The sequence below is a fragment of the Malaya genurostris genome, chromosome 1 (assembly GCF_030247185.1).
Source record: "Malaya genurostris strain Urasoe2022 chromosome 1, Malgen_1.1, whole genome shotgun sequence".
Lineage (NCBI taxonomy): Eukaryota > Metazoa > Arthropoda > Insecta > Diptera > Culicidae > Malaya > Malaya genurostris.
The window spans coordinates 116,560,417-116,621,275 of NC_080570.1; the positions used below are offsets into that span (position 1 = coordinate 116,560,417).

Sequence of the window (60,859 nt, forward strand, 5' to 3'; positions counted from 1 at the left end):
TTTACGAGCAACATACTGTTTGTGTGAATGAGCTATTTAAAACATTCGGTGGTCGCGACAGAGTAATTATTTTGCGAGAAAGTTCACACGGAACTTGTTCTGTACTTTCAAGTAGCCAAAAGTACAACGTACACTCTTAAACAGTAAGAAAGTTCACGCTAGCTCTACTTAATATACCTATGTCTTGCTCTCAAATAAAATCTATGAATATTGACAGGTGGTTTATTGGTAGTTACTCTTAAACATTACGACTATTTTCACTCTCATTCCCAGTCAAATCATCTGGAATTTGATTCCGATCGGTTCAGAATCGGTTGTGGCATCTGATTCGGAATTCATTTGAAAATCATAATGAATTCCGTATCAAATTCCAGACGAGTTTACTGGGAAGTTGTCAAGAGAACTTTGCTATCGTTCCGGAACGTAAAGGAGTCCCTCTCAGCAGGCGGTTCTATTTCGTTGGTCGTTGAGCGCTTGTTGAACAACAACTGCACTAAATATTCGTTCAGTTTGCTGAAACGGTTTGTTGATGTTTTTCCTCTTGCAAAAATAGTGTGAAAATTAGGTGTTACCTTCGTATAGAAAGAAGATTTGTTGTTATTCTACGTGAAGTAGAAGTATTGTACAGGTATGTAGTGTTAGCACAGACTAACAGACATGACAGTATAAGTAAATTCTTATAAAAATAATTTTTCGTGATGCACTAGTTCCACCTATATTGTACTGCGCGAACTATTTACTATCGGCACACCCCTTGTGTAACGTAAAAGTTTTTTTACTAGTTGGTTTCCCCTCGTTTGTCAACACCGATCAGCTGCTGGCAGGGATGCCTGATTTCATCATAATATTTGAAAATGAATCGTCACAATAAATTATTGGATTACGTTGATAATATATTTAACATTTTTAGCGATGTTGGAAGGTAACCCTTTATTTTTCTCAACGTTGTTCATCTAGACTATTTTTGATTGTGTTGGTAATTTTCACCCGAAATTAAGTGGTGGCAGACCAGAAGTAAGTAAATACTGTAACAAAACGGGTTCGATTTTGTATTGCGTTGAATGATGAGAAGTAGGCACAATTCTGTATATAGTTTTGGCAATATGTATTAAATCTGAATCCTGCATGAAATTCGCATGGACGTATACAAATCAATACACTACAGGTAATTCTGTATGAATGGCAACTCTGTTGGTAAATGAAAAAAATAAACACAGTCTAGATGACAGACAGGATGTTTTTGATAGGGTAACGTGGCGCCATCATGACACATGTGAGTACTGTCCCAAATAAAGGAATATTTGAAATGACCGTTAAAATGATTGAAGAATCTAATTTGAGTGTCCTGTCTGTTAGTCTGTGGTGTTAGTTTAAAAAAATAAGTGGAAAAAACTTCGGAAATTCGGAATTCGGGCGTTTGCGTACTAGAAATGTTCCTATGTGAGCTTAAAATTTGAAAGTATGACGAAAAAAACCAAACAAAACCCTACAGTAACAGCAAAATCATTAAATTTAACGATTGTTTATAAAAAACTTCGAAAATCAGCAAAAAAAGTCTACTTAATTGCAAAGTCTGCTAACAAACGAAATTGCAAATTTACATACCAATCTGAAAACCTGGCATCTGTGGTGCCGACGCTCATTATTTCGCTATTCTGCGACGATTCCGTCGCATTCTATGTCCAGCTGAAAACCACTATACTAAAGAAATTTTTGAAGGGCTTTTTTTACGTGATTACGTTTGCACTTTTTGCCAAATGGGCGGTCATAGAAATAGCAACATGCAGAATTTTGGTGTTGATGATTTCATTTCGGATTTACATATTTCAGTGAAACGAAAGTATCAAAATGCTGTACGTACAGTTCACTTCAGGCTTTCATAAGAGCCGAACTGTGAAATTTTTTCTTTAATACTGAACACAGTTCGGTGCGTTTTTCTCGAACGCGAAGCCGCCAAATGTTGGTTTTATTTGTACTCGTTTGGAGCGCAGTTCGCTCTGCGAAAAGTGTACAAAACTAATCCAATTGTTCTAGATGTGCACTGAACTGATGATATTTACCTCTGATTTGCAAAGAAGAAATGTTTGTAGTTTGTAGGGTTTATTTATGATGTTCACCATCGTTGTTCACTTTTCGTTATATTTTTCTTCAATACAAACGACCAGCAGCTGAATGACTGCACGCGCACGTGTGAGTATTTAGTGGCACAAAATGGTGTTTTACCCAAAATTGGGTAGAATCCAGGCCCGTATCCAGGATTTCGTTTCAGGAGGGGCAAAAGTTAAAAAAATAATGCTACTGAAGATTGCTTATGTACCTAATTCTCGGTGTGCCTTTAACGGGTGTTTTTAACAGACACTTTAAACTTTTCCACTGGAACTGTTATTGTATTACATTTCTTAACGTTTACTGTCTTGTTATTTCTGTAACACATGTCTGAGACCTACTAAATAATTATATATCTGTTTTTAATTTCGGGAGGGGCCAGGGCCCCTCGGGACCTTTCTCTGGGTACGTGACTGGTAGAATACTATCGAACTGATTGATATGATGTCTGTTGAATGTGTCACAGACTTTAAGTGACATCCATCGTACATCGGCCAACGTTTTCTTTCTACAACTATTCAATTTTTGGGTTGATATGTTTTTTTGTAAAATTGGTTACCAGTTGGGATTTTTAGCAAAAACCGATGTGCGAAGGAAGTCAAAGACACTTTCAACAGACATCGTATTAATCAATTTGATGAGGTTCTACACAATTTTGGCTAAAACACCATTTTGTGCCATTGAGTAGCCGCAAGTAAACGTGTATACAGCTGAATACTGCTGGGTGTGGTTCCACTGTCTTAACGTAGATGGCAGTCTACGCGCTCAATTAGATTGAAGCTGGCAAGTGTGCAACAGAATTTATTTATGGATTCGAATTATTTTATTTTGTAGTATGGTAAAACGAATGTAAATGCAATGTTGTATTGCATTCGATTATAGTGATATTTCAAATTAGAACTTTTGTTTACTGCTCGACGCTTGGACTGCTGATTTTATTTTTGATGATTTTCAGACCAGCAACGGTAAAAAAATACCTTTGATCAAGATCGAAGCTAGTGATCGAAACGTCTGACAAAAACATCTGTTCTCGGTTTCCCGGTCCTTTAACAGCTAGGTATCATGCCTTAGTTATATCCGAACGAACTTTAGGCAAGGTCGGGCAGTAAGCGAACAAAAACGATGAGGAAAAGCAAACACGATAATCCTCTTAGAAAAAAAAAACGTTCAACGGGGGTCCTTCGTTGGTCCAATACGTTGGATCGTTGGTCCAATGAACGTCCAATCAATCGTTCAACGGGAAGCCAACATGGGACCTTCGTTTGCAGATTTTGAAACAGACCGTTGAACCGAATGCTTTTTTTTCGTTCAACCAACCCAGCATCTGTCTCCATTCTTGAACCATTTTTAATATTAGGAGTTGGAGCCCCGTTGGACTAATTTTACTGGAGGATTTCCGAAATTTTTTCCGTCTATTTTTTTTAAACCAACACTACATACCTGTACAATACTTCTACTTCACGTAGAATAACAACACATTTTCTCGCTATATGCAGGCAACGCATAATTTTTACACTATTTTTGCAAGAGAACAAACAACAACAAACCGTTCCATTAAACTGAACGCTTATTTCGTGCAGTATGTCGTTCAACAAGCGCTTAACGACCAACAAAATATAACCGCCTGCTGAGAGGGTATAAAGACAATTGTACGATTGAGCGAAATGACCATTTCGGTGAAATGTCATTCGGCAAAATAATCTTTTCTCCGAAACAACTTTCAGAGAAACAGTCTGGGCGGAAGGACTTTCAGCAAAATGACCTTGACCTGGGTGGTGAGAATCGGAGCAGCTCGTAACGGGATGAAGAGGAGATTTTCTTTTAGGACAAGAAAGTCACAAAAAGGATCCTTCCGTTCAAAACATGACAAAACATTTGGGAACCATAGAGAACAAATAAATGGACAAGAAAAATGACTTCAAAAAAGCAGAAGACAATACGAATTTCATAAGGTGGTGTCTGGCCTGACTTTCGAAAACTAAGCTGTAGACAGAACTACAGGATTCTGTAATTTTGCTTTCCCGAGTGAAATGTTTAAATATTTTACACAAATTGGGTACAAATGGGATCGAATGAGTATTCAGGAACGATTGTGTTTTTTTGGCGCAATTCGATGACGCTTTATCCGGCCAAAACACGTATTGCCCATCAGCATGATGTTTTTGAAGAAACGAAATCAAAATTTTCTTCAAACATTCGTTCTGGTACACATCTTGATTGATTGCCAAACCAGAGGGCTTGAACCATGGCTTAGAAATACCTTTCTCGGAAATGGCAATGAACAGCATCACCTTCTGTTCAAACTTATGTTTAAACTTATATTTTATGTTCGGAGGTGCAATAGAACTATCCGTTGAATAGTATCGATCATTTCCGGGAATCTGCGTGTTCGAAAGAGGAAAATAACTTTCGTCGTCAAAAACAAAACTTTTTCCGGAATATTTTTTTGAAATCTGTGCATCAGTATATTCCGGGGCTCGTGTCTTCTTTCGGCACTTTATTCCGACTCTTTTCAACGTATTGCAGACGTACTGGTGAGAACAGTTGAATTTTTTTGCGGCATCCCGTTGGCTCAGTGAATCCTTGTTGTTGAAGGCACGAGAAAGAGAACGAAGCCCTTTTGCGTCCATAATTTTGGTTGGTTTTCCACTATCTTACTTGCGAGCAGTTGTTGGGGATTTTAGAATATGATAAAGAGTCGAAGCCGCAACATTTTCGCTTTTAAAACGTTGTACCGTATACTTCTTGCCGAGATTTCTGTGCAGTTTGTAGAACTGTACAACGCGCTCGCGAAATACTTCTTGTTTCGACGGCATTTTGAGCAAAACTGAGCAAGCATAAACAAAACAGAAAATACTAGCAGAAAGAGGAGAGAGAGAGAGAGAGCTAACACATAAACACTCTTATTTTTCTCTGAGCTCGTTTGTTGCTAAGCATACAGGCCTCGAAAAAAATTCCAAAATTTTAGTTGCCACCCGTTACTATCAGTCGTAATAACTGTCCTATGTTCTATGGGACTTATTTGCTCTATTTTATTTTAAATTTATGGAACAATTATACGAGTTGATGAATCAATAAAATTTTGTAGTACGACCACCATCGATGCGTACCAACGTCACCAGGTTAGCTCAGCATACAAGTTTCAATAGATCAGCCACGACTAGTTGGAGACTAGATCGAAATCGGGTAATAAAACTAATATCGAAGGGTGTGCAAATCGCTTGCCAAACAAAGACACATCAAAGTGAACCTAATGACGAAACATTTCAGTTGTCGATTTCAATCCAATAGCAGAATTGCGTACGGGGTCTCAACTTTAGGTAAAATAGTACTCAACAGTATCAGTGGTTGAGACATTTTCGTTCCGACACTACTTTGCGTACTCAACCACCCATCAAAATTCATTAGTACCTAAACTGAATTAAGTGAGGTGTAAATCAGAGAACCACGGATCACACCAGCTCTACGATGACCGATGCTAATGAACGAATCGTTGCATCCCAACAAACAATTACTGGGACTAAATGATATGTAGCCGCCCGGTCCACGGTTGAATGGCAGATTTAGCGAGACAGAGAAAATCTCTAATATCTTTTTGTTTTGCTTAAACAATTTGGTAGTCAGGCTATCGAATTAAAACTTTTGTCCGCGCGAATCCATCATGTTTCATCCGATCAACGATTAATTAATTGAGACATTCAATTAGAAAATTTCGACCGTTACAAAAAAAATTGTCTTCCAAGTCTGATTATAACAGTTATAAATTTGTTAAGTTAATAAAAAAATCAGAATCACTTCAACTTTCAATAATGTTAATTTTGTTAATTTCCCATAGGTATTTCGATTAAAATTGTTATATTATTGTGAAAATATGACCGGAACATTATCTTCTCTGCCAAGCGATAGTTGATAAGAAGTTCCACCGTTTGAGCACTATCTATTATTACCCGTATTACATGCTTAGCAGTGAATGTGAACGGATCTGTAACGTTGCATGTAGTTGTTGTCTAATCAAACTTAAGCTCAGCCAGTCGAGAGATGATTTTAGTCTTCTGGTGACCATTGGTGCGTTTGGACGGTTTGTAAAACTCTTTTTTTTTTCTCGCTTGTTTTCAGGATAGATTAGAGAGATAGATCTTCTTTCTTCGCGACCCACTTTTAGTTCATTGAATGAAGAACATTTTCTAGTTCCATTAACCATTATCTTGTAGCGCAAAAGGTGTGGTCATTGATTTTGTTTCAAAGTGTTTAGTCAGTGCTGGCATGAATTAGAAGTATAGATAGAGGATGCAGTTGCGACATGATTAGAGAAGAAGTTTACTAACAAATGCCTTCGTACAGACTCAATACATACGCACTACTTTAGATCAACATTGAAACTAGATTAAACATGTGGTCTCTCTTGTCGGTTAGTGCAATAAAAGTAGGTGGATGTGAGTTGATCAGCAGTTGAAATGCATGGCAGTTGCTAATGCTAATGGGGGGGCTTGTTATGATGGTTTAAACTGGAGGTGTGGTTACTAAGACAAGGTTATTCTCGTGACAAGGTTGCATGCTACTAGTCGCTGATAGCATTAAGTAATGAGTTATTGATAAAATAGAACCGGTCTTGTTGTTACCACTTGGGAGGAGATATTCCGCTTATCAGTAGAAATTGTTGCCACGCTGTGCGTAGTAAAAACTAAAAATAACTGATTTACTTTTTTCTTTCAGGTTGTCGAACAAATTATTGCGGATACACAGTTTCAGTTATAATCTACGTTGCAGTCATATGGAAGTATAGTACAAGTGTTCGAATTTAGTGAGATTTTTTGATCGCGAGAACATATCAGCATGAGTTGTGCTAGTGTTTTGACCAGTAAGGATCTACCGGATATTGAGGTATGCAAATAAAACTAACTCAATAAGTGAAAAACGTTTGAAAGCAGCAGCGTGGCGGAATTGATTTAATTATTCTATCAGTTTATACTTTCAAATAATATATGCACTATAATGAAAGGAAAGTTTGTTATAATATGAAAATGTGGCTAGATGCTTTCGATTAATAAACAATCTCTAGCTATGTTTTTGTCAAATCGAATCAATATTGTTACAGTCATAATAGCAAATAGCGCTCTAATAAACAAATTGCGTTGCAAGTCTACGTATTAAGACTGTGAGTAATCGACCTTCGTCGATAACGTTTATATAGAAACACGTCAGACGCTTAGACGGACAGGTTTTACGACATTATTATTATTATTATAGCAAAAAAAGCGTTTCCGACCGTCACTAATCATTAGATAGTCAAAAATCATACCTAATGTAGAGGCAATAATATAATGTTATTATTAGAATCATATTTTTACTGTGACTATAACCTTTTAATATTTAACAGAGTGTCGTCAAAAAGAATTGTTTCAGTTTTTCAAAGAAAAGTTAGTTCATGGAATATAATGATTATGGGCAACGTATCGCTGAGAACGTATTTTTTGTGCTCAAATAGCATGTATTTTATTTCCTAATTTAGTTAGGATTAACTAAAATGTAATTTATACCTATTTTCTGGAATAAAGATTCTGTATGTGATAGATAAAGCAACAAATGCAGTGAAATCACCTACAACGTGATTATCTTGAAACGAGATAAGCTAATCCGATAATATATAATTCCAGAGCACATAGTATTACGACTATTACGGCTTTCGGGGCTGCATTCAATAATCCCGCCACTTTAAGCTTATATCATCATGTTATCTTCAACTAACTTGTTGTTGAGAACCTACAATTTGCTTATTTGATATGCGATTATTTGAGAATTGTACCACTACTTTTGGGGGTATTTGGGTTTGGTATGCAGTTCACACTTTCGCGGAATTTGGTAACTTTTTACCAAATTTTATAATTGAATTGATTACTGATCGTTCGATAATAAAATTTTTGTTGAGCTATCAAACATTATCAATCATCAAACGAATAGTTCGTTAATTTTTGTATTCTTATTGTTTTTTGGTTCAAATTTTGAATTCAAATAAAATTTTCAACTTACGATTAGGTTTTTCGGATTTGGATATTTTTCACAAAAACGAGTGAAGAAAATTACTACCAGTCGTGGCAACGATTTTTTTTGTCTAATATATTTACGAAATGGAGAAACATTAAACAGTTGCAGCCGGTAAAAATTTAAATAAAGGTGCGACTTCATGTCCCGGTTGATCAGAATTATGAGTGCCTTCCATAGCTCTGCACAATCCGCTGAAAGAAACTGAACTAACATAACTTATTCATTTTGTAAGCAGTTATCTCAAGTTAATGAGAATTTTTCTTTGCGACGAACATTAAATGATTAAACACACTTTACTATATAGTTCTGGAACCGGAAGTCGGATCCGGATAAAATTAAATAGCAATATTTCATGAGACTATAGAAACTTTCATTTGAGCTTAAGTTTGTGGCAATCGATCAAATCATCTGTGAGAAAATTGATTGAGTCTCGTTTTAGAGTTTTTGACCACTCTTTCCGGTACTTCTGGACCGAGAACTGGGAACCGGTATAGCCGAAGTCGGTTCGTTTAGTAAGTAGCTAATATACCCTACAAATTGAATCAGTTTTGAGCCAAATCTAAAAAAAACTTTACCCTTTTTTGCATCGTCACTCTAAATGACAATTTCAAACCCCATGATGCATGATGAAATTCAATAGCAACCTATGGGACTATGATTTTTTTTATTCTATGAGTGACATTATTTGACACATACTCACACACATACATACACACACAGGCATTGCTCAGTTCGATGAACTGTGTCGTGCCAATTTTAACAAGTAATTGCATAAACTTTTCATATGAGATAGGCAATAAGTGTACTTTTATAGAAAAGCATCGTTATCATGATTTTATGATAATACTAACAAGTAGGTACAAATTGAATAAAAGTTTTACAAATTTACATATTTTTCACCTGAATAATATAGATTTCAATGTGGGCAAACCTGCACGCTATACGAAATTGAACAAAGCACGCTTCGAACGGATTAAAGTCGCACGTACCGACGCATACCAGTTTTGCATCGTCATTTAGAATGACGATTTAAATGTTTTGATACTCATCGTCCTATAATTTCGGAACCGGAAGTTGGATCTGAATGAAATTGCATAGTATATTTAATGACAATGAGAGCTTCAATTTGAATCATGATTCGTGAAAATCGGTTTAACCGTTGCGAAGTGAGCTCCGTTTTTGGAGTTTCGCTTCACTATTATCGGTGCTTTCGGAAACGGAAACCGAGGACTATTAGTCCTCGGTTGTAGTGTTATATGTTTACTAACTGACAAGATCTGCCAACTAGATGAATTTAGCACTAAGCTTTATAAAAATTTGCACCTCGTTTCGCCACCGCTTGTTAAAAATTTTTCACTAATCGCACTGTAATACCGGAACCGGAAGTCTGATCTGGATCAGCTTTTCGGGGACTTTTCAAAGATTTTCAAAACTCTTTATTTCCTACTTAGTTTGTAAAAACCTTGTAAGAAATTTCCGAGAAAATTGAGTGCGCATGATTTCATTAATATGCACACATTTCCTTGTAATTCCGGGACCGCAGTCGGGTCCAAATAAAATTCAAAAACATTATAGGAGGTTATAAGACCTTCCATTTTAATCTATGTTTGTAAAAAACGGTTAAGCCATCTCTGAGAAACGTGTGTGACTATTTTGCCTTTCTCTATAGAAAGGTATTAGAATTGCTGGAAAACCCAAAAAGTTTAAGCACCTCGAAAAAAGTTCTCATGCAAAATTTGAGCTAAATCGGATATGGGTCCCAGCGTTGCCCCAGTTTGAAAATTTTCGATCTTGAAAAAGCACCATATGGGGGGGATACATTAAATTTTCGAAATCGAAATATTGTTGGATGCCATAAATCTTAAAATTGCATAAAACGTCGAGATTTAGAGCTATCTCAAAAAATTTTTTTTTAAAAAATCGACTTTCTGGGACTTAGGCTCGTTTGAAAGCTTCTGTCGGGCCATTAATCAAGTCCGAAGATCAAATGGCTGTGACTTATGGTTCCGGAGATATAATGGTATAAGTGACGTAACCGACAAAATGTGTTGTTTTTTTTACCGCGCATGTTTCTCGGAAATGGCTTAACCGATTTTACCAAGTCTAGGCCCATTTGAAAGCTATTGTTAGGCCATTGATCAAGTTCGAAGATCAAATGGCTGTAACTCCTAGTTCCAGAGACATGATGGTACAAGTGACGTAACCGACAAAACACGTTGATTTTTACCACTCTTATATATATATATATATATATATATATATATATATATATATATATATATATATATATATATATATATATATATATATATATATATATATATATAAGCTAAATCGGACATGCGTAAGGGTGCTGCCCAGCGATCGTGAAAAAGCACCATAGGGGGGCGATGCCAAAAATCTTAAAATTGCATGAAACGTCTAAATTTAGTGTTATCTCAAACAATTTTTTTTTGAGAAAATCGACTTTCTAGGACTCGAGAAAGTCGATTTAAAAAAAAATGTTTTCGATATGACACTAAATCTCGACGTTTCATGCAATTCTAAGACTTCTGGTGTCCAAATTAAATGAGAAGGATTTTTTTCCTTGTTTTTTATCACCCTGTAATTTCGGAACCGGAAGTCGGGTCGGGATCAAATGTTTCATTTGAATCTGGATTTGTGAAAATCGGTTCAGCTATATCTGAGAAAATTGAGTTATTTTAAAGAATACCTCAGTATTATATATGATAGTATGATTTATATGTGAAAGTCATCATTACACTACTAGGTGGAATAAAATAGATTTGTTGTTTCACCTCTTTACGTGAAAGTATAAAATTTTTAACACAAATTATCCTATAATTCCGGAACCGGAAGTCAAATCTAGATGAAATTCAGAAGTTTTGTATAGGATCATAAAATCATTCATTTGAATCTAAGTTTGTAAAATACCGAATAAATAAATCAGTCATAAAAGTCATAAAATTCTAAGAAATTATATCATTGTATACATATTGGTTTCCTGATTGTAATAAAAAAAGCAAAAAAAAAAGCCTAATCCCTATATAATTATTAAACTCCATCTCTAATTTTTATATGATTAGAATTCGAAACAATGACGATATTTTTGTTACTATAATACGATTATCACTTTTTCAGAGCTTGCTGGCACTCAATCCTAGAGTTAAGTCTCATGGTTCCTTGGTCCCGACTACCGTAACCAAACAAACGAAGAAACACTGGAAACGCAACACCGATCGATCGTGTAGTAGTTGCACTCCGCTTACCAATGACTTCTCGGACATCAAACACACAACCCTCTCGGAACGGGCTGCTTTGCGTGAGGCTTCACGCTGTCTGAAGTGTGCCGATGCTCCCTGCCAAAAGTCATGTCCTACTCAGCTCGACATAAAGAGCTTTATTACCAGTATCGCCAACAAGAACTACTATGGTGCTGCCAAGGCAATTTTTTCGGATAATCCTTTGGGACTAACTTGTGGGATGGTTTGTCCGACTAGTGATCTTTGTGTTGGTGGCTGCAATCTTCAGGCGGCAGAAGAAGGCGCTATCAATATCGGAGGACTCCAGCAATTTGCAACCGATGTGTTTAAGCGTATGGGTCTACAACAGATTGTGCCCCCGAATGTTGCTCCATTGAAGAATCCACACAAAAAAGTCGCTCTTCTAGGAGGCGGTCCCGCATCGTTGTCCTGCGCAACTTTCCTCGGGCGTCTTGGTTACAAAGACATCACTATCTACGAAAAGCGCTCCTATCTGGGCGGTTTGAGCTCATCGGAGATTCCACAATACCGTCTACCGGTCGACGTAGTTAATTTCGAAATCCAACTAGTGAAAGACCTTGGCGTTAAGTTTGAAACCGGACGGGCCCTTTCAACCAAAGACCTAACAGTCCAGGGACTTTTAGACGCTGGAAATGATGCAGTCTTTCTTGGAATCGGATTACCCGAGCCTAAAATCGACAAAATATTCTCCGGACTGTCGAAAAAGCATGGCTTTTATTCTTCCAAGGACTTCTTACCATTGGTAGCTGATGGTAGTAAACCGGGTTTATGTCCATGCAAATCGGCCGCTGCCACATTACCTTCACTCAGCGGAAACGTCATTGTTTTGGGAGCTGGCGATACTGCATTCGATTGTGCCACTTCAGCTCTTCGTTGTGGTGCTAGGAAGGTGTTTGTAGTCTTTCGGAAGGGTAACAATAATATTCGCGCAGTTCCGGAAGAAGTTGAACTCGCTCGCGAGGAACGTTGTGAATTTATTCCGTTTATGTCACCAAAAGAGGTGATCATCAAAGACGGAAAGGTTAGTAAGTTTTGTTTGGTTAGCAGTAGTCAATCAGCTTACAAGCTTACCGATTTATTTCTATAGATTACAGCTATCGTATTTGTTCGGACTGAACAGGATGAAACTGGTAATTGGGTGGAGGATTCTGATCAAACAACCCGTTTGAAAGCAAACTACATAATTTCCGCTTTCGGGTCTGGTTTAAGTGACAAAGATGGTTTGTATTTTGAATTTTATGAAACAATTAAAGATAATTCTCACATTTTATTACTCTAGTAATCGACGCCTTAAGTCCAGTTCCACTCAATCGTTGGAACTTGCCGGAAGTGAATTCCACCACTCAACAGACTCAAATACCATCCGTATTCTGCGGTGGTGACTTGGCTGGAGCAGCAGAAACTACGGTTGAATCTGTAAATGATGGTAAAACGGCAGCCTGGTATATGCATTGCTATCTACAAGGATTATCCTTTGACATGCCTGCTCAATTACCGCTTTTCTATACCGAAATTGACAATGTAGACCTATCTGTCGAGGTATGTGGTGTTCGGTTTGAAAATCCCTTCGGGCTAGCATCGGCACCTCCAACAACTAGTACGGCAATGATTCGTCGAGCTTTTGAACAAGGCTGGGGATTTGCCGTTACCAAAACATTTGCTCTTGATAAAGACACAGTTACCAACGTAAGTCCTCGAATAGTTCGAGGAATAACCGCTGGGCACAATTTCGGTCCACAGCAAGGTGCCTTCCTGAACATCGAGCTAATATCAGAAAAATGTGCCGATTATTGGCTTACCGGTGTAACAGAATTGAAGCGGGATTTCCCTACGAAAGTCGTGATCGCCAGTATCATGTGCACTTACAACGAGGAAGATTGGACAAATCTGGCAAAACGAGCCGAGGCAGCTGGAGCTGACATGCTTGAATTAAATTTGTCGTGTCCTCACGGCATGGGAGAATCTGGAATGGGCCTAGCCTGCGGTCAAGATCCGAAATTGGTATACAACATTTCCCTTTGGGTGCGAGCCGCTGTCAGAATTCCATTTTTCGTGAAGCTAACTCCAAACATCACCGACATTGTATCGATCGCTCAGGCTGCTCAGCGAGGCAAGGCAGATGGGGTATCCGCAATTAATACCGTTCAAGGGTTGATGTCTATAAATGCCGATGCTTTGCCCTGGCCAGCGGTCGGTATTGACAAGCGTACAACCTACGGAGGGGTATCGGGAAATGCTACTCGACCGCAAGCATTACGAGCAGTTTCATTGATAGGGAATAAACTGCCTGGATTTCCAATTTGCGGTATCGGCGGAATTGATTCAGCGGACGTTGCATTGCAATTTATTCAGTGTGGAGCACCAATTCTTCAGATATGTTCCTCAGTTCAAAATCAGGATTTTACTGTTATAGAAGATTACATTACTGGTCTTAAGGCTCTCCTGTTCCTTAAGGCAAATTCGCCACCAGAGAGTCTTTCCTGGAATGGTCAGTCACCACCAACACAAAAACTGCAAAAGGGCAAACCAGTGGCACCACTACTTGATGATAATGGAAAGCCTTTGCTACATTTTGGAGAGTATCGGAAAAGAAGAGATGAAAATTTAGCGAAAATGCGTATCGAAAATGGGCCTTTATGGGACCCATATGTCACAGAACAGAATAAGGAACAAAATGGTACAAATAATAGTATAATAAATCCAGCTCCAAAAATCAAAGACGTTCTTGGAGTCGCATTAGACAAAATCGGGTCGTACAAAAGCCTAGATAATAAAAAGCAAGTAGTAGCCCTTATCGATGATGTACGAAAGACAATACTGCATTTATGTCCACTTTTACTATACATTCATATTTTTAGGATCTATGCATTAACTGCGGCAAATGCTACATGACTTGTGCAGACTCCGGATATCAGGCGATTCAATTTGATGCAGTGACGCACCTGCCACACGTTACGGATGATTGTACCGGTTGTAATCTGTGTCTATCAGTTTGTCCCATCATCGATTGTATTAGGTTTGTTTTGGCATTTTAACATCAATATTATTTTCTAACGATGAATTTTTTTTAACTTAATAGTATGGTACCGAAGACAATCCCACATGTAATTAAACGAGGCCATCTAAAACCGATCGTGCAAGTTCATGCGCTTTCTCCATCTCAATAAAAATCAATGCATGCTTGTGAAACGACTACAAAACATTTTCAAATTCTATATGTTTTACATTTTATTCCAGTGTATTGAATCTGTTTCACCGTGTAGAGTACTATTCTTTTCTTGCAGGTTTAATGTTAATTTTATTCCTTGTTGTAATTTTAAAAGTAACAACTTCAATTTAGACTTTCTAAACCGTGTTTGGAATTACCATGAGAAATTTCATATTTATATTGTATTGAACGTGATACGATCCGATCAGTGCATCCATGTAACGTAATACGATCCATACACGGATACAAATCCATTGCCGGTACCATAATTAAGAAATTATTAATCATGGTACCGGCAATAGATTTTTAGCCGTGTATAGTGAATCCGTGCATTGCGAGAAGAGCAAAATGCTACACACCAAATTTCTCGATGTTCTGTAATTATTTTTAAAATATTTTTCAATAGATGAACTGTAAAATCGATCCAATTTAGTCATCTGTCAATAAACTACCAGATTTCGATTATTCCTATAGAAATATTACGGAACATTCACTTTAATGTTCTGACATGATCTGTTAACTTAGAAATGTTGTAACCATTGGTTACAATTGGTTTATTTTGGGCTTTGCCACAAAACGTTATCAACGATGTTAGCTCAGATCCTATCTCTTCTCTTTTGCAATCCCTGACTCCAATTATGGTCATTACGTCTATCAGAGTAAGCGATAGCCTTCCAAGTCCATGACCCGCTCTGAGACGGATGGATCACTCACGATTAAGGACATTGTCTATGTACTTGCTAGGTGTCACGCTGCTACGATGTGAACATGTCGCGCAACATACCATCCATAGCTGTTGCAGGGGGGGCTACCAAACTTGATTAGTCAAACGTCAATTGGGTTGGTATCAATGAAGCTTCTGGGTTTTGTCGGTGTCAGCCTTGATAAACTTTGCTTGAGCTGGAAGAGTTCTTTCTATTTCCGACTACCAAATATATCAGAAGTGCGCGCGATTATACTGAGACGACAGTTCCGTTCGCCATTTTGAAGCACCTTAACCACCTTGGCAACCGAAATAGTTGCGGAGCATCTTCGCCATCCCGTATTCAACAGTGATCGATCGGTACAACAGAGCAGTATCAGAAAAGAGCTTGATACGAGCCCGTACAGAACATATTGCTCAGGAGTATCCAGAGACAGAAACCTCAATGAAAAGCGCAAGTAATAGACATAAGATATAATGACGTCACTTCACATAAGTTATGCTAGTTGATAGGCCTAGAATGAAAAGTAAATATTTGTTAAAATGAAATGTTGTAGAAGATAGACACTGTCAGCACATTTATCCTTTCTTTCGTTTATTGATACGGTTTACGGACTCGAAAGGAGTCGCCAGCCCTCGTCTTCGGTAGTAGATTTGGAAGGATTTTTCTATGTTTGTTTTTCAGAGTAGAAAAACTAAAATATGTTGACCTTTGGTATGTTCCACCTTGGTTTTCAGCAGGGGTGGATGGTTCGTTTCCAATAGTTCCCGAACACAGTGAGTTCCGTGGTGAGTATCGGCCAAGCTCTGGACGGGTGTCTATGAGAGCTTAAAATTGTCACGCATTCTCAAAGAAAGAAAACCTTTCCAGCAGTCTCATTTTCAATGTTTTACTGTCTCATTCGTAAATGACCGACACCAGAATAAACGAAGAAAGACGAATCATTTTCGTTACTCATCGAAAAAATGAGAGAGCATAATTGCCAACGTCACTCTTTCCTCTGTGACAAGACGAAACCAAACTAACGTCTTCAGGTAGCAACAGCAGAATTTCAATTCTCATTATGTCATCGATGTATTGAAAATCTGAGACGCTTGGCTATAAAAAGTGACTAAAATATGGCAAATCGAAGTAATTACATACCAGAACTTATTTGGAAACCAAAACTACTACAAATTCGAGCACCAACAGTTAAAACTTATTGTGAAACCTTTTTCTGTCGTTTTCAATTCTCACAGCTTTGGTTGAATATTGACACTGCATACTATGGGATTTTCACTGAAAACTGCAAATGACTGGAAGGGCAAATGAAAGAAAAACACAATTTTGAAACTACTGTCCCGCTTATGTCATTGACTGGACATGGATTTCGTTCTCATAGTTTGCAAGCGAGGCTGAGAGTGACAGTAATTTCTTGTTATTTTCGTCTATTTTCCAGTTAATGAAAATGACTTTTATTAGCTCTGATAGTAAGCCTACAACATACCATTCCACTCACTGAGTAAACGAGGGGGTAACAATGTCATTAGTGTTTCAGTAAAAGATTTGGTAATTTTCAGTGAATCTATTAATTATAATGAAGAACTCCTTCGGGGAGAATCATATCTATCAATTCGATTTATTTTCGGAAGTGAAAGAGTAAAAACTTAGGAAAAAGTCAGTAAAAATTTTACCGACATTCGAAAAATTTGACATAACATACAGCGAAAACCAATGCAAAAGTATTTAAAATTTAACCGCAAGAATTACAATTACAATTATCGCAATGGTTAGTTTTTTTGGCATTTTTCTGTTGAGAGGATGTAGAATCGCAGAAAAAACGGATCGCTTCCTCCGAGACTCCTAATGTTATTTACCATTAGACTCAGCTCGACGAGATAGCAGAGAGTCTGAGTGTGCACATTTTCTTCTCCGCTAGATTTTTAAGGAATTTTAATATACTTAGGCGTACTGAGAAGCTACTATGAGCTCAATGATCAAGTTTGGAAGGGTTAAGGAAAATAATTCCGGTTCGGAAGTGTAGAATCCGTGCAATTAGGCCTTTCGGAATTTCATACGACTCACTACACAAATTTATATATAACTCCAGGACCCTTTATTCGACCGCTCGGTAACACGTTTCACATTCAACTAACCCTATTCCCTACCGTACTCTTTTCACATTCCGCTCTCAGACTCTACAGGAAGATGTAATCTTATAGGTGATGCGTTGAATTTTTTCGCAGTTGCCTGAACCGGTGTTAAAAACGCGAGAACTACTTTTTGATTATTTGGTAAGTTAACAATTCTCATAGCGATTCTATTTAGTTCCGAAGATATAATCATATAAGAGCGTAGTTGAACAAGTCACAATTCCGCATTAATACGATCCATAAATGCGATCATTGAAACCGCATTCAATTTTACTATATGGGGTTCAATTCGTCGGTTAAATTATCAAGTTCAAATGTATTATTGATGATACTTTTGGTTGCATGAATGTTACCGTATAAGCGTTGAAATACGCTTTTTAGAATGACTCGAATCATACTAAATAAACCCGAATGAATTTACCAAAACTTGTATCGAATTCGATGAAAAAACTGTTTTAATTACACTATTTGAATGGCTAGAGAAGAACATTTTCAAACCACTAATTGGATAAGTATAAATTATTCTTTGTTTGTTCTCCCTCTACACTCCTCCCGCACACGCTTGCTCTTTTCAAATTTATAAAGATTGAAGGAATAGTCACATACTACAGTCCCTGGCCATATTGTTAGATCCATGCTGAAAACGTATTATTTCTTTGAAATGATGAAAAAATTACCCTTCTGGGCTGACCAGGTGATTCTCCGATCACGAATCATCTAGATAATGTTTGAAATTTTGTGAAATGCGAAGTTTTTGCATCGTTGGAAGGAACAACAATATTTCAAAGAAATATTAATGTTTTCGCTTGGATCTAATAAAATGACAAGGCATAGCCGGCAACATATATGCATGAGTGTGTTATCTACATATTCCAGAGTAGCATAGTTTGTGGAGCATATTCCTGGAAAGGAGAAGGGTGAAGGTTCCAAGTCCTTCCGCTGGGTGATACTTTTCGCAAATTTATCATTTTTCTCTGTTTCGTGCGTTTTCAACTTTTCTCTCAGTCTGTTGCTCATTAGTAGTGATGTGCACCTTTGTGTGTACCTATTATATGCAGAGAAATTGAGGATTTTTAAAATAAAAAAATTAAATTTTTTATTTCGATTTATAATCATTTCCAGTTAGAATATTATTATTTTCAACCAATTTCTCTCTTCAACATCAACAATAATCTCTATTTGATTTGAATTGAAATTTTGGTCTAATCAAACGAAAAATATATTTGTTCCGGGCTGAGTTTATTATTGAAATAAACTAACTATTTATTACATACCAACCAAAGATGAATTGATGTTATCGGCCATATACATGTTGATTCATTTATTCTATATCTTTATGTCAAGCATAAAATGATGCAATTTATCTATGATCAGACCCTGCCAGCATGGAGCGAAATCAATTTTCAGTTCAGCAACGCCATCGCACGGTATCACATTCAACATATCATGTCAATTGTATGGGTGCGCAGTACTGCTATTTTGGCGCGCACGGATTCAACATTTCTCTCCCCTACTTCTATGTACGAGATTCAATGCGGACTCTCCTGAGGGTGCCATGCTCGCAAAAAAGGTTGTTGCCAATGATTTGTACTGGAAATGTGAGAGCTGGATATCTTGTTAATGTGATGTCTTTGCTATGATCTAATTTGATTAATGATACAAGTAAGTTTACTGTTTAAATGATCCATAATAATCTCATTTCTTATAAACCAGAGCAATTTTTTCCTATGCAAATTAAGTTTGTATACGTTTTATAAGTGATTTTTTTTGTTTCGTTCATTTCAGAGGGTTTTCAACAAATCGTGTATTCGTGTACAATGTATTGATAATTACTAATATTTTTGAAAATTGCTTAAGATTACATAGTACATTTTCTTTACAAAAATATTCGATGCAGGATATCTATCTCCACCGGAATGATGGAGCACCGAATCGTTGGATTCCATAGCTTGGAATACCAGGGCTTGATTGTGATATGTAAATAAAGCATGATTTTTAACAATTTGAAAGCGGATAAAAGTAGGATCAAAAATAACCTTACAAATAAGTTTGAAAGAAATCATTTTATTCTTAAAACAAACAAAAATGTATGATTTTAACAAACAAAAGCAAAGTAAATTTAAAACGCTACAATTATCAACTTTATTTTAAAACGAGCAGTATAATCAACTCGGCTCCAACTAACGAATGCCAGTTGTAGTAGTTTCGAGCTGCTGAGCATGCTCTTAATGATTTAGTACACGACGACGAGCATCACATCTGTCAAATAAACCCCCCTCTATTTTTTTATGGTCAAACTGACACTACACCCTTGGTTTTCTTATTCAGTCATATGACACTGGAGAAAGAAAATCTTTCAGTCAGAGGATCGCCCATCGCATTTGTTGTTCTAGGAGGTAATCCAGCTGTTGTTTCCGATTGTTTTACAGCGCCAGTGAACGTTATTCAGCACAAAAATGCCTGGATTCATGTTCAACATTGACGGTGGTTACCTGGAAGGTCTGTGTCGTGGATTCAAGTGTGGAATTCTTAAGCAGGCGGATTACTTGAATTTGGTCCAGTGCGAAACTCTTGAAGGTAAGTGTGATGGCCATTGTCTCGAAAGATCAATACTTTAGGTGCTGTCCAGATGAATGGTTTGAATAAAAAATCAAGTAAAAGCTTATTTCATTAGAAGCGAAACTCTGTTTTCGTAGCTTTAATGATTGATCATATGACCCCATCATATCACGAAAAGAATTTCGCATCGAGGGGTGGAACGATGTGTATTAGGGTTTCAAAAATCTCTTTTTGAAATTGGAATTTCGTACTAAAACTCATAGAAAAATTTTTAATTAAATTTTTTTGCGTATAATTTCTTTAGCATTTCTTTCTGTTATGAGAAAACCGTCATTCTAGTGTGTTAACAGAACAATTTAAAAAATATATAATCACATTTTTAATACTTGGGCTCATGTGTGAACTACGGAATAAAATCTAAAAACGTTTTTCGACTAGCTCGTGTTCGAGACTTTTTTGTTATTTGTTATGGTAGCAGTCATTGTTCGAACCACACAAAACTCACGGCACGAAATGGTAAGATGTAATTGATTATCTTCATTGCAACGTTCGTGTTTCATCGTAACCTCAATATAAAATTATTCTCGTTAGATGTAATGTACTATCGAGCTTAACAAATGTTCCAACGTTTAATAAAGCCACTCCTTTTTTACAGATTTGAAACTTCATCTTCAGGGTACCGATTATGGCCAATTTTTGGCCAACGAGCCATCCCCGTTAGCGGTTTCAGTGATCGACGACAAACTGCGTGAAAAACTGGTGATCGAATTTCAGCACATGCGCAACCATGCTGTTGAACCGTTGTCCACCTTTCTGGATTTCATTACTTACAGTTACATGATTGATAACATTATTCTGTTGATTACCGGTACTCTGCATCAACGTCCGATTTCGGAACTCATTCCGAAGTGCCATCCGCTGGGTAGTTTTGAGCAAATGGAAGCTATCCACGTAGCCGCAACACCGGCCGAGTTATATAACGCCGTGCTTGTCGATACGCCATTGGCCCCCTTCTTTGTCGATTGCATTTCTGAACAAGATTTGGATGAGATGAACATTGAAATCATTCGTAACACTTTATACAAAGCATATTTAGAGGCTTTTTATGATTTCTGCAAGAATATCGGTGGAACTACTGCCGATGTTATGTGTGAGATTTTGGCGGTAAGTATCATGTAATTGTGCACCATGAATTTTGTAATCATGTAGAAATCATTGTTTAGTTCGAAGCTGATCGTCGAGCTATCATCATCACCATCAACTCGTTCGGCACAGAACTTTCGAAAGACGATCGTGCCAAACTGTATCCACGCTGCGGTCGCATGAATCCAGATGGTTTGGCTGCATTAGCCCGTGCCGACGATTATGAGCAGGTGAAGGCCGTGGCCGAATATTATGCTGAATATGCAGCGCTGTTCGATGGATCCGGTAACAATCCAGGAGATAAAACTTTGGAGGACAAATTCTACGAGCATGAAGTTAAACTAAACGTATACGCTTTCATGCAGCAGTTCCATTTTGGTGTTTTCTATTCATATCTAAAGCTTAAGGAGCAGGAATGTCGTAATATTGTCTGGATCGCCGAGTGTGTAGCACAGAAGCATCGTGCCAAGATCGATAACTATATTCCAATCTTCTAAATGCTTATAGTAGCTACATTATTATAGATGAAAAACATAAGTTGACATTCCTCCAACTGTTTGGTTGTTCAGCGAACGGCATTGCCGGGAGTATTACAGTATGTCCTCTGACTCGCATGATCTATGATGAAAATACATTAATGAATGTGTCAACAAACATATTCCCACTTGTTTGTTTTTTCTTTGCTATACCATATTATGCAAATACTGTTTCTGTCACAAATGTAATATATGTTGTTTTAGTAAAGGTACGAAATCGTTTGTACCTAGCTGTTAAAATAGTTTATTATTTTCCGCTTTTAAATGCTTGTGATCAACATAAGTTATATGTAAATGGCAATGAATGAAGAAATAAAGTGTAGATACCTGACTGACTGATGTTTTTAATACATTAATGACATGGACATGGAATTTGGTTTGTATGTTGAAACCGAAATGCAAGGGAAAACAAGTTAGTTCAATTCTGTTAACAAACAGTATCTAATCGAGGAAGCTAGCGCTAGATTGTGAAACATGGCATCAGGTTTCGACAATAAATGATCGTAACTTTTACATTCATATTTGAAACTAATATTCATTTGTCACGATAGGAAAATACTCGTCGTTCAAGTGAAATAGGAAAATGAAAGAACCAAGATGACTCCCTTGTGGAATTTCGGCCTTTGGAAATACAGTCGTTAAACTTGACGAAATAAGAGATCAGCTTTAATCCATTGAAGAACGTCGGAACAGAAGCCGAGCCTGTCCAATTTAACTATCGCGATGTCGTTTACAATCCTGCCAATAGCAGTTACAAGATCAGTATTTATAACATCTGTCTCTGGATGAATATAATGGAACAATTCAAGCGTAAATTACGTGGGTTTTGAGTCATGGATTGCTTCGGCATAAAATATTCGTCGTACTAAACATTTATCTTCGTCAAAGGAATTAGGTGATTGATTCAATATAGGTACGTTGCTCGCAGCTTTCGAAATTTCTTGTGATAATAAGTTTTTGCTATAGAATACACTGGGGAACAATTTGTAAATATATAGAAGATTAGAAACTGCATTATCGAGAGTAATTGATAATCAATAGAAAGTGGATAGTGTTGGTGAAGTCGTAGTTAACATTAGAATTATGATTGGAAATTTAAAAAGGTGCCACTCTTTTAGATCACATCGGTTGCGCTGATTTACCAAGCCGGTTGTCGAATATTCGAGTCCCGACCTGGAAGAATTCTTAATACCAATGGAATCATAGCAAGAGCCATACAATGATTTTGTACGCTATGAATCGGCTACAAAGTCTGTTGGAACAGAAAGACCAAATTGTACAAAAGGAATGTAATGCCAAGTCTTTGCTTTGATCAAACCATTATCGAGAACAGGTCACTTCCACCCCACTCCAAATATAGTAATGTTTTGTTATCACCTCGTCTTCTGTCGACAAACTAACAAAGCAAACTTTATCCACGAATCATGAGCGTTCAAAAGTATCGAAGGAAGTATTTTTTTTATCAAATATTTTTGCATGTAAAGTTATTGCTATTGGTGATTCATCATGTTTTCTGCAAAGGGTTGAGATATAACGGCTATGAAGATTTAGTTTCCAAAAATCTTCTGTTCGAGAGTAATATCAGTGTTGTATCAGCGTCCTGTTTTGGTTCAGTGCAGAACTATCAAAATAAGTTTAGATTAAATTTAGTGTGTAACACTATAACAATAACAAAAAGTAAAATGAATACAGAACACAGAGAGCAGGTTTCTTTCTGTGCTTGAACTTTGAACCTACCAGACGTTTATTTTTGAAAGTAAAATTTCCGAATACTCCTTAAAGTTAACTCATTTATATGAGACACATTAACTGGCGACGAGGAAAATTGTGAACGCGTGTGACTTCGGTGTGCAAATGGGCAGAACAACTATCCAACAACAGTGGTGGTATTCATCGCAGATAGAGGATTTTTTTCAACGTCGGTGGCAGAAATCTGTACGGACTAAGAGTCAAGGAAGTAGCTAGATTGCAGGATTTTATTATCTACATCCGGACTATTTTCGGATTGGTTAAGATTTAGCGTTAAAACCGTAAGTACACCGTGTAGAAAAAACCGTAGAAAGTGAATCGGAAGCGTTTGAAAGTGATAAATATTCTACCAGTGGAAACCATTTTGTTTGGTAGCGTCGGTTTTATTTTAGGGTGCTGCACATATTTCGGTTCAAGTGCCATATATGAATATTTTTTTTTTATTAATATAGAAAATAAATGTCTGGCTTATTGGCTAGGGTGGTGTTTCTATTATTATATTTAATTTAAATTTTAATATTTTGTGGTTTTAAATTTTTTTTTATGTGACATAATTAAGAGTGTTATTTTTTATATTCCCTTTAGATACAAGAATTTCCTTGGAGGTGTCACGAGTGATAAATTACATAAATTCAATAAATAGCTAAATTGGCACTGGCTACGACCGTTGGAGTTTAAAGTTTTAGACGGAGATATTTAAGGAATCTTGTTTTCGTTTAAGGTGCCAGTATAGAATTTTAGGTGACGCTTAAGGTAAGCCATTTTGGTTTTATTTTCTCTTGTTACTGGTTTTAATTGTTTCTATTGTGACTGACCTTTTTACACGATGGCGCAGATGAGTGTATCCGCCATGATTGAGCCTTACCGTAAAGGATCATCCTTTTCGGATTGGTCTGAAAGATTGGGCTACTTTTTTGTTATGAACAATGTTCCTGATGAAGCTAAGAAAGCGCATTTTATAACCCTTAGTGGTCCTTCCGTATTTTCTGAGCTTAAATTACTATTTCCGAATACGGATTTAGCTCAAATATCTCTTGACACAATGATTAGCAAGCTGAAATCGCGTTTTGATAAAACAGAGTCGGATATTATACAGCGTTTTAAATTCAATAACAGGATACAAAATCCAGATAAATCCGTTGAAGATTTTGTGCTTTCGATCAAGCTTCAAGCGGAATTTTGTAATTTCGGGAATTTTAAAGAATCAGCAATACGGGAACGCATTGTTGCCGGATTGAGGGATAAAGTACTTCAGCAACGGTTGCTAAATGAAGAAAATTTAACGCTGGATTCAGCAGAAAAACTAATCGCGACCTGGGAGATGGCAGGGGCCAACGCGCGAACATTGGGTATTGCCTCTAATGAGGAACAAATCGCTTCTATGAGACAGAATGAACCAAATAAAGGCGGTTACGCTTATAAAAAGTTAGCAAGGATATATAACAGAGCTCAAGCTGAATTAAACCAGTCTCAAAGATTTGAGAATAGAGGCTCGGTGAAGGATCGATTGGGTTTTAAACCGTATAAACAGTCTAATGCAATGGCGAAGGAAGAGAGGACAATGCATAAAACAACATTCAAGCCAGCTGGTTGGAGAAACAATCAGGATACGTACCGTCCGGAAAGCAGGATTTGCGATTACTGTGGAATTCGAGGACATCTAAAGCGGAAGTGCTTTAAGCTAAAAAATTCAAGGAAGGAGGCAGTGAAGTTCGTGGACTCTGCAGAACCTGGGCCAAGTACATTGAGCGAGCTGTTCAGCCGTTTCAGACCACATGATTCGGAAAGTGAGGATGAAAAAAATTCAGGTGATTTTGAATGTATGCTTGTTTCCTCTATAAATCATATAAATAATCCTTGTTTAATTGACATTGAAATAGAGGGCAAATCTCTCAGAATGGAGATTGATTGTGGCTCTTCAGTGTCTGTTATGGGGAAATCTCAATATTTAGCTCACTTTAGTAAACCTTTGGTGAAAACTCTGAAACAATTGATTGTGGTGAATGGGGCGAGACTTAATGTCGTTGGCGAAGCAAATGTTTCGGTCAAATGTAAAGGAAAATCAGCAAATTTAAAGCTGTTAGTACTGAATTCTGATAACAAGTTTATTCCTTTATTGGGACGCCCATGGTTAGACGAGTTTTTCTCTGACTGGAGGAATTATTTTGCGTGTGATCTATCAGTTAATAATATTTTGTTGGACGATAATCGTTGCGACATGGTTTTAAAAGATATTAAACGAAAGTTTTACAATGTATTTGAAAAAGATTTTTCCACTCCTATTGACGGTTTCGAAGCAGACTTGGTTTTGAATGACGATAAGCCAATTTTCAAAAAGGCATACGACGTTCCCTACAGGTTAAGGGAGAAAGTTTTAGATTATTTGACGAAACTAGAAAGTGAAAAAGTAATTACTCCTATTAAAACGAGCAAATGGGCTTCTCCGGTAGTAGTGGTTATTAAAAAAAACAATGAGATACGGCTTGTTATTGATTGCAAGGTATCGATTAACAAATGCATTATTCCAAATACTTACCCTCTACCGGTGGCACAGGATTTGTTTGCCGGGTTGGCAGGTTGCAAAGTATTTTGTGCTTTGGATTTGGAAGGGGCTTATACCCAGTTATCTCTGTCTGAACGTTCACGAAAATTTATGGTAATCAATACGATTAAAGGACTGTATGTTTACAATAGATTACCGCAGGGAGCTTCTTCCAGCGCATCTATTTTTCAACAAGTAATGGATCAAGTATTAAAGGGAATTGACAACGTATTCTGCTATTTGGACGATGTCTTGGTTGCAGGTGCTGATTTGGCAGACTGTATAAAAAAAATTTACTTTATTTACGACTGGCTAAAGCAAACATTAAAGTTAATTTGAATAAATGTAAATTTTTTGTGACGCAATTGGGATATCTGGGACACATTATAAGTGAAAAGGGGTTATTGCCTTGCCCAGAAAAAGTTTTAACAATAAAGAATGCTAAAATACCGAAAAATGTAACAGAACTCAAATCATTTTTGGGGTTAATAAACTATTATAACAAATTTATTCCACATTTATCCTCAAAATTGCACTATCTGTACAATCTTTTGAGAGATAATGTTAAATTTGAGTGGAATGAGAATTGTAGCAAAGCTTTCGAAGGCAGTAAGAAATCTTTATTGGATACTAAATTTCTAGAGCTTTATGATCCAAAAAAGCCCTTGGTGATCGTGTCCGATGCTTCAGGCTACGGTCTAGGGGGAGTAATCGCTCACATAGTTGATGGTATAGAAAAACCTATATGTTTTACATCGTTTTCGTTAAATAACGCACAAAAATCTTATCCTATTCTTCATCTAGAAGCCTTAGCTCTAGTGTGTACCATTAAAAAATTTCATAAATATTTGTACGGAAAAAAGTTTATGGTATATACAGATCATAAACCTCTGGTTGGAATTTTTGGAAAGGAAGGGAAAAATACAATATTTGTTACAAGACTACAGCGATATATATTGGAGCTGTCCATTTATGAATTTGAAATTTGCTATAGACCTTCTAAGAAGATGGGTAACGCGGATTTTTGTTCGCGTTTTCCTCTAGAACAACAAGTTCCAAGAAATTTGGACGCTAAGTTGATTAAAAGTATTAATTTCAGTAAAAATTTTCCGATTGATAGTGCTAAAATTGCTTTTGAGACAAAGAATGATAAATTTCTGCAAAATATTATTGAATTCATGAGGGATGGTTGGCCAAAACGTATTGACAAACGCTTTGTTGATGTTTTTTCAAATCAACACGAATTAGAAATTGTTGACGAGTGTTTGTTATATAGAGACAGGGTAATAATACCGCAGAATGTACAAGGCGTAATATTGAAACTTTTACATGCCAACCATGCAGGTATGGTAAAGATGAAGCAGTTGGCTAGACGATCGGTTTATTGGTTCGGAATTAATTCTGATATAGAAAACTTTGTAACTCGTTGTAGCACTTGTAATAGTATGATGGTTGTCCCTAAGGTTAAAACTACATATAAATGGATGCCAACTACGAGACCGTTCGGTAGAGTACACATCGATTTTTTCCATTTTTCACATCACACATTTTTGTTGATTGTGGACAGTTTTTCCAAATGGATAGAAGTTGAATGGATGAGTAAGGGTACTGATTGTAATAGAGTATTAAAGAAATTAGTAGCATTTTTTGCTCGGTTCGGATTGCCCGATGTCTTGGTATCCGACGGAGGTCCACCATTTAATTCATTTTCCTTCTCAAATTTCTTAGAGAGGCAAGGAATCAAGGTATTCAAAAGTCCACCATACAACCCAGCTAGTAATGGCCAGGCAGAGAGATTAGTTAGAACAACCAAAGAGGTGTTAAAAAAGTTCTTATTGGAACAGGACTTGAATGAGTTAGATTTGGAGGACCAGATAAACTTATTTTTAATTAATTATAGAAATTATTGTTCAAAATCAGATGGTCATTTTCCTTCTGAAAGAATTTTTTCATACACTCCAAAGACACTGCTTGATTTATTGAATCCCAAGAAACAATATAAAAAACAAATAATATTTCCAGATAGTAAAGACACAGGTGAAACTAATGATGATAAAAACAAACAGGCTGATGACGTTTGTTTTCCGAAGGTGTTGATTGACCCTTTGGATGGTCTGATTGAGGGGGAAGAAGTATGGTATGAAAACCATAACCCTCACAATCACGCCAAATGGATAAAAGCCATGTGTACTAAAAAGTACTCTCAAAATATTTTCCAGATACATGTTGGAAGCGTGGAAATCATGGCTCATCGAGGCCAACTTCGAGTCGCTAACCCAAGGAACGCCAGTGTTCGGCCAAACGTGGTCATTTCTACGTTTGCTCAGGATTTGAAAACAAGGAAGAGTAGAGAAGAAAGTGATGAGGAGTTTCGTGGATTCACGATTGATGAGCAGCGGCGAGGAAGAAAGCGGAAGCACTATGAAGCAGGGAATAATTCTCAGATGCCGTCTATCAGGCGTTCGAAACGTATAAAGAAGAATTTGATTTTTGAAGACTTTGTATATTCAAAGTGATCGATTGGTTCCAAGGGGAACAAATTTCATATGGTTATTTTTGTTAAACATAATAGTAAGGCTAGAAAATAGCAAGAATTATATAAAAAAATATAAATTGATTATTGTCAATTCGATTGGTTATGTAAAAAGTTAAGAAGGAAGAGCTGTTGTATCAGCGTCCTGTTTTGGTTCAGTGCAGAACTATCAAAATAAGTTTAGATTAAATTTAGTGTGTAACACTATAACAATAACAAAAAGTAAAATGAATACAGAACACAGAGAGCAGGTTTCTTTCTGTGCTTGAACTTTGAACCTACCAGACGTTTATTTTTGAAAGTAAAATTTCCGAATACTCCTTAAAGTTAACTCATTTATATGAGACACATTAATCAGATATATTCATTGTGCGAACTTTTTTCTTGAATATCTTCGAGGCTAATATTCACTAGTGAACTTTTCACAACTGATTTCAATTTTCACTTATTTATATTTTCATATGATAAGAAGATTACATAACAATTTATATTCCTAAAACACAAAAAAACCTCAACACGCATAATCCTGTGTCGAATCCATGGCGTATTTTCGAGTATCGAATCCTGATAAACATCAATAGTAGTCGATAAGATCGTGGGAATATTATTCTTTGGCTATCAACTGATAGATCCTGGAAAGTTAAATAAAAAGAGGAAACAAGGGGTTGCTTGAATTGCTCTACGAGTCGAAGACGAAGCGTAAAGAATAGTGAAATCGGTTAGGTGTCCAAAATTCAAAACGGCTTCCAGTTCCGAAGCCTATTCGTTTTCTTCGGGACGTTAGAAAAGACATTGTGCTTCGGCGCAATATAAAATCGTGTTTCGCAAATAGCGTTAACTTTACGTCTGCTTAGTGGTTCAAATTGAACTGTCTAAAATGTCTCTTAAACCTTAAATGAATCATGATTTTAGCAAGTAAAAAAAAATTAAATGTATTTTGAACTATTTACACTTCACACACTACACACTTAGATTTTTTCCCGAATCTCGGCAAAACTTTGCCGAGATTTGAACAGCCGAGTGCTCGGTAATTATCTCGGCAAACAATAAAACAACTGAAATTTTCGGTGTTTTTCATTTGACAGATAATTTGCTTTTACCGAGATTTTCGGTTTCGAAAAAACTATAAATTACCGAGATCTTCGTCGCTTTTGGAAACAAATTACCGACATTACCGGTGTTCAAGCATATGAGCTAATGCCGAGATTTTAAGCAATTAATAAAAATAAAAATTTAAATATAAAATAAACCTTACAGTTTAAACTCGTTATCATTGATCTATTTATTTAAACATTATGTTGTTAGATTCCGGCTACAACGAAAGTAATGGCTCAATAAAACATTGAATATTTAAAGAAATATATTATACCGGAGTCCAATCAATTTCATGCAGTAGATTAGCGTTGCGAGGATCTTTATCCCGTAAGAATGCTCTGGGGGATTTCTTGTCACGAATAATCGTCGAACATTGAATAAATTTGTTTTTAACATCACGAAACATATCGCTATATTCGGATTCAATTTTTATTTGCAACTGATTCCACATATGAACACATGCACTTATTTACATCACTCAGTTTTGGACTGAAGAAAAATGGCTACTTTGATGATTCACCGAATTTCGGTTGTCTAAAAGTTGTTTACCGAGATGTCGGTAAGTTGATATCATTAATTTGCTGATTTTGGCGAAACGGCTACTTGCTGGTAAACACGGTAATTTACAAAACCGAATATCAGTATAAGATTTTGAATTGCCGAGAAATTGGAAGTAATAAACCGAGAACTTTGGAAAAAGCTACATTAGCAGAAATTTCAGTAAAATATCCGAGAAAATCGCTTTGCCGTTCGCATTTTTTTCGCCGAGATCGAAATTAGGTTTTAAGTGTGTACAAATCCACGTTGATTGTTTGACGTTTGGTTAATTCACGTAAATTGTATGTGGTGATTCTAATCATTTTATGGGATGTTCGTATAACAATCATCTTCGTCTCTTTAAGTATTCAGCTTGACTATTTTATGTGATTTTCTCTGTGAAAAACTTGGGAAACATCTTTATTTTTTTTCAGTTTTTCTGAATAACCATAAACACCTATAGAAATCTGTGATTTTTTTAAATGTGAGAAAATCTGTGGATCTGCGACGCAGAATCTGTTTAGCACAAATTATTGAAAATCTGTAATTCTACCGGAAGCACAAATTATTGAAAATCTGTTCCGGAACAACCAAAAATATTGGTTAAAAACTCACTATTTTTTGTTATGAGTGATAAAATTTTAACGTCTACATTCAAAATGACGATTCTATAAATCAACAAATCTTTGAATCTGTTCCAATGCATAGATCTTATTAGTACCATAGACCATAAAAACTAAGCTTGGCTACAACCATCAAAAGTGACCACGATAACTTAAAACATTTAAAACACTGTTTAAAAGAACACGTGGGACATTTGAGAACCTGAAAGTACAGAAAAAGTTCCACTTGAACTGTCTTGCTACTTAAAAGTATGCGTGGAACTTTTGGCTTCTTGAGAGCATAGAACAAGTTCCGCGCGAACTTACTCACTGCATAAAATCTGAAAATGCATTCTAAAAGTTGGTTAGAAGTTCGTCTTTCGGACTAAATTTTTGAGCCGGAACTCGACCCGTATCGTTTTAAATGAATCCGGCCGAAACTCGACATGTTTTTTAACTCGAACCCAACCTGTACTCGTCTGATTCGGGTTTGGGTACAAACACCCGAAATCTAACCATGTCTAATTTGCAGTGATATTCGATAACCACACGCATGTAAATGTACCATTTAATCGGCGTAACAAACTAATGAATGTGTAACCCAAACCATATTTTTGAACGTTTGAACGTCTAGTATAATTGGTTTATGGTATTCGTGTATGCGAGTATTGATTTTTTAAAGATTTATTTATGTGACGAAACATTTTCCTTTGCCTTCCATCAATAACCGGCGCGATTGATGTTAAAGTAATATTAACTAGAGGCGTCCATTTTCATTGTTGTTTTTTCGCGCACTTCAATAATGTCCATACACTGAGCAAAATACCATAGTAACCGTAGCCTGTTTTCCATCGTCATTTCAACTATATGCTTAAATAGTAGCAACAATCATGATATATGACTTTTCACCATCTGTATTGTATAAATTACTAGACAACCAAGACTACGACTTGACTAAACTATTTGTATTAATGACTTTTCTGGCATAGTCATCCTATGCCAGTTATCGTTATCGCTACCATGTAAATATGTTCACAATATAATAATGTTACCATAAATAGATACATGGTTTAAAAGACGATTATGTAGTTTGAAAACACTATTCATGTAGTCCATATCAACAGAATTTATGTAGGAAGCACATTATCGTATAGTGTTTTTCAACCTACTAAGTATTACATTTGTGCTGACTATACAAATTGTCAATGAACGGGTGTACTGTTATTGTCACATACAGTTACAATTTAGCAGAAAATTTCGAACATGGGTAAAAATATTCTATATTGTGACTGTGTACTTTGGTAGGTCTTACAGGTAGGTAAAGTTTGTAGCCTTACTAGTTTCCGTCGTTGAAATTTAATTTTTCAACAATTTTCCGGCAACGGTTATGTTTTCCAGTGAAATCAACATCTCGTATACGGTTTATTATTCATTATCGGTCGCTGTAGAAACAACATCAAGCGATTGATGAAAAGGAAGATTATCATTTGATTCCCGGATTCAATTCGCTCGAATCCGACGGAAAATCGCAGGTGGGCATCGAGGTTTGCATCTGGACTTGGCTAATAATTTCTTTCCTGCTGCCAATTCCTGCTTCACAAAAAACTCCACCGGACAGAGCCTTGGATCAACTGATGCTATCAAGCAATGCTAAGCAATATTTCACCAGGTATATTATCATTTGATTTGATGCGAAAATAAAATAGAGTTTAATGAAATTATTTTGTTGTTCTTATTTTAGAATTTAAATTCATAAAACTTTTCAACATTAGCTCATGTTTTGCTGATCTTCAGCATTGTTGAATCAACCACTGCTTTTAGTTTCAAAATAACTAGAAGTGAAATGTCAAAAATACCATGACTCTGGTTATAGCAAAAACTACAATGTAAAAAAAATATTCGGTCATGGTTAGGCTAACCATCTCAATCGTATTAGTTATTCATACAATACACTGTTCAATATTACTATTCTAGAGCCGATACCATTCATAGTAAACATGAACTTGACTATTGTTGAAATCATCTAAATTCATAGTCGGCTGAAAACCACTATACGCTCATGGTCAAGTTGGCCCTCTATATAGTAACAGTTACCATACTATTTTTCTGAGTGTAGAAATACGCACTCGCCATCCCGGTGGATGTTGTCGACCCGCATCGGCCCGATCATCGGGCCGATTATCGGACCGATTGAGCACGATATAGGGCCGATTGTAGCGCTTCGATCGGCCCGTCATCGGACAATTCTGCACCATTTGCATCAATCGCGTCGACCTAAAAAAGCTTTATGTTTACATTATGTATCGCTAGAGAAACAGAGCGAAGGAATATCAAACAAGGCATTTTCGAGCCGACGTCTCCCCGATAGGGTGTGCAAGAGTGTTAAACATTCTTTTGTCTCGATCATGGAGGCTTTAACCTTTAGGTCATTCGCCTCTTAGGGCCAGAAAAACTCTGGCCCTATGTTTGAGGTTAAAATCCAACCCCGATATATCTCATCACCTGAGTATTGGATATCCGCTCTCTGCTTTGGTATATCTTCACTCTTTTGTTCTACCGATACACTATGTAAGCTCGAGACGCAATCAAAAGCTTTCGTGCACGATGCGTCCGATGTTCGAATTTACTGGGATTGTTTATAAATATATTACAGAATTTGATTCAGTGTATGAATAAATGTTGTACTAAAAAATTGAACGTCACAACTGACGCCATCACGTCTTTAGAACACCTTTTATTATTTTTGACAGATATCTGACGTATGTGCTAAACTGAAAAAAACATACAAAGAAGAAATCGCGACGACGTCGAAGGTGTGTGAAAACCTCCGTAAGAAAAAAGAACAGTAAAACGGGTCGGTCGGATTGTTCGATAGATACGGAAGGGATGAAAAAATGTTTTAATTGAACGGGTCCTCTCAATCTTTTGCCTTAGTGCATTAGTTATCCTATTATAATCCTTAAAAAACAAGTGTTGGATTAAGGTGAATCGCGAAGTTGATCCAGAAATTTGTTTTTTTTTCTATATATTTGTGGCTGCTGCTAAGTGAAAACGCTAAGAAAACTTCCAATCCTTTCCCCTACCCTAATCGTTACTTGTATTTTTGTGTGCATCATCAGCATCAACGAATTGATCTTGAGAGCAGTGCTAGCATTTTTATCGTAGGATATCCAAATATTCCGAAAACTGTAAAGTGATTCTGTGTGGTCCGGTGGCAGTGCGTCAGCGGAATCCTGCTGTTTCGCTAGAGCTTTGAGAAGCTTCCAAGGGTCAGATTGCCTTATCAGGCATCTTAGGCTTAGTATAATAAATTACTCAACCTCGGCAATCTAGTAGTGCTTTACAGAAATCATGGAGATTCTTGCGGTATCACAAGTAAATGGATTAACTACGCCCCGAAAGAAGGATATCGATCCGAAGGAAAACCTTTGGTAAGTTCAGAAATGCGGATGACGCACCTGTTGTGTTCATAGTCATAAGACATATGCTGCCAGAAAACTATCGTCACCGTAGTTCATTTTGTATATGGACATGGATGGACACAATGAAATCTCTTGACACATGCTTACAACATCTGTTTGATTATGTTTAATATAAAATTATCATAAAATTCAAACAGAAAAATGTTATAATTCGACTCACTGCAGCGCCTTATGAATAATTTCCTCTCTCACCACTCCCGCTGATAAATGCACTCATTCAGCAAACCACGATCATATTTTTATTTTATTTGCCACATTTTGTCTTTTATTCAATGACCCAATCATTCGTGGAGAAGGTGAAAATCAATGTAACAGACTAATGTGCATCATTTTGGGAGATTTTCTTTATTACTACAATCATCGAAATATCACAATTATTCCAGCTGATCTACGAAATGCATTTTTCACCTCCATATCACACGCTGTACGGTGTCTCCATAGCGACACACGCATGTTGAAAAAGAGAAGCAAAAATCATTGGACTCTGTCATCAGTCCTATCGATGAATCATCTACGATAGATAATGTCACCCGCTTCGCAATTTTTCATCGGGCCAGAATAAACTTCGATTTTCTGTTTGTTTGATTGTCAAAAACGGTAGTTCATATTTACCAGTGCAGGTAGTGTGTTCGATGGTAGAATGTTTAATTTGGATTCGAAACTTTCCGCACTCAGTGAAGTTTTTTTTTTTTTTTCAAAATCGGGTGCCGTGAATTTGGTGCTCCTGAAATTTACTGGCAATTGCTTTCAATCGAAAAGACATTCGTGATTGTTCTTAATATGTTTTCTGTCTAATATGGAATAAAAATTTAAAAAAAAACTTCTACAGAATGGTCAATCTGAAATTGGAACCAGTAGCGTCTGTGCGTCTGCCAAGTTTCTCTGTTGGAAAATTTTGTTCAAGCATGCAAATAATTTGATTCCTGATCCCTGGAATTTGATTATCATTGCAGCATCTTTATATTGACTAAATGTTATAATATAACTAACTGTGAGTCACGAGATAAGAGCTTGTGTACATTTTGTTAGATCACTTTTTTACAAGCACATCTTTGACAATACAAATTTAATATGACAGTTCTTTTTTTTTTCTTTGCTCTGTCATTAGATGACTGGCTAAGGCCACAATGGGCCCATCTCGCCAGACAGTTCTTTGAAAAAATTTAGCTAGAAAACATGATGTAGGGTTATTGTACCAATAGTCACCTTATTAGTAGAGTCTTCATATTATTATTCCGAATACTCGTTTTTCAAACAACGAATTTTAATAAAATTGAAAACGATATTTTCGTTGCAGCTCTAAAAAGCAATACAACAAAAAAAAATAGTGCGAAAATTCTGCAAAATTGCAGTTACAGTGATGCGAAAACTCGAACCGAATATACCTTATTTTATCTTACTCTGAAAGTCAGAAACATCTCACTCTAACTAATGGCTATCGTATATGAAATGACAATGGAGCTGAAATGAATGGAGGTTAAGGATGATTAATCCTCCTGAAATTAAGTGTTTTTCTTGATCTGTATAAAGGGCATGTCTAGAAGCGTTCCAGCAAAGATGAAATTCAAACGAGAAATGCAACTGCATTTTTTTTTAAACATACATTGTAATATACATTAATTGAATTAAAATTTAATTTGTCATTGTTAAGATTGACGAAGTTTCGTGTTTTCAGTCCTTTTACTCACGTTTGATTTTGTCTTGAGAAAAATTGTAAACCATGTTTATAAGTTAATACTAATGTGCCGCATTCAACCTTTAATGCCAGTTACAAACAATTTGCAGGTTGTACGACTTTCTCCCGATTTTTTTCCCAGAGAATGAAGCAACGAACTATTTTTCCCAGCATGTACCGTTCTCCAGAAAACCATATTCCCGAAGATACTAATTAGTAGAAAGACACACAACATAATGTACCATTCCCCAGAATGCCATCTTTTAGAAACTGTTTCCCCAGAATGAAAAATAATACAGAAACAATATTGGAACAGATATTTGACTCAAAAAGCATCTACTAGAATCAGGCGCGTTTCCAGGGGAAGGGGGGGGGGGGGGTTAGGCGTTGGAACCCCCACCACCCCTCGAAACTCAAGAAATTATTAGGGAAAACAGGGACCGGACAGATATTTATACTTATCTTATAAACCTGATATTATTTCGATTCATAGATTGACTTTGTAAACGCACTTGGAGATGACGCGGTAGACATGATTCGGGTAAAAACCAAAGATGCCAGGTAAAAATATCTTCAGACAGCGCCCTCGCAGAAATCACCTCTGTCTAGTTGTTGGCGTTTGCCCGGATTACCCAAAGCTATGGGCTATCCCAGTGTCGGAATCCTCCATTTTTTCTTATTGCAATACCAAATTGCAAATACACAACCACTTCTTTCAACTTTAACTAATACCGTTTTCGTTTTAAAACCTACACGCGGGCAACTCTGAATCCGAGTAAAACGAACACGTGTTACGCGCCCTAGACAACAACTCATATAAAAAGAAAAAATAAACAAACTCGGCTGGATGCGTGGTGCGACCCGAGAAAATTTTCAGAGCGAAACTACGCGATTGGAGTCCGATCTAGAGCGACACCAGGTTGCTAAAACAAACTCATCAAAAGTTGTTTTGGCGACTCTGGGTCAGCTCTCGGGCTGCTCTGATCAATAAACGAAAACGGTATAAGAAACTGACTCGCAAAACCGTTGTTCAGAAAATTTCAAAATTTCCATGCCTACCTAGATTGAATCAATTGAATGGTTAGAAATTTTCAAATTTTCATGCCTTCCTAGATTGAGTTATGATCCGTTTCTTCTTTTATTTTGTTTTTTTGATTGTTCATGTATCATTCGGTTTTAATTGCATTATTAATTCCATCAGTTCTTATGTCTACACCCAGCAGAGGCATAGCCGCATTAGACCTTTCAAAATCGCAGTAAATTAGAACAAATTCGGTAGTAACATGTGATTAGGGCATATCGCACGATAGGCCCTTGCGAATGTTACAAAATATAATGCTCATTGCTCGGCTCTACAACCACCATTTACACAATAATCGATATAATCTCGTAGATAGAAGCCCAATCTACGAAATTGTGCGCAATATGCTTGAATTTCATGTTTGAAACTTGAGTAATGAGCATTATTTTTCGTAACTTTCAAAAGGGCATATCGCACATGTTAGTACCGAATTCTATTAAGCAGCATGTTGATCTGTTATGCCAAAAAAACATTATGCCAAACGGTATTATACCAATAATAATATTCTAGCAAATAATGCCTTCGGGTGTATGGTTATCTGGACTTTGGTACATTCTGGGATTTTTTTCTGGATTTTATTACTTTCTATTCGCTTGTATTTTTGGAGATTAGTACTTTCTGGGGAAAAATCTTCGGTTTTTTATGTTCTGGATAATAGTTTCCGGGGAAATGTTATAGAATCCAATTTGCATAAGTAGCGAATGCGCATAAAAAAGTTATTGAGATGCAACTAAACAAAACTAGTTGTGCAATATTTATCCAATTCGCTTCTGAGAGTAAGGCAGGTAAATTCGCAGATGGTAGCAATAAAATGCAGTGTTGAGAATGAAAAGTACAAAACCAAACACTTCTTGGGAATTGAAAACAAACTTATTACATTTAGGTTTTTATCCAAATCATCTACACAGACATGGAAAAACATGCATTGGTTTTTGTACCAAGTCATCATGAAGTAACCAACCCAAAATCCAATATTTAGAAACCACGGGACTAAACCAGACTATAAAGTTTCACACAAAAATGAAGAACTTGAATGAATAATTTAATGCACGCAAAAGAGATGAAACCGTGTTCGAATGGTTTGTCTGTTGGTTTAAACCTTGCGTGAGACATAATCCTGCTAACTGGGAATATAGGTATTGTCTCGAAACTTCACGCTCTGCACTTCCGAATCAACATCAACTGAAACTTTAGCGTCTTTATTGAAGACTATTTGATTGTTTGGTTTTGATTGATTTTAATGAATGTTTTGATTAAATTTATGGTAAATTTAATTATAATTAGAATTCAAATATAGATATGTTTCAAGAATCCGACAAGAATTTCAAGACTCAGACTGTCACATAAAGATGCATTTACAAAGTCAATCCATGGATCGAAATAATTGAGAGAAATTATTCGAAATACCATTGAACAGTGGCGTCTCGTGAAAAAATTTAGCTCATTATAAGTGAAAACTAAAAATGGAGGAATGGATATTCGCTTGTAACTTCATTCAGAAAACCGCTTCGACGTTGCAACTGAGCCAGGAATTTGTTTTCAACTGCCATAAGCATAAGCCACTGAAGCCTCTACTGCATTCAAGTTCTTACAGTGCCAAACGTAACAGAGAGAACAACAAGTATCAGAGCTGGACTAAGTAACTCCTTCTGTTGCGGAGTAATACAACCATCTGAGATCCCCTCTCGACACAACCTGTTATGATGAATACTTCCGTTGGAGGCAAATCTGAAACGTCAAACGTACGTGGTAGACATGTGAAGTGCTCGTGCGATAATTTTTAAATGATTAAATTACTGAATTGTTGAAATAAATTTAAAGATATTTAGGCATATTAGTATTACAACATTTGGATTACAATAAAATAAGTGGGGGTATAATTACGATCGTTGGGAATTCGCGATAAAGTGAGGTTAGCTTAAATCGAGATTATACACACATGAACGCTGCGTGTTTGGAGCAACCCACTAAACCAACTTGGATCTTCAACCCAACCTCCCTGGCACTACCGTTAGATATTACTTCGGGGTGGAAGGCTATCGGTTCTCAAAGCACCCTTCCCGGACTTATGCATCGCCATGGACGCCTGCGTCGTTCTCTCCTACTTTTGGACCATCGCTACAGGGGATCGTCCAGGATGATGTCGAAGTCGGTGCGATGATTCCGGTTGGAGCTTAGCTTGCGGTTCGCTGGCACCTTGACGACCCAGGGCTGGTCTACGTCACGAACTACTCGGCTAATCCCCGACGATGGATCCAGCCTACACCGACGGAAAAGTTCCCCGACGATGGAAGTTTCCCCGGAACCGACGCCCCCGAAATCCGTGAACGGTTCGAACGGCAGAATGCCTGGGTCGGTTCAGTGATTCCGGTTGAAGGATGACTTTCGGTTCACTGGCGCCCCGACGACAAAGTCGCTTATTATTTTTTTATTGGTATCATACAACATTTATGGGAAAGTCCGAAGATACTTCTCCGTGACGTCGTAACTGATTTTTGTTATTGACAAGTCTTTGGAGGGTTAGGAACCGATAATAGTTAGAAGAAACCCGATCGACGAAATAAGGTGGATAGAGAAGCAATAGGAACTGTACATCGTTAATTTTAGCCTTAGTTGCAATGATCTTGTGTGCCAGCGCATAGTCTTGGAAAACAATTCTTTGGTGTTAAAAATGCCTTACTCTTCACTATACTGGGTGAGGTGTCAATTAAAAATATTGATCTAGCCGCATAACCTTTTTCTGTCATAATTTTGAACGATAATAACTCCGCCATTTATTGATGGATTGATATAATTTAACAACCAATCGATTCGGAAACATTAAATTAAACGTATATGGAAATGTCGTTTCAGTATTTCAATAGCATACCATTGAAAAATTGGTTTGAATCGACCTAAGTTTTCACGAGCCAATCACAGCATGTCATCCGTTTGATTTCTCTCGAGGTTCGATCGTTGCTTCAAATCTCGCATTTCATTTACTAGCAGCTCTGCTTCGATCGATGTAGAGAGGATCTACGTCATGCATGAAAAAGTATCGCTCCGTTCTACATCGTGTGAATCTTCACACAAAAGGGAATCTATAATGCCATATGCTATGTCACAATTTCCACTTTAGTCGGTGGCTGCTGCCTGCGAATGAAATAGGTAGCTTGCCAAGTGAGCGGAACTGAGTTACATCCATTCACTCGCTGGATAGTCGCTTTTTCACTGTGAGCAGTGTGTGGGTGCCATTTTCCGTCTGCTGCACAACGTGTTCGCTTGCGTATATTGAATACCAATTAGCTGTTGATTTATATTCTCCGGTAACTAAGGCCAATTTAGAACTATTAGCGATAGATTTTTCGGGCCCAATTCGAAGCACTTGTATCTTCTCGGTGATTTGTTGATGGATTTGCCACATATAACTTGATTCGAAAACACTACTTCAAAAGTGTATGCTTAAAAATGGATTCTTGAGTCGACGAAATTCTTCCTTGATTGTGTCAAAAATACAATAGACTATTTTTCAACATAAGCACATAGCTATTATGATATAATTATTATTAAATATTATTAAACTATTATTAAACAAAACCGACCAAAAACCAATTTGGTTAAAGTCAGAGTAATATAAGCGATACAAAAAAATTAACCTAATTGACATGGTCTGATGAAGAATATTCTGGTCTAATGTTTGATAAAAATCTTGCTTTCAAACATCTCATAGAAGAAATGTAGGCTACCAGGAACAGGGTGGCAAGTGACCGGGAAACCGGGAAAAAGTCGGGAATTTCGCTTCACCGGGAAAATGTCGGGAATTTTAGTGCAAATCCAGGAAAAAAATTACTAGTCCTGATCTTAGTAAAGATTTTCCGCATCATGATTTTCCTGATCAAAGAAATGAAAAGTTGGAGACAATACTCCATTTTGTGTTTGAGTGAGAAGTTTAATAAAAGTTTTGAAACATCGTATTGTCCCACACAGGTTTTATGGTACACAATCCATTGGAGATGGGGCCAAAATCCCATGTTTCGTTCAATAATTTTTGTAGGGGGTTTGGCAGCAATTTTTAATGGATCAAAAAGCATCAAAGCTTTCTTAGTTGTTATCAACAACAGCACACCGAATGGATGCTTTTGCTGGATTTCTGTTAAATTTCAGAATAAGTTTGCAGAATATGATTGCAAAAGAAATATCAGGTAACATGTTTAATAAAATTATGAAAAATTCTTAGGAGCCTTCATGTTTTTGAGTGGGCTAATAATTGTCCTAATTTCATCATAATGTAGAAGTAATGTCATCTTGAGACAATCCTTGTGTTGTAATCTTGATATTGATTTCAAAAGGATTCACAAAATTTAAAAAGCTGTCGACTTTGACCTTGTCCACCGTTTGCAATGAGTATTTGATTTCCTTCTTTGAGAGCTGAAATAGGTTCCTGAGAGGTTGTGAAAAACCTTAGAAAGGTTTAGAAGATGGTTTGATTTGTTCAGTAAATGTTTAATGTTTAATTTATATTAAAGATGGATTTCATAGTAGGATCACAAGAATGCTGGTGTTGATGTCGACGAAGAATCAAACTTAGATCATCTCAGTCACTAGAGGTATAGATTGTTGTTGTTTTTCCAAAGCGACAAATGGAAATTCAAGAATTTTCGAAGGATTTTGTTCTGTATCGCCAAAATTCAATTTTGAAAGAATATGTTAGATGGAATCGGGAGGAGAATTGTTTCTTGTTCATTTTTAACCTTAGGTATACTTTTTTTAGACTATACTAGGCTAATATAGTAGCATATTCCTACTAATTCAGTTGAATAATCGTACCTAGTCATTTAATATTTTCCTGATCAGTTTCGCTGTTGGTAGTGAGCAAGTGCGAATGAATAGAATTATAAATGGAGTAAAACATTAAAAATGAAAACTAAAGGAGGAAACTATTAATTTATGTGTATTCTGTAATTGATATTTCAGCTATCTAATTTGTCTGTTTCTGCCCATACTTGCATATCAGTCTCATATGGAAAATCGGCATGTCGAGAAAAAGACGATTAAAATTTTATTTTCGATTTTTTTGTCTATTGTGCTACCTAATGCTAAATTATGGTATTATTACATGAAATCTTTGCTATTCCAATATTGCAACAAATGAAATTATTGAAATTTGCACTGAATGGGACTGACATTTTACTGAACAAACCCTCAACTCTTATTGCAATTTCTGAGAGTATATTGAGGATAGTTTGCATTCCTCAAGCTAACTCAATATTGGCGAAAATCGATATGGGAGTGATATGCGAGCATGGGCAGTATTGTCTTGAACCAATTCGAATGTTCACATAAACCTCATTTGAAGGCCGCTCTCACACTATTGAAAGAAATATTTTGTTACTTCAAGAAATCAACTGACGGTGGTAAAACTGAGCTTCGAGTGAAGAACTGACTGCTGCCCGTTAGGTACGTCAGCGAACGTTGTGTGTGTCAGAGTGTGAAGTTTACTGCAGTGATCGTCAATGTGTTCCACATTCAGTTTCAATTGAATTGAATGAAATTTTACTGCACTGCTCGCTATTATTGAAATCAACGAAATCAAAAAGGTTAAAACCGAGATAAAACAAATGATATATAAAAAAAGAAGAACTAATTCTTTCGGTAAAACTGTTAGCAGAGTGAAAAAAATAACAACTTGTTACTATGGGTCGTAACGGTAGAAAGAATAAAAATTTTATTAATTTATAACATAGGCTTACTAGATGAAAACTCATATTGATAGCTTCCTATGATTCAGTTTCGGTATCTCAACACTCCTCCTCGAAATGTCCAGGAAGTACACCAGCAGCAGTACGATGTTTGGATAATTTTAATTTGTTCAAAGGTTTAGTGAGCATATCCGCTACCATGTCTTCTGATGGACAATAAACTACCGACAAAACGCCTTGTTGAACGAGGTCCTTTGTAAACTGGAACTTGGTATCAACATGTTTTGCTCGTCGTTCTAACCTTTCTGCTTCCAATTGACGGATGGTGCTTTGGTTGTCTTCGTACAATACTATGTTACTAATTGGTTCACACAAATCTGTCATAAGCTTCCGCATCCAAAGTAATTCCTGACCAACTTCAGCAGCAGCAATAAATTCGGCCTCAGTTGATGATAAAGCGACACACGTTTGCTTCCTTGCCGCCCAACTGATCGTACCACCACCAAATGTGATTAAGAAACCACTATTAGATTTTCGATCTCGATGATTTCCTGCCCAATCCGCATCCGCAAATGCTACAAGACCAACATTTTTGTTTCCCAAATTTAACTGAAAATGTTTGGTCGTAACAAGATATCGCATCGTACGTTTTGCTTCAGTCCAATCAACTGCTTCAGGATCACTCACTTTTCTTCCTAGTAGTGAAACGCTGATTGCAACATCTGGTCTCGTGTTGATCGCTATGTAAAGCAAACCACCAATCAAACTAGAAAACGAATTATTGTTTGGTAGCTTGCTGGTCTCCTCCTCCTTTGCTTGTAGGTAGCCGGGGTCCATCGGGATGTGTGATGGTTTCGCTATGTCAAGGCCAAATCGCGAAGCCAACCGCTGGATGTAGCTTTGTTGGTTTATCAAAAATCGACCGTCTTTTGACCGAACAACTTGTATACCCAGATACTGTTTCACGTGTCCAAGTGGTGTCATTTTGAAATGCTTTGAAAATTCTTGCAATATATCGCTGTATTCTCGCTCTGTTTTGCATACAATAAGCATATCGTCCACATACAAAAGGATAAAGGTTTGCTTGTTGTTTCGGTTACGTACGTATAAACACGCATCGGCACTTGACGGAAGGAAATCTTGCTTTTTTAAACAATTATCAATCGTTTGATTCCAAATTCGTCCTGATTGTTTCAAACCGTATAGGCTCTTCTTGAGATGGCAGACATCATCGGGTGATCCAGTTTCGTATCCTTTCGGTTGTTTCATGTATACTGGTTCTGTTAGGATGCCATATAGATAAGCCGTTTTGATATCAACATGTTTCACGAGAAGTTGACGTCGAGTGGCAACAGTTAACAAAGTACGAAATGTTACCTGTTTGGCAACTGGCGCGAATACTTGGTCGTAGTCAGTGCCAAACTTCTGACTAAAACCTTGCGCGACTAATCTCGCTTTATAACGTATGATGTTTCCATGTTCATCTAGTTTTCTTTTGTACAACCATTTGCAACCTATAGCTTTTCGTCCTTCTGGGAGTACTCCAACGATCCAGGTTGAGTTCTGATGAAGAGATTTTATCTCCTCCTCCATGGCTGCTTTCCACGACATGCATTCGGATCCGTTTACAGCTTCTTCATAAGTTTTGGGTTCCGTCACTAGTACCATATTACTTGTTTCGCGGTATCGAAACGGGGCAACTCCCTTGTTTGATCTTTCCTATCTTCGTAAAACGCTTTCTTCCAAATTTTCATGATAGGATTCATCACAAGAACTGAACTCTGCGTCGGTTTCACTTGATATTCCATCATCTGTTTGATTAGTGGTACCATCTGGATTACTAACGACGTTTTCATTTTGGTTTAGTTCTGCAATCCGTGATAGTGGTTGCAGTATGTCTTCATATGATTCCTCTATCAGATTTTGAATGTCCTTACTGGGTTCAACAAACTCCTCCTCAAAGAAACGAACATCTCTGCTAATAATTAATTTGTTAGTAGCTATTTCGATAAACCGGTACGCTTTGTGATTATCAGAATAGCCAACGAAAGTCATTTCTTTAGCCTTATCTTGAAGTTTGCTTCGCTTTTCCTGTGGTACGTAAACGAATGCTTTGCAACCGAATACCTTCAGATGTGAAACGTTCGGTTTTCGTCCCCACCACAGCTCATATGGTGTTGTGTCCACTGCGCTAGAAGGAAGATGATTCTGCAGGTACACTGCCGTATTGACTGCTTCAGCCCAAAATCTTGTTGGCATTCTGGAATCTATTAGCATACAGCGACACATTTCAATTATATAGCGATTACGGCGCTCCGCCACTCCATTTTGTTGTGGTGAATATCCTGCTGTGAATTCGGGGTGAATTCCGTGATTACGATAGAAATCCATCAACGTTTGGCTCGAATACTCTCCTCCTCTATCGGATCTAATGCGCTTGGGATATTTACCAAATTCTGTGTAGACATACTTGCAGAATTCTTCTATACGATCGGCTACCTCTGATTTCTTCCTCAACAGAAATATCGTACAATAGCGACTATAATCGTCAACTAAAGTCACGAAATAACGAAATCCACTTACAGATGGTATCTCAAGCGGTCCATACACGTCTGAGTGTATAAGATCCAACGATGCGGTAGTCTTTTTTTCTGACTTCTTAGGAAAAGGAGTTCGAGCTTGTTTTCCCTTTACACAACATTCGCAGCCTTCACGCATTCCACAGTCGTTCATTGTTAATCCACGAACCAGATTATTTTTCAACAACACATTCATTGCATCAGAATCACGATGTCCAAATCGCCGGTGCCATGTGTGTTGACAATCTTTTTTATGAGACGTGCTTGTTTTCCATGCAGTTATTTTTACAGGTGTATTCAGACGATAAAGCCCTCTACATTTAGTCGCTATAGCAATTTCATTTCCATTTATAATAATTCTGCATATTTCCTTATCGAATTGAACTTGTGCTTTCCGAGTAGTCATAGTGAGTACTGACAAAAGACTTGCTGATAGCTTCGGAACAAACATAACGTTGTTTAACCGAATCTTGTTTACTCTTCCAGATTCATTCATACATTCGATCATACCGGTTCCAGTACCAGCAACTTCAACTATACGTCCATCTGCTAACTCGACTTCGCCTGACGCAGGTTCCAAGTGTTCAAAGAAATCCTGATTTGAAGTCATATGCGAACTTGCACCGGAGTCTATTATCCAGTTATCTGGTGTGTTATTGCTTCCAATGGTTAGCGCGTACATGTTGTTACAGACATCGCCTCGCGCAACCTTTGCATTTTGCTTTTTCTGTCCTTTCGATTCTTTCTGTAACTTGCAGTCACGCTGCTTGTGACCAGGTTTCTTGCAGAAATGACAAATAATAGGCTTTCGTCCTAAAACCTTCAGAGCAGATCCACCAACGACATTACGATTTATTTTGCTCACCTCATCTATCAGCTTTTCCCGTATCAAGTTCAAAGTAAGAGCATCGTCTGCTCGTGTCTCCAAGGCAGTAGTCAAAGCATTGAATGATTTCGGTAGGCCCCGCAAAATAAATGCAACCATGGTATCCTCACCGAGATCTTTTCCCGCACTGCAAAGTCTCGTATACAAGTTTTCCATATTTGTAAGATATTCGTCGATATCCTCGCCTTCCGTGTAACGAGTTTCACACATCCGTTGTAGTAGTGAAACTCTAGTGGACAACGTGGCCTTCTGGTGATGCCGGGCCAATGCCAACCACGCTTCTTTTGCAGTTTTCGTTACTCGAATTACTCCAAATTGATTATCCTCGAGAAGTAGTAAAATCGTTGCACGAGCTTTTTCATCACCTTCTAACCACTTTGCTGGAACAGCTTCTTCCGCGTTATCTTCTGGTGCCGGAGGATCGTTTTTGATGTACATCCATAAATTTTCCCGGATCAACAGCGCTTCAGTGCGGAGCTTCCAAGATTCATAATTTGTATTATTCAGCTTCGTGGAATTCTTCAGATCCATTCTATCGCAGATATGGCTCCAATCGTAGAACTTCCAGAATTTTCTTGAAAAAACCGATACGTTGCTAAAGGCCCATAACCTGTTAGCAGAGTGAAAAAAATAACAACTTGTTACTATGGGTCGTAACGGTAGAAAGAATAAAAATTTTATTAATTTATAACATAGGCTTACTAGATGAAAACTCATATTGATAGCTTCCTATGATTCAGTTTCGGTATCTCAACAAAAACTATCAAGTTTTGAGCGATTCTTTGTAATGAACGGTTTTGCCCATCTCCATAATACACTCCTAGTTTGAGTCCTAAGAGTCTTAAGAACAACAGATTTTCCAGCCTTTAGCCTTAGCCTAAGCCTTAGCCAGATAAGATAGCCTAAATAAGACTTATTCAGTGGTAGTCTTACAAAGGACTGAATAGTTCGGAAAATCGATTCAACCATCTCTGAGAAAATTGAGCGCACGTTACATAGATACATACACAATTTCGGATCTTGACGAACTGATTCGAATGGTATATGACACTCAGCCCTCCGGACCTTGGACCTTGGACCTCGCCGACCAGGTCACTCTAACATAATTCATTTAGTAAGCAGATATGTAAACTCGATTAGCATCACTCGGGATATACAACACTTACAATGGTATAATTGTAGTTCCTTATATACGACATAACATATACATTTGAGGTATAATCAATAAATCAGTTTAGGTTTACAATAAAATATGCAATCAATAATTAAGTATTCGTATTATTTTTCAGCGAATCATTTTTGATTTTATCATTATTGCTGGCGAATTGCTATTTTAAAAATGCCGACAGAGGAGGTAAGGAATTGTACTCACCGACAACCGCTGAGTCAATCAATCACAAAATTCATGACGTATAGCTATTTGCGAACGAAAGCTTTGACAAGGCGATTTTCCGCTCATATTGTACAGTTCGGTAAAAGAATTTCGAGTACAAAAATGTATATTGATGTAAAAGAAAAACAAAGAGCTATTCTGGAACAACAGCAGATAATTTTACGAATCTTCCTAGTACATCCGAAACAGGCCAATCACCCTAAATATTTGATGATTTCACTTGCATGACGTAATGTTTGTTCATTTTCTGTGCTTGCACTATTCGTTTTTTTTTTCTTTCGCCGAAATGAATAACTTATCGTTTAGTTTCGGCCCTCGAAAGCAAATCCCATCGTTTCAGAAGGAGGCTTTCGTCAACCAATAGTGCGCGGTTAATGTTGTTTTTGTCGTGGTTAACCTTCCCTTCCCCTACGAAAGGTGTGTAATGCATTGGCTTCTTCGTCGCTGCAAGTCTCATTTCTAACGATTGTCATAATACAATCTGATTTTCTCTTCTTCTTTTAAAAATAAAACGTCACCTCTAGCGATCATCGTCGATGACCAGGTGTAGGTGCCATGTCCACTCACACTCTAACTGGACTAGTATTTGATTTATTTTCTCGGTTTGAAACAGCAGTCATCAGATTGAAGTAATAAAAGCATTACTTTGTTAACGCACAATAACTACATTCATATAGCGGAACTTTATCAATCTTGAAAATTACTCGACCTACCATAAACGGGTCCCAAAGTGAGGGCGATGCCAGTATCTTCGGAAATTTGAATCGAATGCACAAATTTTCGACTTATTATTTTTGTCAGTGCATTGTTACAGTAGGTCTCATTTTGTTCACTAGTTCAAATAGATGCAGGTTGTAACAGTCGTGCAGATTTTGCGCGTGTTGTCCTCAGGATTTCGTGTTGTGGAGCGAATTATCTGAAATTCTGTTTATGTAAAAACTGTTTTGAATTGAAAGCTGAACGCATCCAATCGTATTATTCAAACTATTGAGAATCTCTTCTATATTTTTTATTATTTTTTACTACACTTAATATGCAACCAAACTGCTAGGTGTGAAATAAGATTTTATTAGTATATTGCTTCTCTTCCATAGATCAAAGCGTAGTATTTGTTCTAGCATATTCGGAATAAGAAACATAACCATTTTATTTTTCCATTTTGTGTATTGCAACCTCTTTATGTCAGACATCACTCATGGTATCATTGGTGTGCATCCTTCTCCATTAAATAACTGGTAGACTCCTAACTTCAATAATGTAATTATTGAAAAAATCTATCACTGTATCGATATCAGACGAGTTTCCCAAAAAAATTTCATGGTTCACATTGTTTTCGGTGTGAGATCTGTATCATAACCAATTAGTTTTAAGGTGATAGAATATACAACTAACTGAATTAATCATTGTTTTATTTGAAATCATGAATGTTGTTGGTATATTGGTTAGTTAAATCAAAGTCTGTATGATTATTCATTTCACTAGCAATGTGATATTGATCTGTTAGAACCAGATCAATTGTAGAAGGATTTCTTATAGAAGATATACTAGTTTCTGGTTATTCCACGGGAGATGCTTAGCATTTAGAAATTAAGAAAAATAAAATAGATCGCTATCTTTTGTGTTTTTGCGAAAAGTTTCTGAAGAGATTTATTCGCTCATCAGCTACATTTTATAATACAATGACATAATGGATGTACTAGTCGTTTGTTAGTTAACAGGTATATTAGAAATAGTTGATGTCTTAGATGAGCCAGTCGAGGCAGCAGAATGGATTTGCTAAATTTTAGGTATATCTACATCTAATGATTTTGAATTGGATAAGAATTGAAAATGTTTTGTCTTACAGGACATTGTCAATAAATGGATTTATGGTTTTCATTCTAAAATCTTCTGAGGATTTCGATTTTGATGCTTGATTTTCTCGAAGATGGCTGGACCGATTTTCACAAACCTAAGGGTAGAGTAACGTGCGTAAAATGTGCCAGAAAAATGAAAAAAGTGCACTCGATTTTGTGAGAAACCACATAAATGATTTACTTCTACTCAGCATCAAATGAAATGCCCTGTAGTCCCATAACCCGCTATTGAATTTCATCCTGATCTGACTTTCGGTTCGGAATAACGGGGTAAAATGTGTAAAGAGAAAAAAATGCGCTCGATTATTTCAGGAATCGCTCATCTAATTCTCACAAGCTTACGTTCAAATGAAAGGTCACACAATTCCTTATAACCCTATCAAATTTCATCGTTATATGATCTTCGATTCCGGAATTATAAGCTGATAAATATAAAAATTTTATTTTTAGGAGCAACTTTTTTATATATAACACTGAACAATCGAGTAAAATACTTTCAACTAGGGTAACGGCTCCATATTTCATCTGAGCTCCTATTTCCATCTCATCCCTTCACCTCATTACTTTGAACATGAACCTACCTGAACCAAACTGTGAAATGTTTTAAAATGATTATAAAAGCTATTGTCACACTTTCCTATTGAAAGAAATGGTTTTAAGTTCTTCGATTATCGTTTTTTTCATTTAAAATAAACTCACTTTTCAATTTAGGACACATTTTCATCTCAAGATTTACAGTTCGTCATGTTTCTGATTATCTACTAATCGATTCGTCTCAAAACATGATCACTTTTTCGCACAATTACACTACCATTGAATGCTGGATGACTTCATAATTAGTAATGTTTACTTGCTACTTGTTCAATTAACGATTTAATACTTCAAAAACTACTCAACAAACAATAAAAGTTTAAAAATAGTTAGTTCACTCGATTGCGCTTTGTTTTCATCTCATTTGGTTTCACAAAGTTGCCATATTATCTCATAATGTTACAAAACAAAAATTATTTTTCTTCTTCAAAATCTCATCAAAAAGTATGTTTTTTGGTATCCGTGACATTAGTTTAATTATATTATTGATATTAATATTTCAATAAAGCTGTTTTGGCTTCGAATATTACCAGGAAGAGCATGTTAAATACTAATGAAATAACCATTGTGGCAAATCTAGTAGTACTGGTTTCATTCCGCTATACGTCAACATAACGCTGTGAAGTGTGTGTGTTTCATCGGCTGTGCACAGAGATGCCAGATATTTTCATAGAAAATATGTATTACGTTGCATAGAAACTCTATATCTGGTCTATCTGTTTTCACTAATAAAACGATGTTAAATCTGTTTTCACTAATAAAATCTGTTAACATCATTTTATTAGTGAAAACAGATAGACCAGATATAGACTTTCTATGCAACGTAATACATATTCTATGAAAATATCTGGCTTTAAATAGTTCAAATTGGTTTAAAATTTTAATATAAATGTTTGTCATTGTTCATAATCAATTATCTTCATAAAAGATTTCCACTTTAACATGTGATTTGTCCGTTGATTAATAAACTTTTAAAGAATCACTGCAATCAAATACTAATAGATACTCCGAGAAAAAAGTCTAATTTTTTACTTCTTTCTTTCTATGAACCTGTACAAATCTGTATTAAATTTAGAAAATCTTTACAAAATCGGTACTTTGATTTAAACCAGTATGCGAACGCAAAAATCTATACAATACATATAAATCTGTATAAATGGCATCTCTGGCTCTACACTTTGTTTTAAGAAGGCCTAATGAACAATCACAGTTTTGTTTTTATTTAAAGTTCACCAAATTAACTTTTCAGTAAAATTTTAAATTTAAAGCGAAAGGTAACGGAAACGACTGAAAAATTTTTCAACGTTGAAATGATTTTAAACTGGTTCTAAAAATATCGTATATTGTCTCATAGTTGGCATAAGGCCGTTTTTAAGAAGAATTCTGACATTTTGAACCTGAGAGTGTAATAGTGGAATATTTCGTTTTAATTGCTGTCGCCATTGCTAATTTATAGGATGAATAAAGGATCAACGATAGGATGGATAAAAATCCATTGTGATGAAATTAGGAGCAGAGTAGTGAACATTTCATAAGTGTTTTTTTGCTGTTTTATGAACATTATTTTATTTTCCAAGGAATGTGAATCAAATCTCAATGTGGAGCAAGGCGAATGAAGCAGTAATATGAAATAGTTATAGTGATTTTAGTGGCTAAATCGAGGTTTGAAGGCGACGTCCTTACAAATGAGATGAAATAGGGAGCCCTTACCCTAGCTGTGTAATTTTTCAATGGAACAGGTTTGGTTAGTTGAATTTAAGTATATTTAATAAAGGATGAGTTGATTTAATGTCATTTGCATTTTCATTTTGCGACATTTGGTGGGGCATTGAGAGCGCAAATCAGTCCAAAGTCGTTATTGGGAGGGGTAATAGCGGTCTAGTCTAGGCGTACCACATGATTGCCATGAGATAGGATAGGATTGTGTTTTAGGTAGGATGAATGCTTTGGTTATTTGGTTATGTCATGTTATCTTATTTGTTTTGTCTTTGTAAGTGTGAACATTAATTTTTAAATTGTTTTCTCTGTTTCTATCTTTTTCCTCTTATTTTGTTTCGTTTTTAACTGTCCGTGACTTTCCTATTTTTATGTTTTTAATCGAGAATGTTTGTTTCCGTTTTTGTTTTTGCGTTATTAGTTTATGACTTTTTTCAATAATTAATTGGAGTTTAGTTTTTTTGTTCGGATCGTTATGATTTGACTCTACTAGTTGTAATTTTTTTTCTTTCTGTCATGTGGCACATACGGAAAGGAGTAAATCAAAGATAATTTAGATTGCCCAAGTTTCTGATTTATTTAATTTTCAATATTTCATGTTCTTACCTCGTAATTCTTGCAGACACCTACATTTTTTGTTAGTAGTTACTTACTTGATTAATCCATTATTTTGTCGATGTATTTTTCGAAATATTCTACGTCTTATACTACGTTGGGTGTTTTTCCTGTAATCCGTGTTTTCGACTTTTTCTGGCCAATGCAGGTTTGGTCGTTCAGGGGTTTCGTCAGTGCATAGCAGTTCAAATTGAACTGCTTTATGCAAAACTTCAATTTGAACTGCTATGCACTGATGAGTCAAAGACGAAACGTAAACACATCAAATTCGGCTATGTGCCCTAGCACAAAATTTGGCTAACCTCTGAATGAATATGTTGGTTGTTTGTTCAAATACAGCGATCGTTATTTCTATTTTAAAAAAATGAAAATCAATAGTAATTGTTTCATTTAAATCTCCACCTCTTATTCTATTATTTTGCCCAGTTGCATGTCTATCCAATTTGTTCTAGTACTTTCCATTTATACTGGTTAGACTGGTGAAGTTCAAGTAAAAAAAAAACAAGGTATTTTTGAATGGAAAACTACAAAGTATTTTACAATCGATAACATTGCAGTCTGTAACAAATTACATGTATTTCGTATAGAAATACTAGGTGTTATTGTATGACATTCGCCACGTGATCCGTACTATTCTAGAATCACACATCTCACACTTTCAGTTAGAAAGTGACATCTGTGTCAAAGTTGAAGAAATTTAGGTACATTCAAACCGATTTGATAGTGTATTCACACCTGACCGAATCAATTTCGCCGTCATTGCAATTTGTATAACATTAGTACCGATATCGAACCGGATCGGAAAGGTTTGAATGTTCCTTAACGGTTCATAAGATGTCAATTTACTCTTATTCCTGATAAAAATAGTCTACTTTTTTAAATTAAGTTCACCAGCTCAGGACGAATGTGATATATAAATATTCATTCCAATTGGATCAAGATAATTCAAATTGATGACCAATTACAGGCATCAGAATGCTTGAAACCACCTAATGACCTATTGTCAATTTCAAGTAGTATTAGTCCTGTCCACTCCGAGATCGATCCAGATAAAATTATATTTTTAATTTTTTTTTACATTTATAAGCGAACGATCGATTTCGGTATGGTCCGACTTAGTCAATACGAAGTGAAAACTGACTCCCACTTCCATCCGCCAAGCGAGGGTACGCGCCCTGTAGCTCATAATCCAGAGCCTAGGGATTATGGATGAGTTGATTCAATGTCACTAACTTTTCTTAAAAAATACTGAACCGATTTTTACAAATTAAAATTCAAACGGTAGTTTTTATAGTCTCATGTAAGATTTCAGAATTTCGTCTAGATCAGATTTCCAGTTCCGGAATTACAGGGCTCGCTTTTCTCGAGATGGCGACCGATTTACACCATCTTAAATTCAACTGAATGATCATAAGATGCTATACGAATTTCTCGATTTTTATGCTGAGTCAAGTGTATGTGATTTTTATGAACTTAGATTTAAATGAAAGGTCTTGTAACCCCACACAAAGTTCCTGAATTTTATTCGAATCCGGCTTCCGGTTCCGTAATTACAGGGTGATGAAAAACATGAAAACAAGTGCACTTACTTTTCTCAGAGACGGCTGAATCGATTCTTACAAACTTAGATTCAAATGAAAGATACAATTGTCCTATACAAAGTTCCTGATTTTTTTTGATCCGACTTCCGGTTCCGGAGTTACAGATTAGTGAAGAAAATCTTATTTCAATTTACTTCCTCACTTTTCTCAGAGGTTGCGTGACCGACTTCAACAAAATTTCAAATGAAAGGTCTCATGGTTTCATATAAAACTTCCTAAGTCTGAAGTGTGTTAAAAACTGGATACCGTCACTTGAAACGGCGAAACAAAACACGTAAAAAATCTTAGCTTGCCTCGAAACTATTCCAATCGATAGTCATTGTCAATAGACAACCAAACAATCCGATTTTGGCTACGCTGGTTTTCGGCTTCTGATTCCGGAAGCACCGGAAATAAAAAGTAAAATAATTTCTAAACTTGCCTCAAAATTCTTCCAATTGGTAGTCAATGTCAGTTGACGGCCAAACATTTATTTGGCTTTCCTTGTTCGTGGGTTTTTGATGAACGACCGAAGATTGTAACCATAGACTAAGAAATGGATCCCAGTCTTTTTTCTCGAACTAACTTCTATTATACCGGTTCCCAGATTCCGGTTTCGGAAGTACCTCTTTTCGTTTCCTCAGAGATGGCCTAACCGGCCCTAACACTGTCTCATTCTGTAGGTTATAAAATCAAAGAAAATTATTTTGAAGAATACCACACATTTACATATGAGAATGTGTAAGATATGAGAAAGGCATCATTACACCACTAGGTGGATTAAAACAGTTTTGTTCACTAATAACCATATATGGTTAATAATTATCTCTAGTTTGCAAATCGAAATCGAAATAAACTCATATAAGATTTGTATAAAACCAAATTAAAATAAAAGCAATGATAATCCCATAAAAAAATTGCTGAATTTCAAAAAAATAATTTTAATCTTTTAATATTTTAAATGGTGTTAAAATATCGTAAATATCTGTTAAGTGAGACTCGAAACACAACTAGATGGATTAAAACATGTTTTTCATGTATATTTCGCTGTTTGTTCGAAAAAGGGTTGAGAAATATTTCCGCTGTCACAAATGGCTTGCCAGACTATAGGTTTCTTACCAAGTTTTTCGTTATTTATACAGTTCGAATTCTCAGCAAGTACCGTATCGTTAAACCTTCGAACTCTGGGTCTGATCGATGCTTCTTGTTTCGGACGGTGTTTTTGATTTTCTTAGAGGTTCAAAAATTCAGACGTTCTTTACCACGAAGAACATTTGACTTCGAAGGGCCAATGTTTTTCGGTCACATCCCGCACCGAAGCCTCCTTCTTCTGCTCGAACGCCTTCAGTATTTGTTTATCCGAACGAGGGATAACAGTATCCGTTTTCGGTTTAACTTTGAATGTGTTATCTTCACCGAACCTGCTGATTGCTCTTCGCATGATTGTTTAACTTTTTCCTTCAATTTTTACAATCTTTCACAGTAATAGCACGAGGTTAGTGCACCATTTGTGCACAATATTTTGATGTTGTTCCTCTACACATTTTTTCTGAGAAAAACTTCGCATAACATGATAAAACATCAAAGCATTCTCGGTAGTCGACTACCCAGAGCAATTAACATGTGATAATATAATGATAATATTATAATCAAACTACTCTTTTCTGTAATATATGTGAAATGGAAGGGATTCTTTGGTTTCTAGTAGCAATATACAACTAATAATCCTTCCATTCCTAAGTAGACATGAATTCAGACGTGGCCGGTATAGGCATTGAACAGCATGCAGGGGTCAATACAATTTGTATATTATGAAACAATGTTGGTAATGCTTTATTCCATGAATTTTCTCTGCTTCCCGTCCACAGGTCGGCAATTCTTAGTGAAGTACAAACACAGAGCAGCACCAAACTTCCCTCGAATAAATCCGTGCTCGTACTGGGCGACAATGCCAGCGGTAAGACGACACTAATCGCAAAACTGCAGGGCGTGGAAGATCCCAAAAAGGGTTCCGGCCTGGAGTATGCATATATCGATGTACGGGACGAGTACAGAGACGGTAAGTGGAGAAATGAGGTACACCTTTTCGAGCAATTTATTAACTATATTACTCATTGATTGCCAGATGTAACCCGCCTAGGAGTGTGGATATTGGACGGCGATCCTGGCCATAACAATCTGCTCAAATATGCACTAAATGAGCTGAACTACGCACACACATTGGTCATTCTGACGCTATCGATGACGACACCGTGGAGCTGGGTGGATCAGCTCCAACACTGGATCAAAATACTGGATGATCACATAGCGGGACTGAAAATCGAGCCCGGTAAGTGGGGTGACGATGCCATTCGCCATTGGCTGGCAACGCTAGAATGTGATATGCAGCAACCGTGTTGGCACGGTCACTAAACCTTTTGAACTAGGCGGTATCGAATTACCTACTTATGCGATGCGATTCGGAACTGCCTACAGCATTTAGTTTTCTATGGTTTCGCTGTTTCGCTACTTTGTCTTTTGTTGTTTCGAGGCAGTGGCGAAGCCAGGGGAATTAATTTAAGCAACGAGAGTGAAAAGTAATCATAACGATATCTTTTTTGTTTGTAGAGGAAAAGCAGCAATGCCGTCAACGGTTGGTCACTGTATGGCAGAGTTACTGCGACACAATCGACGAGTTGGAGCCGGGCTCGCCTATCAAGCGCACCAATCGTCTCTCTTCGGTTGACGACGATCTGGATGCGCTGCCGCTTCCAGAAGGTGTACTAACGACCAATTTGGGCTTAGATGTAGTTGTTGTTGTAACGAAAGTACGTGTCCATTTTCATTCCCTAGCATTTTTATTTCTGAAATCTCCTCGTGCATTGAGATTTGCTGTAAATTTAGTTTCAACTCTCGATGTAAACTAATAAGCACTAGTTCGTGGCGTGTACTTTGCAAATGACCGAAAACTAACATTTTTATGTGTAACCGATTTTCTAGACCGACTACATGACCACACTGGAGAAGGAGCTCGACTACCGAGATGAGCACTTTGACTTTATGCAACAGTGGATTCGTCGGTTCTGTTTGATTTACGGTGCGTCGCTATTCTACACAAGCGTAAAAGAAGACAAAAATTGCGACTTGCTGTACAAATATCTAACGCATCGAATCTACGGGTTACCATTTCGCACACCTGCACTTATTGTGGAAAAAGACGCTGTGCTAATGTAGGTTACATTTCTGGTCTGTCCGAACAATAGCAACTAAACTTTATGGCATTCGTTTTGCAGACCCGCTGGTTGGGACAACATGAAAAAGATTAACATATTGTACGAAAATATGCAGTCATGCAAGCCAGATGATTACTACAATGATATTATAGCACAACCGCCTTCCAGAAAGGTAATTCGGAAGCCGCTGAATTCCAAAATTTTGAAATTAATAACATTAAAATCAACTCTTCTATCTTAGACTGTTTCCAATCGAGAAGTTGAGGTTCAAACCGAAGAAGAGCAGGCTTTCCTCACCCGGCAGTTGATGCTTCTGCAGCAAGGTCAAACGCCGACCCGGGGGGAATCACCGATGCGGTCGCAGGGCAGTGCAGGCAAAACAACCCCAAGGACACCGGGTTCGGCGGGTGCACAGGGTTCACCCAAAAAGGTACTATCGCATCCATCTCCGAAGCACGAATTGTTGCGTGAAATGATTATCACTTTCTTTCAGGTCGACGGCAAACTCAATCCCGGCACACCGAGCGGCGAAGGAGTTCTGGCGAATTTCTTCAACTCGTTGTTGCATAAAAAATCCGGGTCGCCATCCGGTGCCAGTTTACCAGGGGCTACCTCATCACCGAGGACTACCAATGGGGGTGACCTAGTATCGACAAGCGATAAAATTTCCATGCGAACCGATGCTGCCATGGAGCTGGATCGTCTGACACGTAGCGTCAAAAAGGATCTGGACTTTTCGGCTCAATCTGACTGTTAGGTCCGAAGTCCGCACGCGCTGGTGAGCATTTGAAAGAGACAAGTTGAAAATTCTAAAGACCAGAATTTACACGTTGTGTGATATGGCTTCAAAGCACTATACTTTGTGTTGCGATGTTTTGTATGTGTGGTGAGATTGTGCGCTTCTACGCTAGGCAGGGATCGACAGAGCTGGAGTGCGTGTATGCGAAATAAGAACGATGGTTTCGACCATTGTTCGCCGAAGGCAAACATGGGAAAACTTATTGAACCACTTTTAATAGTTAGTGCGAGTACGAGAAAGTAGAAATGTTAAGTCGAATAGAAGAGAGGTTCAATAAAAAGTATATTTGAAATGCTCTTTCTGCTCACGATATTGGTGCTGCTTATAGATTTTTACAAACCGTTACGATCCCCAAACCGAACAATTTCGCATTTTGCATTATAAAATTTCAAGTTCATGTAAAATGTACTAACATTTTGGATAGAATATTTGCAGTTCTAAGACGGACACATGCAAATTGAGCTTTCGTTGTTCACTTTTACGCACACATTGCACTTACACTACCGGAATAATTTTTTCGCGAAGGCACCAATTCTTGAGGGAGGAAGGGACATAGTTGCCCTCTAATGCTTAACGTAAGTGAGAGGAAAGTAAAACATTACTATTAATTAAATTAACTTATATCAAATTGAAGATAATTTGCAGCTTAGCGAAGATGAGAAAAGAGGTAACCTAACTTATACACATTTACCTATTGCAATTCCTTAATAGAAGCAGACAAAAAAAACGAAACCAACTGACTACCGTAAGAGCAAAAGATCAGATATGTAGTCTTATTTCTGTATTTTTTCCGCTTTCCCCAGTATTATTGGGGAGAACGGTTCAGAGAACAAAAACACATCGAAACTACGTTTTTGTAATACGTTTTATTCTCATTTAAAGTTCATGCATCAATATTCGATCCGGTTTTAAGTACAACTAGCAAAAAAAAATCGTGCAAACTAGAAACGTACTCAAATATTTTAACAATGTTCGCTTGAACTTAGTGAAGCATAGTTATTTTTTTTGCAAATTCGATTTACAGTACATTACTGCAAAGATGGTATCGAGTGTGGGAAACCATATTACAAATTGCTGCACTCCATCATGTTACAGAGTAGCCCGTCTTTCAGCATGCATTACTTGGTTTCGTAACGTAGTAAGTGAAGTAGCAATTCCGTTTTATACTCTTTAGAAAAAGAAAAAAACTGTTTCCTCATTCTTTACGTTATGTTGAAAATAAAATTTAAATGCAGTTTACAACAGCTAATTTATATAAATAATCCTTTACATATGTAGACATTTATCAAGAACCAACATTGAAATGAGAACAAAATAATAGTCACGCAGTAAATAAAACAAAACAAAAATGATATTCTCGTAGCTAATCTGTAACTATACTGACTTCTAGCAGAGAAACAAAATTTGGAAAAATTAATCAGTATAACTGTAAGTATAATGAGAATGAATTATTGCAAAAAAGGAGTTTCCCGTAGTTGCCTGGAAGAGTTTATTTATCCGAAATTCCTCAATATACTGCCGCTCTACTCATAATTGTTCCATTTTTTTTCTTTGCTATGTCTTTTTGACAGCTGAGACCGCTTAAGCAGCCCTTACACGTGACAATATTATTGTCAATTGAACAATCCAATCAGCGTGGTCACCACGAGATAGCGTTATGGTGATTGTTTTGACATATCCCATGTATTTAGAAAAATTTTTGACAAATTTTTCAATTTACTTGAGTTTGAAAGAACGCAGATGGCAAAACCTTGCTAATATGGGTAAGAAAAACGATTGTTCACGTGTTGTCATCAAACATATGATTTCAAATTGTCCTATATTCGTGACAATCGCGGATGAAATTTGAAATTTTCAGTTCACATACAGATTTTATTTAGATGATAAAACATGAGTAAATTGACTAGTCATAAAACTTTTGATCATAATTTATCAATTAATCTCAAAATCCAACCTAAAAAACAAAGAATATCCCAGATATAAAAACAGTACCCAACCTCACTTCTTCGAATTTGGTATTTCATGTTACGATTTCTCCATAAATATCAATCAAACATACCACGGAAAGTTACTGAATCATTAATGATCGATTTTTTTACCAAATTTTCACACGTTTTTGTATGTTAGTATTCGATTCATAAGAAAAATAAATAAAAACCCTGCATTTTGTTCGAATCTTCAAGCGAAATCTGAAAATTATCACCATCGCTTAGTTCAAAGCTCGCCACTCGGGCAGCGCAGCGATCGCAAAAGAGTTGGTTGGATTCTTCAATACCGTCAATCCAATTGACTTGGTAACTTGAGTCCGCATTTTTCGAACAAATCAAGCGTTTGAAGCTTCAAATATTGCAACTGAACATTGAAACATTGAGAGGAGAGTTCATTGCACATATTTGATAGTTTCTTCTCTGGAGAGAAAGTATTGTCGGATTGATGAGCAGTTTTGATTTTTTGACAATATTTTCGTCAATCCAATGAAGTTTCCATTACACGATCAAAAGTATTGTCAATACTCCTTGTATTGACAATAATATTGTCTCGTGTAAGGGCTGCTTTACGGTCCATCTCGCTAATTGTCTAAGACAAGACCTGACAACTGGCTTCTTATTCTTCCTTCCGAATCATCCTTCTCGTCATTTTCGCCCTGTGGAATAAATACCAACGTATCGGCTACAGTGTAGCCATATTTACAGATTTTTTTTAATGACGATGCTAGGAAAAAAATATTACATTTAAATTTTTAGACTTTAGGTTTTTGATTTGAAATAAACATAAAACATGTTTTGGTGAATGCATTTCTTTATTATATATTAATGCTTAAAACAATTAATTGAGCTTTGATGACAAAACACGAAATATCTTATGTTGAAAAAAATTGAATCCATTGTTGACGTATTACCGGATCTTTTGCAAACCGGAAAAAATTAGGTTTGGATAGAAATGC

The 60,859-nt window shown here is 36.7% G+C and overlaps 4 protein-coding genes across 6 annotated transcripts; all 4 read left to right on the forward strand.

The window, feature by feature from the left end:
• Nucleotides 1-6,081: 6,081 nt before the first annotated feature.
• On the forward strand, nucleotides 6,082-15,087 carry LOC131425540 (dihydropyrimidine dehydrogenase [NADP(+)]). Of its 3 annotated transcripts, none has more exons than XM_058587498.1 (7): nucleotides 6,082-6,184; nucleotides 6,820-6,987; nucleotides 11,290-12,453; nucleotides 12,520-12,652; nucleotides 12,712-14,234; nucleotides 14,291-14,448; nucleotides 14,512-15,087. In XM_058587498.1, exons 2-7 carry the CDS (start codon nucleotides 6,940-6,942, stop codon nucleotides 14,597-14,599), a joined length of 3,114 nt encoding a protein of 1,037 aa, XP_058443481.1. In that variant the 5' UTR covers nucleotides 6,082-6,184; nucleotides 6,820-6,939; the 3' UTR covers nucleotides 14,600-15,087. The 3 variants fall into 3 exon arrangements, with proteins under 3 accessions (XP_058443481.1, XP_058443482.1, XP_058443483.1); XM_058587499.1 differs by having other exon boundaries at nucleotides 6,096-6,171; XM_058587500.1 differs by lacking the exon at nucleotides 6,082-6,184 and adding an exon at nucleotides 6,675-6,762.
• A 4,710-nt stretch (nucleotides 15,088-19,797) lies between these two features.
• On the forward strand, nucleotides 19,798-22,045 carry LOC131425541 (V-type proton ATPase subunit d 1). Its single transcript, XM_058587501.1, has 3 exons — nucleotides 19,798-20,053; nucleotides 20,691-21,199; nucleotides 21,259-22,045. The coding sequence occupies exons 1-3, from the start codon at nucleotides 19,933-19,935 to the stop codon at nucleotides 21,673-21,675; spliced, it is 1,047 nt and encodes a 348-aa protein (XP_058443484.1). The 5' UTR covers nucleotides 19,798-19,932; the 3' UTR covers nucleotides 21,676-22,045.
• A 2,373-nt stretch (nucleotides 22,046-24,418) lies between these two features.
• LOC131425174 (uncharacterized) lies at nucleotides 24,419-28,632 on the forward strand. Its single transcript, XM_058586829.1, has 2 exons — nucleotides 24,419-25,271; nucleotides 28,225-28,632. The coding sequence occupies exons 1-2, from the start codon at nucleotides 24,506-24,508 to the stop codon at nucleotides 28,278-28,280; spliced, it is 822 nt and encodes a 273-aa protein (XP_058442812.1). The 5' UTR covers nucleotides 24,419-24,505; the 3' UTR covers nucleotides 28,281-28,632.
• Nucleotides 28,633-33,549: 4,917 nt separating this feature from the next.
• On the forward strand, nucleotides 33,550-59,389 carry LOC131425542 (cytoplasmic dynein 1 light intermediate chain 1). The gene is made up of 8 exons (XM_058587502.1): nucleotides 33,550-34,203; nucleotides 55,773-55,963; nucleotides 56,030-56,233; nucleotides 56,512-56,711; nucleotides 56,884-57,113; nucleotides 57,177-57,288; nucleotides 57,358-57,546; nucleotides 57,610-59,389. Exons 1-8 carry the CDS (start codon nucleotides 34,124-34,126, stop codon nucleotides 57,871-57,873), a joined length of 1,470 nt encoding a protein of 489 aa, XP_058443485.1. The 5' UTR covers nucleotides 33,550-34,123; the 3' UTR covers nucleotides 57,874-59,389.
• Nucleotides 59,390-60,859: the final 1,470 nt, after the last annotated feature.

Bases quoted from the DNA above. Each gene is read 5' to 3' on its own strand.
- LOC131425540 (XM_058587498.1), top strand. From the start codon at position 6,940: ATGAGTTGTGCTAGTGTTTTGACCAGTAAGGATCTACCGGATATTGAG. The intron at 12,653-12,711 runs GTTTGTATTTTG...TTATTACTCTAG, and splicing joins TGGTTTAAGTGACAAAGATG to TAATCGACGCCTTAAGTCCA. The intron at 14,235-14,290 runs GTACGAAAGACA...TCATATTTTTAG, and splicing joins TAGTAGCCCTTATCGATGAT to GATCTATGCATTAACTGCGG.
- LOC131425541 (XM_058587501.1), top strand. From the start codon at position 19,933: ATGCCTGGATTCATGTTCAACATTGACGGTGGTTACCTGGAAGGTCTG. The intron at 20,054-20,690 runs GTAAGTGTGATG...CCTTTTTTACAG, and splicing joins CCAGTGCGAAACTCTTGAAG to ATTTGAAACTTCATCTTCAG. The intron at 21,200-21,258 runs GTAAGTATCATG...ATCATTGTTTAG, and splicing joins TTATGTGTGAGATTTTGGCG to TTCGAAGCTGATCGTCGAGC.
- LOC131425174 (XM_058586829.1), top strand. From the start codon at position 24,506: ATGATTAGCAAGCTGAAATCGCGTTTTGATAAAACAGAGTCGGATATT. The intron at 25,272-28,224 runs GTGATTTTGAAT...AATATTTTCCAG, and splicing joins TGAGGATGAAAAAAATTCAG to ATACATGTTGGAAGCGTGGA.
- LOC131425542 (XM_058587502.1), top strand. From the start codon at position 34,124: ATGGAGATTCTTGCGGTATCACAAGTAAATGGATTAACTACGCCCCGA. The intron at 34,204-55,772 runs GTAAGTTCAGAA...TCCCGTCCACAG, and splicing joins GATCCGAAGGAAAACCTTTG to GTCGGCAATTCTTAGTGAAG. The intron at 57,289-57,357 runs GTAATTCGGAAG...CTTCTATCTTAG, and splicing joins CACAACCGCCTTCCAGAAAG to ACTGTTTCCAATCGAGAAGT.